The sequence below is a fragment of the Ictidomys tridecemlineatus genome, chromosome 14 (genome assembly GCF_052094955.1).
Source record: "Ictidomys tridecemlineatus isolate mIctTri1 chromosome 14, mIctTri1.hap1, whole genome shotgun sequence".
In the NCBI taxonomy this organism is placed as follows: Eukaryota; Metazoa; Chordata; class Mammalia; order Rodentia; family Sciuridae; genus Ictidomys; species Ictidomys tridecemlineatus.
The window spans coordinates 68510330-68582418 of record NC_135490.1 but is presented as its reverse complement, the minus strand read 5'-3'; the positions used below and the strand labels follow the sequence as shown (position 1 = coordinate 68582418).

General features: G+C 40.7%; 1 long non-coding RNA gene and 1 pseudogene across 1 annotated transcript; both read right to left on the bottom strand.

Moving 5' to 3' along the window:
• Nucleotides 1-26614: 26614 nt before the first annotated feature.
• Nucleotides 26615-49836, bottom strand: LOC144370493 (uncharacterized). Its single transcript, XR_013430468.1, has 3 exons — nt 49591-49836; nt 44199-44309; nt 26615-30785 (listed from the first exon to the last, which is right to left on the bottom strand). It is a non-coding gene; the product is annotated as an uncharacterized LOC144370493 (long non-coding RNA).
• LOC101956847 (adenosylhomocysteinase 3 pseudogene) lies at nt 36263-38292 on the bottom strand (annotated as a pseudogene).
• Nucleotides 49837-72089: the final 22253 nt, after the last annotated feature.

The window sequence follows — 72089 nt, the reverse complement described above, 5'->3', positions numbered from 1 at the left end:
TGGTAGAGTGCTTGCCTTGCATGCACAGGGCCCCAGGTTCAATCCCCAGCACCACCAAAAAAAAAAAAATAATAATAATTAATTAAAGATGAACTGGTGAACAAATGTGTAATAATACAGTATATAAGTACTAACAAACAATTAATGAATTATGACAATTAGTTTCTCTTAAACCCTTAGATAAGTGATAGGCACTGACCAAGTAATTTACATGCATTATCTGTTCATAATGATGCATATTTGTAACACACAGAATGATACATATCAATACCTGATAAAGCACCAAAACCCACTCCTGGGACCTTCTAAGTGCCTGATATATTTTAACAGGTCTTATTAACAACTTATTTCATCCTCAAACATTGCTTTTGAAGGGTTACCATTTGTACCCATTTGACCAATGATGAACTAAAGCTGAAAATCACTCAAAGATTTGGCCAGATTTACACTCTGCTAAGCAGGAAAGGTGCCCAGGCAATCTGCCAGAGAAGCCACCACCTGGCCTCCCTGCAAGTTGGCCTAGCTCTTTGCCTATGCAATGAACCTTGACAACCCACTCCTTTGTCTAACTTAAAAGCAAGCTTGAAGGATGAAAGGTAGATTTATAGAGACTTTAAATTTTAAAACCTCTAAAAAGATGTTAAATGCATGTGAACCTTGATTTTTAGTAGGCAGAGTCATGTGTCCCCAGGGACCCATTCCATGGCCTTATGTGGCTTCAGTATGCTCCCCCCAGTTCCTCCCTCAGCCTGTGGTTCTGGACCATAGCCCTGTTATATGGCCACCTACACACCAAGGTCCCTGACCCAAGAACCTGACCACATTCTGATTGCAGACACTAGACTGCTCATTTTGACAGCTACAAGGTGGATGAGAACTTCACCCAGAAGGCTTCAAATTAAATAAGGGGTTTCAGTTCCACTGTTATGCATTATGAAACTCTGAAACCAGTTCTTCTTCCCTCCCCAATATACCCAAGGGATATTTTTAGATTCAAATAATTTATTATCTACAATGCAGTAAGTGATTTTAAAATTCAGCTCTTTATGAGTTCTTGAATAACACAAATGGTATTCCAAATATACCAGCATGCAGAGAGGGTCATGAGGAGCTCTTACCCTGTCCTAGGCCCCAGCCAGCAGCTGTGGAGGGAAGGCCAAGCTGTAATAGGGGCCCCAAGCTCCCTCACCAGAGTCCAGAGTGGGTGTTTCTAGTACAGTAGCTAAGAGTGGAGGGCATGAGTCTCCCTAGCTGGTGTGAGAAGAGGTCACTAGCAGGGAAGCTGCTAGTCCATCACAAATAGGCTAGTCCCTGCAGCCTCTGGCAGGGGTGTACAAGGGGTGGGCCCTGGACCCTTTAAAGCCACAGCTCTAAACTACAGCAGTAAGCACCGTGCTTTGTCTTCCCACTGCCTCCCACACTGCCCGAGGTGGAACAAGACGCCAAATGCTGAATGTTGGTAAAGCTGCCCAAAGTGAAATGCTGAATGTTGGTAAAGCTGCCCAAAGTGACATGGGAACCATCCATTGGAAACACCCTTCATCCTCACCCCCCTCCCCCCCCCCCCCCCCCGTCACCTTAGGAATGGTGACAAGGTTCTTGTCCCCGGTCACCATTGATTGGTCCAGATATGACCAATAAACCTCTTTCTTTAAAACATTTAGAATGGGGATGAAGAGATCTCAGCCTCTGCCTGACTGCTTTCCAGAAAGGAAGACATTAACTAAAATGCAGTTCCTGGGCATTTTCTGCCAGCAGAGCTGCAGGGGAGGGAGGTAGAGAGTTTGATGAAACACTGGCAGGGAGTAGGCTTCCTACAGAGCTCCAGGGCAGGTCAGCGCTTTGCAGCCTTCAGATTCCAGGATTCCAGGACACATCATGTCCTTGTCAAGAATTCATCTGCAGAGCAGCTTCCACTGGTCCTAGCTGGTTTCTGCTGCTCACCAGAGTCATCTTACCCCAAGAGCTCAACCATGCCAGTGTCCTTTGATCCCTGAGTCCTGGGGGGAGACAGGAACTGCACCCCAAAGCTCCAAGTTTTCAAAATAATTCCAAAGTCATGGTGTCCTCAGTTTCTCAAATGCTTGCTTCACTTTGCCAGCTAGAGATGGACACTGGATCCTGCACCCTTCCCTGGAGGACCCCACACCTGTGGCAGGTCGACACAGAGGGCCCTCCATTTACAGTCAGGGGATCTGTCTTCTGCTGCAGATTTCCTAGGTGACCCCAAGACAGCAATCATCTCTTCTGTAAAGTGGGCAGTAACATCCAACCTGAGCCAAAGGGGAAGAGCAGAGGCTCCCACAGGCACAGCTAACAAAGCTAGACAGAGACAGGGAAGGTAACACAGCACCCAGAGAGAACCACAAGGCCACAGAGAGAGAGACTGCCATAGAGACAAGGCGAAGGAGCCATAGAGGTGCAGGATGCACGGAGCACCTGCTTTGGCCCTGCTCCCGGCCTGCTTTCTCCTCCATTCCATGTCAGTGGCCCTGCTCACCACACACCATGGCTGCAACACTGAACAGCAGCCACCTGTGTGTTCTCTACTTGTCCTCTATTAGCACACCTCTAACTACAGCATAACCTGTTGACTGTTCCTCTCTTGTCTGAAAAAACTCTCATCCACTTTGAGCTAAATCAAAATTTAAAACTACTTCCAGTTGCCACATAGCTACCAAGCAAATGACATCTGTTCAATTTAAACCTAAAATGTGGTCTGAGGGCAATGGTGAGGAAACACTTAGCTCTCCTGAAACACTGGCTTGCAATGGTACCTTTATTTAAATATGAATAAACCCCCTGTATAGTTGCCCTGAACTGGCTGGGGCTTGGTGAAAGCAGGGAGCAGTGGGAGCCCAGGAAGGAGGCTCCACTGATTGTCAACACTTCAGTCAGGCCCCTGGGGGGATGGGGGGATGGATGAATGGGTAGATGGGTGGATGGATAGATGGATGGACGGGTGAATGGATGGAAGGAAGAATGGACAAATGAATGGGTGGATGGATCAATAATTTGGAAAGGGAAGAGAGGGGAGGTGAGAAAGTTGGAGGAGTAGAGCAAGAGGGAAATGAGAAGGGAGAAATGGAGAGAAAGGAAGAGGAAAGGGAGACAAAGGAAAAGGAGGTGTGGTCCTAAAGAAAGAGAGGAAGAAAAAACAGAAACAAAGAGACAGATATAAAGAGAAAGAGCAGTGGAGTGTGATAAAGTGAGAAAGGACAAAGGGACCTGTACAAACTGGAGGGGGCAAATCCAGAGAGCTAGCAGAACTGCCAAGGTAGGCAGAACAACTGGGTTTGCATGCATGCAGAAAGAAAGAGGCATCAAGGAAGAGCCAAGAAGGAGACTCGGACCTTGCAAGCCAGAAGCCTTCTGATCTAGAAAAGCCAAGGGGCCTGTGTACCTAGTGGTGCCCAGATTTCCCAGGTCAGCCCATTGACTGCTGCATCCTGCAACTATTAGGCTGAAGTAACTGAGCTGGGACCAGTGTGGAGCAGCTCCTGACAGAGCAGGGACACAGGGCAGAGTGCCCCTCAGCCAGGGAAGTCCAGCAAGGACTTTATACCAGTGTCCACTGATGTATCCTGGTGGGAAGCACCTTATCTAAAAAGCTAGTTGTTGAGCAAACACTCAAGGTGCTGCCAGGCACACAAGTGAAAATGATAAGGAAAAAGCACACATAAGCACACCTAGGACTGTGGGCACCGCTTATGTCTCATAGGTTTTATTAACATAATTCTGAGAACAAGTCTGTGAGGAGGAAGTCAGAGCTCCAGTTTTACCGATGAGAGGCACAAATTTTTACACAAAGGCACAAAAATCTCAGCCAAGTTCAAAACACTGAATGCTGCACTTGCTACCAATGCCCAGAGCCCAGGGCCTCCTCACCCCTGTGCAGTTCTTCTTATTAGGAAGAACCAACATCAACACCTGAAAAGCTTTAAGACACTGAGCCAGGAGGGATGTGAGTCTTTGCACCCCATTAACCTTCAGAGAGGGTCTTTCTCAACTAATCCCAGCTCTCCATTATTTCTTCATATCACTACTCAGGTTAATCAGTAATCATGTCAAAATGTGTCTGTAAGCAGGAGGAGAAAGGAGTATTTCCATTTTTTATGAAAGTCTATATTTAACAGATTTTCACAATGAGAAAAAAATATTTTGAAAACAAATTATTCGCCTGCCTCAATTTCTCATGGCTTGAGTAGAGGAACAGAAAAGAGGTTTCACTCTGTGCTAGGCAAGGAGTGATGGTCAGAGAGAAGGAAACTTGTTGGTGACCTGAAGCCCTGGATTGGCATCTGTTGCTGTGACCTCTGACCTGCCTCTGAGATGCTTCTCCAAGTCCCCAAGCCCTGGAGTAGGGCACTGAGTCACGGGCAGGGGCTGGCTGTCGCTTGAACTAAGTGGGAAAAATCAACAGGAAGAACTCACAGTGACCAATGTAGTCCCGCAACCCCACACCTAGGGAAGAGGCCTAATAACACACAGTAACATGGCTTCCCTGGGGACTCTGAGCCCACCTCAAGTCAAGAACAACCAGCTAAGCCATCTAGAGCTTCAGGAAGACACCGTGAGTGACTCCCACTGGGCATCCTGAAAACCCTAGATGCCATCAAGGAAAGCAGTCTTGTGTTCACTGGAAAGGGGGCCTGAGGTGTCCAGGGGGACTCACTAAACTGATAGATGGATAAGGAGGGTTGGTGAAGGGACAACTAATATCACTTTAAGGTCACACTAATATGTATGTAAGTGCATAAGGATGCCTGGTAACATGTCAGCATGCAGCTCACCAGAGTCATCTTACCCCAAGAGCTCAACCATGCCAGTGTCCTTTGATCCCTGAGTCCTGGGGGGAGACAGGAACTGCACCCCAAAGCTCCAAGTTTTCAAAATAATTCCAAAGTCATGGTGTCCTCAGTTTCTCAAATGCTTGCTTCACTTTGCCAGCTAGAGATGGACACTGGATCCTGCACCCTTCCCTGGAGGACCCCACACCTGTGGCAGGTCGACACAGAGGGCCCTCCATTTACAGTCAGGGGATCTGTCTTCTGCTGCAGACTTCCTAGGTGACCCCAAGACAGCAATTCCTACATCAAAAAGGAACACAGAAAATCAAAATCCAAGATGCAATATCACTTGTATTCACTACAAAGAAACTGAAAGAAAGGAAAAATTGTACATTGGATGCTGTAAAAATCAGGAACATTTGTTTTTTCAAAGACCCAGTCAGGAAAATGAAAAGACATACTAGTGATGGGGAGAAAATATTTGAGAATCTCATATCCAATCTCATTTATTTAGAATTTATAAACAACTTCAAAACTCAACTGCAACAAACAAACAACAACAAAAACTACAACAACAATCCAATTAGAAAATGGGAAAGTGCCATGAGAAGACATTTCACTGAAAATTACATGCTGGTGGAAAACAGCTCGAGAAAAGACATTGACCCTTAGCCTCAAAGACGTTTAAGTTAAAGCCACGATGAGACATCACTGCACACATACTGGAAGGCCTAAAGTAAAAATTACTGGCAACACCAAATGTCACTGAGGAGGAGGACAATCCTCAATGCTCCTACACTGTTGGTGGGAAGGTAGGTGGTATCATCACCCTGAAAAACAGCTTCTTTTCACAGAGAACAAGCACTTAGATTTTGGTGATGGTTTCACACAGGGGCACCTATGTCCAAACTTGGCAGAGTGCATGCACTAACTATGCATGGGAGGCTGGAGTTGTAGCTCATTGGTAGAGGGCTTCCTAGCACCTGTGAAGCACTGGGCTAAATCCACATAAAAATAAATAAAATAAAGGTATTGTGTCCATCTACAACTAAAAATAAAAAGTAAAAAACCAAAAAAACTAAGTATGTATGGGCTTTGTACATCAATCATGCCTCAATAAAATGGGATGAAAATTTTTAATTTTTTAAGTGGCTATTACTTACTAAGTTGATAGGAATTCTTATCTTCTGCTTCAAGAATATAATCTATGTGGGTGCAATGGTGCATGTGTGTAATCCCAACAATTTGGGATGATAAGGCAGGAAAATCAAAAGTTGAAAGCCAGCCTCAGCAACTTAGGGAGGCTCTGTCTCAAAATAAAAAATAAAAATAAAATGGAATGCGTATGTGGCTTAAAGGTTAAGAATCCCTGGTACCCCCTGCAAAAAAAATACTGTCTAAATAAACTCTCTAATACACACACACACACACACACACACACACACACACACACCAATTTAACATGAATTTGCCTCTAACCAGAAATTTCTCTCTTGGACATTCATCCTAGAGAACTGAAATTTTATGTTTGCAAAAGAGCACACACACAAATGCTCACAGCACCCTTGTTCCTCCCAGTCAGAAATTGCAAGCCAGCTGTTCTTTGAAGGAAAAGGGCTGAGCAGCTAGGGTCCAGCCCATCATGGAGCACCACATAGCAGTGAAGGGAAAGGCCACCACCTGCAGAACAACTTGGCTGGGTTTCCAGAGAATCATGCTGAGAAAAACAAGCTAATCCCAAAATGTTACCCACCAGATGATTCTGTTTACAGCACATTCTTCAAATGACAAAATCACAGATATGGAGGATGGATTAGTTGTCGTGTGGGTCAGGGAGGTAGGGCCAGTGGATGTGAGCAGCTGAGGCCAAAATGGACAGCACGGCAGTGATAGAACAGTGCTGTGTGTGATCATGTGGGATTACACAAATAGGCACGAGTAATAAAATGAGGAGGAGGAAACATGCAGGAGCGTGAGCGAGACCAGGCAAGGCCAAACTGGTGAGGGGCTGCCTGGGTGAAAGGGTGATTCTATGCAAAGCCACAAGCTGCATCACAGGAGGACATGGAGCTGGCTGTACTATTTGTTATGACTCCACCTGAAAACACAAGAATCCAGAATCAAAGGCTGAACTTAAAAATTTGGAAGGGGAAAGGCTCGCAGGTGAATCTGCCATCCACGTGAGGAATGCCCTTGATGAAACATCAGCAGATCCAATACTGGAGAAAAGAGGAATACCCCAGGTCAACACAGAGAGAAGGGGCATTTCAACACATGAGGAGCACATCAGCCAGTCAAGGGCTACCCAAGTGACCCAACATCTAGGCAACTAGTCTCCAAAGATAGGTGAGGACAGAGAGCAGAAAGGTTTGGCATTGAAGTGTCCCCAGATGTGATGAGAGCAATGAACCCCAAATTCCAAGAGTCAACAAATCCCAATGGAAGAACAATGAAACAGATGCAAGAATCACCACAGTGGGTTGCAGGAAGACAGTGTAGAGAGGAAACCTCGAAATCACCCAGGGGGACTTCTAACTTTCAGCAGTACCAGAAACCAGGAAGGAGCCAGCTTCCCACCAGAAACAGGCAGGTAAGTGGGTCATCCAGCATCTCCCAGCTGCAGGCCAAATGGCACCTCAGGGACCTCTATAGCCAGTGGAGGGGTCTCTTCACCATGTAAAGGAGAAGCAGAGACTGAGAGAGTCATGGAAGCCAATCAAAACGGGACCAGCAGATTTCCAACATAGGCATGTTACAGGATCGCACTGGTCAGGGAGAGATGAGCCAGGTGCAAACTGGTCTGCACAGCAGAACACAGAAGAAAGACAGAGGTGTCAACCTGGCGAATAAATGAGAGCTCTGTAGAGTTATTATTGACTATTCAAAGGAGTGTCCAATGTTTACACAAAAATAATAACAATGCAGCATGCTTGTGACACAGCCAAAGGTGCAGTGGTGACGCTTCAGCCCAGGTGCCAAGAGGGGAGCAGCTTGGGAGACTACTGCAGCATTGTCACATGGGACCAGGTGGCAGGCAGTGGTTAAAGGCAGATCATGGCAAGCTAAAGGCTCATGATAAGCCCTAAAGCTACTGCAGAGTAAGAAAAGAAAGCTATAGCTAACATGTTAATAAAAGTGACAAAACAGAACAATAAAAAGAGTTGATTCATCCAAAAGAAGGCATAAAAGAGAAAAGTAGACTAGATGACAGATAGGACAGGTAAAATTAGACAGAAAGGGCACATCTCAACCCAGCCACACGCACAACAGTGGGCCTGGGAACAGCCTGAGCACTTCGAGAGTAACATCAGAAAACAAAACACTTACTGATGCCCATGACAACTCTACCAAGACAGAGAGGTGAAAAACACAAGAGATGTCTCTGCATCTACCTGATGCTGCATCAGTCAAACACACTGCAGTGGCTATGCCAACATCAGAAAAAGGGGACTTCATAGCATATGACACCACCATGAGCAAATAGGTCCATGTCATAAAGGTGAAAGGGTCGACTCTCAAGAGACCTAACAATCCCAAATGTGAACACCTAACAACAGCTTCAGAATACAGGAAGTGACCACAGCCAGAGCTACCGTGGACAAAAAGCCAGCTCCCCAGTGGTGGGAGGGCAACCTCTCTCTCAGTCATTCACACAACAGGTGGCAAGAACTCAGGGGACTTGAACCCTTAGTGGCCCTGTGGAACACCCCACCCAGCAGCAGAACACCCTCCAAGAGCACAGAGCATCAGCAAGACAAATCCCCCTCCCACCACGAAGCAGGTCTAGGCAGAGTGAAAGGACTCAAGTCCTTATGGTGTGTTCTCTGATCACACAGGAATAAATACCAGAAATCATAGTGGGGTCTATGTGGAAAATCCCCCAAACACTGGAAAGTACCTAACACCTTTTTGAACACCATGGACCAATGAAAAGAGTCAAAATCAAAGTTAGAGCATACTGTGAATCGAATGAAGATGAAAATATGGTGTGCGAGAATGTGCGGGAATGTACAGCACTAGCTCTAGAGAGAACCAGGTCTAATCTATGACCTCAGCTTCCACCTAATTGTCTACCAGAAAATGAGCCAATTAAATCCAAAGTAAGCAGATGAAAGAAATATTAGATAAGATATCAATGCAATGTAAAAAAAAAAGGGTAAGTAGTAAAAATCTATGAAATTAAAAGCTGATTTTTTGAGATGATCATTAAAATTGATAAAGTAATAGCCACAATAATCAGGAGTGAAGGAGATGGCCAAAATGGTGAATGCTAGGAATGAGAGAAGATGTCACTGCATGTTGGAGACATATGAAGATGTCATTATGTCATGAGGGACCCTGGGGCAGACCCCTTTGTGCAGAAGAATGGAGAAGGGTGGGGCCTGTGAAGAGGGTCTGTAGGCTGCCAGGCACAGGTGTGACCATATCACTTTGGAGAGTGCTAATTCTGTGAAGGAGACACAGACAGAAGTCATGGGGGGGGGAATCTGGGGACAGCACTGCCATGCAGAGGGGAATTCATCTCACCTGAGACCTGAGTGAGGGAATCTGGTGTCCCAGTGAGGTGAGGGTAAGATGTGCCCCTCCCAGGAAAGAGGCCAGCGTGGCCGGAATGTGTCTGAAGGGGACAATAAAGGAGGGCAGAAGATAATGGGGAGCTTGCAGCAGCCTAGGAAACCCAAGCCACTGGTAGATTCCAAAGGCAGCAGGGTGCATGGAACCTGTCATGAACTAGAAGGACTTCCTGGAGGGCAGGCAGAGGGACCAGAGAGGCAGCTCCAAGCATGAGTGGAGCCGGGAGGCCAGTGGGAGGCTATGGTCACCTTCCTAAGGGGACAAGGAGGTGGCTGCATGTGTGCTGGAGGCGGACAGGGTGCAGCAATGAGGTTCTGGGCGTATTTTGGAGGTTAGAGCTTCCAGGAGTTGCTGTCGGCCTAGAGACACCAGATGACGATGCAGAGGTCACAAGGCAATTCCTAGATTTTTATTCCCAGCCACTGGGATGAGGGTAGAACCCTTTGCTAATAGAGGAGGGACTGACAGGAAGATTCTGTCTGTCCACATGATGAGCATGACTCTAAGAACCTCTGAACTCTGGAGTCACCAAAAGCTGGGTACACCCTTCTCAGAGCAGGTTCCAAGCCAAATGCCACAGGCAGAGTTAACTTCACCCCATGCATTACCAGTGACAACCTCTGAGCTGGGACACCATCAGAATGGAGACTCTGTCCATGGATTCAGAGCAGAAAGCCTAATCCACTGGCAGTGGAATAAGAGTAAATTCCTGGTGCAAACACGAGTGGCCTCCATCTCCATGAAGAGCAGCTCACTTGAGCCGCACTTGCTGGTCTGCCTCTAAGGAAGCACTGTGACCTCCCTGTGTGAACACAGGGATGACCACCCAACAGAGGCTGTGGCTGGGCACAGGAGACCCTCCCAAGGCTGTTCCTTGTCACAGGCAAGGGGCAGGTGGGCTCTTGGGTCAGTTCAGCCTCTGCCTGACTAGGGGTCATAAGCAAGTTCTCCCTGAACCAAGGTAAAGCCATCTCACAGGCCTCAGTTTTCTTCAGAGATTACCATAACTAGATGATCTCCAAAGTCTCATTCCAAGAAAATGCATTGTCCCGTCCCTGGACAATGGTGGTCAGGATGAATATGTTCTATATTGAAACACAGCTGGCCAAAACTGGAATATAATCTCCAGAGTCCACAAGAGCCATATGTGCAGATGTGTGGCATGGGACAGGCTGGGGACCAGACAGCAGTTAAGCCTATGCAATATTGTCATCCACTTAGAATATGAACACAGAGGCTCAAGGACAACCAGACACTTGCCTAGGTCACAGCCAGGAAGTGGGAGCAGGAACTGGGACCCACACCAGCTAGACTCCTGCTCCTCCTGCCTCACCTTCCCCATCTGCTCCCACCACTGTGCTTTCAGAAAATAAACAGCATCTTTATTGGGATTTTTTTAATTTATAAACATCTTTTGAAAGGTATTACATGTTCTTGAGTTAAAAAAAATTAGTCCCATCTTGGTAATACTGTATTTCTCAAGCTGGGTTTTGAGGAATGTGTGTTCACACCACAGCGGTTCTCCCAGGATAATCCCCCACCTCATGTCCTTATCTTATTGAGAGTTGCAAAGCCCCTTTGTCCAGGTACACAAACACCCACAGGTGCTGGGGATCAGGGAGTGGTCATCTTTTGGGGCCATCACTCTGTTCACCAGTGGACATGTGGTTTTGCCCTTGGTGAGGTGTAGTTATTCCAGATGATTCCTTAGGTAGAGAACCCGTCCCTGGACAATAGTGGTCAGGATGAAGAAGGAGCACCAACTGGGCTTCCAAGTGCCAGGTGACCATTCAGCACTGGCACACCTGACTCATTATATCCTCTCTGGGTTGTGCAAGGCAGGAACCCTCGGGGTCCTGTGTGCTTTTAAGCCACAACTGTGTAACACAAAATATTTCATTCTAAACACTAATGGAAAGCAGTATAGATTGCTCCAAAGGCACCCAAAAGTTACCATGGCAACATTCTCTATGAAATAAGTGTGAGGCATCAAGAAATTCACTATTTCTGGTTTATTTCATTTAAAAGAAAAACAAAAGTCCATACCAACACTCATTTATAAATCTGAGCAACCACATTATTCACAAGAGCCAAAAATTAGAGACAACCCATTTGTCCCCCAGCTAATGTCAGCCGAGTAGATAAGGCCAGGGCCACACATGTGAGCAGCAGTAACAGAGGTTGTCAGCCATGAACGGGGACCTCCCGACACACCTTGCCACACATTTCATGGATGAGCCTGGAAAACATCACGATGTGTACAAGAAGCCAGACCCCGGGACCACATGTCACACACGTCCTCTTACATGAAGAGTTGAGGACACACCAGTTCACAATCAGAGGAGGACGGAGGTGGGCTAGGACGAGGGGGCTTGGTGGTCGGAGGGAGGAGAGAGTGACTGTGTGTGAATATGTGGTCATTTTGGGGAGAGCAAATCAATTTCAGATGCTGTCCCCACCCTATGAATGCTCTGAGCCTACTGATCCATGGACTTGAAATGGGTGAATTTCAGGGTGTGCGAGTTTCCTCTCAAAAAGTTTTTGTTGAAGAAAACAACTGAGACTAGTGCATCCAGCAAGACGCTGAGCATGGCTAGACACAGTGCCACCTGGCTGCTACTCGGAGGCTGTGACCATCAAGCAGTGCTGGAAAGCCCCAGGCCCCATGTCTGCCCATCCATGAGGCCTGGGGCTCCCTGTGGGGTTGCCCCATCCCTACCTCAAAGCCGAGCAGGGCAGCTGCAGGCAGGAAGGAGGCTGCTCACAGAGTGTCACGTTGCCCAGGCTTGGGATCACCCACAGTGTTGGTTACTTAGGGTCCATTTGGGACCACCCTTTCAGCTTGCTTGGGCAAACTCAGCTGCTCTGCTCCCATGTCTGAAGCAGCAAGGGCAGCAGCCCCTCACTGCCCAGCCAGGCTGGCTGCGCTATGAGCACTGTCCCAGAACACTTACTGACCTCAGGAGCAGCCAGCCAGCCCCAGGATGTGAGCCTGTCCCTCTGTTGCTCACCCTGCATTCTGTGGAGGACACAGAATGAATGGCAGGAAGACCCTGTCCCAGAAGGCACCACTCCCCTTCACTCCACCCCCTACACTTGCCACACCCTACACATGTAGGTCTTTATTACCTTTTTGAATATGAGCAATTAAAAATGAAAAGATCTCATCTCCTTCAAGACTCCCGGTCTGTCATGAACATCCAGAGGCTTGGGCAGCCTTGGGCTCTGCCTCCTGCAGCAAGAGGGGATGCGCTGAGTGAGGAGAGAGCCCTTGGGCCCCTGCCTCCACCACCCCTTTCCTCTGGACCCAGGTCTCACTCACATGTGAACTGGGTTCCCCAGAGAGATTGCAGTGCATGGGTCTTGAGTTTCTTAGCACTTCAGTGAGCCTCTGACCCTGGTCCCATCTCAGGTAGCTTGTGAAAAACCAAAGGACCAGCCATGGGGCAGCTATAGCTGCCAACCTGCTCTCCCTCCTTATGACACATTGGAGAAATTCAGATGGACAGCATGGTCCTAGGGAATGGTATCTCATAACCACAGCAGCTCCTTCTGGGCTGTGACTCATGACTATACTGTGGCACCTTGCAAGAAAGACATGCACGGGGTCAGCAGCACCACACAGGACAAGGCCCTCAACACCCACATCCTCTATCCCCAGAGCTCAGAGGCATGACAAGGTCAGGGCCAGCCTTCCAGGCTGCATGTGAAAAGGGGGGCTCCTTGTGCACAGACCCACCCAGCAGAAGCCAGCCTGGCTTTCTGTGGCTGTTTCTCTCTGGGAACTGGGAATGGACCAAGGGGAACTCACAGGGAAATCTGTTGGGAACACAGCCCACCCAGGATGACAGGTTGTGTTGTTCCCTCCCATACCCTGATGCCTCCACCCACAGTGCCCCTTCCTGAAGAGAAGGCTGGCCTCACAACCATCACCAGCCAAGGGCAGAACTTCCAGAGTCACAGCAACCTCTCTCGGCCTGCTCTAAATGTTCTCATTTCTTTCCTTAGAAAAGAATCCAGCAGCTTCTCCAGTTTGTTCCTAAGATACCATGGCTCCCTCAATCTGCCTCAGGACATCAGTGTTCAGAGCTCTATCCTGAGTCCTAGGTAGCATCCCTCCTCCATCACTAAGGAGATTTCACAAAAAAAAGTAGAGTTCTGTTCCTGGGCAGAGAGCTTGGAGATGTCCCTGGTGTCAAGAATTGAGCTCCTCACATCCCAGCCCCCAGCCCAGGGGAGCACAGCCCCTCACCAACATGTGTGAAGGAGGGACTGACCAACTGCCCAATGCTTACCAAGCACAGGGGGTGGGAGTGTCTTCCTCTTCAACACTTGCAGGCTGACCACATGGTGAACTTCCTTGTCCTCCCTCAAGATCTCATTGATATAAGACTAAAGGTATGGAAAGGTAGAAAGCTCTTGACCAAAAGGAACCCCTGGTGGCAAAGAGAAAAGTCCTTTCTGGATCAATAGCAACTGGTTTTGGAAGCAAGACTCTGAACAATGCACTACTGCTGAAGTGGGGGCCCTGCTCCAGGAAAGACTGTGGGTGCCATATCCCATTAAGATGCAGACACATGCACATGATCAGGTATTACACATGTCACTCGGGATGTATCTTGTTAACTTTACTCATCACCAATACCTATCCTTGCAAAGTGCGGGAGCCTGAGGTGCTGCTTGTTTCTGTCTGTGGAGGGGCTAATCAACACCGGCACCATCCAACACCCTGTCTTCACAGGTACAATGTCCTAATCTCCAGGAAAATGTGATGGCCACTCACCCCAGGGGCTGAAGAGCACTCAAAATGTGGCTACTGCCACTGAGGAACTAACTTAAATATTTATTTAACTTTAGTTGATTCCAATTGTAATAGCCAAAGATAACTAGTGGCCACCATATTGGATAGTGCAGATGCTACACTACAATTAAATGGCACCTCTTACAGAGTGGACACAGCTGTCATGGTGGTAGTACTAGTGATGTTAGTAATAGTAACAAAGTAATGGCTCCAATCACTAACCTGTTTTTACCATAAAATCATCTGCCTAATCATAGAGAGGTGTTTTAAAACCAGTACCTTGTGGGAGTTGATGGTTTTTGAAGTACAAGGATCTCACATTAGATTTCTTGCCTCCTCTTAAGTAGAAATGAATGGGGCACTTGACATCTCTTTAAATCCTAGCATGCAGAGCAGGAGCTCACAGCTACGAGGTGTAATGTCCATGCCCATCTCTTTGTCCAGCCAGTGTTCTCTGCACAGCGTTGACTTAGATGAGCTATTTGGAACAGGAGTCATACTGGGTGTGTGGGGATTTTGATTTATCCATATGTTGCTTAAAATTTTTATAATGAGCACCAATCATTAGAAATAAAAATAGTAAAGACTCTTGAGGGGAAAAGTCCACTGGGCGTCCATCTAGCCATGGGGCCTGCAGGGGTGTGGAGAAGGGAAGTGGTGCCTTTCCTACCTACCTGCCAGGTGCCAGGTGCTAGCTGGACCAGGTGGGTGACAGAAGGGAGCCTCTTGCTCATTCTCAGAGAGACTAGGCAAAGCCAGTCTGCCTCAGGTGTTCTGGAGCCCTCTAGGAGTGGGGAGAAGGGCACACCTGTGGCCACAACATGGTCTTTCAGCGCCGTCTAGTGGCTACATTAGAAATAGTCACCCATAATTCCCTCCTGGGAAAAGAAAAATCAAGCAGAAAAAAAAATCGTCTTGAATAGTGAAATTTAGAAATTTGTTCTCTGGGCTCTGTCATAAGCCAGGCAAGCGTGGGGCATGAGGGCACTTGCTGTGTGCTTCAAAGCTGGTAGACCAGGGAAAGGGCAGGGCCATCGTCATTATTTACAAGTTGTACCTATTCCAGGTGGTCCAAGCCTGTGCCGCCCATTATAAAGCATTCTGAATGCCACCACTGTTCTTGTGTATTTCCTCTTTATGCAAAAAGAAAAAGGAAACATACCATTACCATTTCCCGTACGTGCATTATGTGGCATCCATGTGCGTGTGTTCCTGTGTCTTACCTTCACAACAACTGGTAACATAACACTGTAGAGTCCATGTGACCCTTTTGCAGATGGGACAACCCAGGAAGACCTGCCTTAGGCACAGTTTCAGCAGAGGGGGAGGTAAGACAGGAACTGAACGGCTAGACTTGGCATGAGCACATACATCTCCCTGGTCCCCAGCTGTGGGAGTCAGCCTGAGGCAGGATGGCCCTGTGTCTACCCTCTGCCTGGACCCACCTGCAGTTCACTGAGCAGGTCAGGCCTGGGCCTCACCTCCACAGGGGTCTGCTGGTGGCTGGATGGAACTGTGCTTACTCTTGCCCAAGCTCCCGTTCAGCTGGACTTGGCTAATCAGGCTCCAGCCTGAGCTCCAGAAGGTGTTTGCCTGGGGGCAGAGGCAGTCCTGGATCTGGCCTGAGCTCTGGTGAGGGTCACCAGGTGGTGGGACAGAGCCAGGCCTACCTTGGGTCAGGCTCCCACACCTGTCAGCTAGGTGACCTTTGGGGCTCAACTCTGGCACGTGTCTTTCAGTAGGCAGAATAAGTGCAGGAAGGAGCCTGAGCTCTGGCAGGCACCTGACAGTGTGGGTGGTATCATTCCTGGGCTGAGTCTGAGCTCTGGCAGGGGTCAGCCCGAGGAGGGATGCACCTGTGACTACCCTCTACCCGCACTACAGCCTCATGAGATCCTGGGAGATCTGGGCCGATCCTGAGCTCCCAAGGATGTGTGCTGATGAGCAGAGGCAGTCCTTGGCCCAGCCCAAGGATGTATGGGGCGTCAGGTGGTGGCAGGTAGAAATCAGGCCTTCCCTGGGTCCGGCTTCTGGGCACAGCTGGAGCCCAAGGTAGACCTGGCTCCATTCCACATCCAGCATGGTGTGGGAACCTCCTTCTGGCAGTCCCCAGGCCTCACTAGGCTTCCTCACTGTTATACTGAACCAGCAGACCAAGACGCCTTTTAAAAACAAACCCAATTGTTATATGATCTATCCAAGTGCATGAATACATAATACTGTCATGTATAACTAATTAACGCAAATGAAAAAAATTCAAAAGTAGATTGGCAATTAGGACTTTGGTCAACATTTGGCCAGAATCAACTAATCTTCAAAACCATGCAAAGAAGAAGACAGACCATGTCACCCTATGACTTGAAATTTACCAGTGATTTTCCACCTTGCTCCATATAAAACCCAAACCCCTATGATGACCCACAAGGACCATTGGAAACTCCTCATTCCACAGCTTGCCTTGGGAGCCTGCAGGGCCATGGTAGCCCCCTTGCTGCTTTAGGCTCTAGTGCCTGCCATTTCTTCTCCAAGGGTGTCATCTGGATTCCATGGGGGTAGGGATGATGCTCAGTGTCCCCAGAGCCCAGAATTGTGGCAGTCACATAGTTCTCATCATGGTGTTTGAGTTTCTCTGCACTGTGGTGTAACTAGTCAATTCCTTGGCCACTCATCTCTTTTCCTCTATTGGATATCCCTGAGAACACCTCAGCACAGGAATAATGACAAGGGTGTTGCCACCAGCACGACCAAACTTGAGATTCCAGCTAGGGGTCATGACAGAGAATCAGCAGAGCATGGCCACATTCAGAAAACCAGATCATTACTGTACTGGGTTCCTGTAATGGTATCCAGAAGACCACAGGTATGATCAGGCTCAGTCCACCAGGAAAAAAACCTTATGAACAAGAAGATAGTAAAGGAACCTTAAGAGTTAAGGAAAGGCAGGACATTCAGGAAAATCTCACTCCACCAGATTGGTGTTGATTCTGGAAAGAAGACCGAGATGACAGGAGCAATGGGATGCACAAATTAATGTGTCTTGTGTGTGAAGAATAAAGTGCTTGAGCCTGGTGTCCCGTTCCATGGAGGCTGAGGCAGAAGAATTACAAGTTCAAAGCCTGCATCAGCAACCTAGCAAGGCCATAAGCAAGTCAGTGAGGCCCTAACTCTAAATAAAATACAAAAAAAGGGCTGGGGATGGGGCTCAGTATTTAAGCTCCCTAGGGTTCCATCCCCAATAAAATAAAAATAAATAATGTGGTTGAACCCAGAGAGGAAGATCCCATTGAAATCAATTTAAATAGCTATATGCAGCACTCAGCTGTTGTTCCTCAAAGTCTTTGGGGTCCACATAAATAAAACTATGAAAATAAAGGATTTACATCATAATAGGTAAAGTATGTTCCTTCAGAGAGAGGCCAGTGTTGAACAGCTATCTTCTTTCCTTGTTTCAATCTGTATAAAATCTTCCTTGCAGAAGGAATCATGAGAGAAAAAAAGGTCAAAAGTCGTTTTGAAAAATTAACTCACAAATGTATACATGTTTGAGATATGTGTGTGTGTGTGTGTGTGTGTGTGTGTGTGTGTGTGTATTTAAATTTTTCATTTGGTACCAGGGATTGAAACTCAGAGGCATTCAACCACTGAGTCATATCCCCAGCCCTATATTGTATTTTATTTGGAAACAGGGTCTCATTGAGTTGCTTAGTGCCCCACAGTTCCTGAGGCTGGCTTTGAACTTGCAATCCTCCTGCCTCAGTCCCCCAAGCTACTGGGATTACAGTCATAGGCCATCATACCCAACGCAAAAGTATCATTTTGAAAAAAAAAATAAAATAAGTCATGGATTTAGCACCAAGAGGTACCTTCACATAGAGAATTGTCATATTTGAAGGGTGGGAACTGGGAACAGAGTGACAGAACTCAAAATAGAGATCAGGAAAGACTTGCATGGATAAAACACTTTATAATGTCACTAAGGTCAAATTTCCATTATTTGGAGAAAGACAAATGATTCCTTAAAAGGTAGTGGGACCATTTGGAAATGCCTAATGATGAAGGTAAGAACATGAAATCCAATCCCTATCTCATTATGTCTATCTAAATAAACTCCAGATGCTCTGAGACATTATGTGTAGAAATCATCAAAGTACAGGAACAAAATAAATGAATGTTTGCACAATATAGGAAGATTTCTAAACCTCAATGTGGAAAGCAAGAAGGCAAAGTTAGTTACGAATGCATGTTGTATGTATATGGAGGTGTATGTATGTGTACATGTACACACATACACCAGCACACATTGCTCTTGTACTTTGGTGGTGTTAAAATAAATCTTTGAAATAATCGAATTCATATAGACAGGAAGTAGAACGGTGGTTACTGGGATGAGGTACAGGGACAATTGGTAAGATAATATTGAATGAGGAGAGGTTGAATTCATGAATAGAAAAGTCCTGGGGATGGTCAAATGATTGTGATGGCTGTATCATAATGGGATTCTCTTTGGTGCCATAGAACAATACTCCTTTTTTAAAAGTTAACATGTTAATTGTCTCATATCATGAACATGTACAACTACAGCTGTGTTAACTTTTTTTTAAAGCACCATCTATATTCTTTTCTTAATGTTTTTTTTTCTTAGTTGTGGATAGATCTTTCTTTTATGTATTTATAAATGGTGCTGAGAATGGAACACAGGGCCTCGGACATGCAAGGCAAATGTGCTATGGCTGAGCTACAGTTCCAGCCCATGTGGTAACTTTTTAAAAAGTGTGTCTGAGATATAATTCTATAGGAATATGTATACAGATATGTAAAAGTATTTTTAAGAAACAAAACACTAGAGAGACTGGGGTTGTAGCTCAATGGTAGAGTGCTCAGCTGTCATAGGAGAGGCCTTGGGTTTGATCTTCAGCACCACATAAAAATAAATCAATAAACAAAAGATATTGTGTACAAGTATACCCTCAAAAAATCCTAGTAAAATGTATTTTATATATGCATGTAAAATGATTACAGTGGACAACTTCAGAGTCAAAGTAAAAAATTAGCCACAGTAACAATGGATGACTTATTTAAATTGAAATTCTTGAGCTAAATGTAGGCATGCACTTTAAATTTTGGCATATTTTCTAAAACTTCTCTGCAGAAGAGTTATGACAATTTTGTATTACAATTATCAGAGCTTGAGAATTCAATTTTCCAACACTGTTGACATTAGATTTTCTCACTCTCTTTATTCTTTGTATTTGATAGGCAAACACACACATGTACTTTATGTTTCCTTTGGATTACTCTAATATGATTTGGATTACTTAATTTTTGGTATGTCAACTTTTATAAACAGCCGATACTGGGTTTTCCCATTTTTGTAGGCTGTTTGTTTCTCCTTATTGACTTGTAGGAGCAAGGTATGTGATTAAGCTCTCATAAGTGATGCAGACACCCACAGGAACATCACCAAAACACTGTTTTCTAGCAACTGGCCACAGATTTGCCTCTTACAGAGAGCCCTTTGCCAGCTTGAGAATTCTATTTATTCTTCTCAATATGCAATTGAAGTCAAGAATTTTCCAAGGCTCCAGCGGGTGTCTGCCCGTGGACAGAAGTGGTCCTGGGCAGAGCCTGGTCTCAGGCTGGGTTCCATGGTGACAGGATGAACCCAGGCCTATACTGGGCCCCGGCTCCATTGCAGGTTGGCAAGACATATCTGGGCCAAGCCTGAGCTCTGGCAGCGGTTGGTCTGAAAGGGGACAGACCTGTGGCTATCTTGTGCCTGAGCTTCCACCACAGGACATCCTGGCAGATATGGATGGATCCTAACCTCCCAAGGTTGTCTGCTGATGACTGATGATAGTCCTGAGCCAAGCTTAAGTACCTACAGACTTCAGCAGGTGGCTGGTAACCTGGGGCTCGGCTCTTGGGCAGAGCTTCAGTTGCAGCAGGGGTCAGCAGGTGGCGGCATGGAACCGGGTGTACCCTGAGCATGGTTGCCAGGCAGTTGGGTGAGGCAATCATGAGCCAAACTGAAGCTACAGCGGCAATCTGGTGGGGGCGGGATGAACTCTGACCTACCCTGGTCCCAGACTCCCATGCACTTCTGACCAAGTGAATCTGGGAAGAGTCTCAGCTCCTGCTGGCATAGGTGGTGGCGGAATGGACTAAGGTCTACCCTAGGTAAGGACTCCTGCACAGGTGGAATAGGCTGATCAAGGCAGAGCCTGAGCTCCAGTGGAGGTCAGCCAGTGGTGGGATGGAACCAGGATCACCCTGAAAATGAGCTCCCATGCAGTTCAGCAGGGCAGATAAGGCCTGGGTCTGACCTCCACAGGGGTCTGCAGGTGGCAAGATGTGACCCAAAGGCAGACCTCCTCCAGCTACACCCCATTGAACTTCAGTTACCAGAAAAGTGATACCAGCAGGTGAGGAGTTCACAGATTAGGTGAGGGCTCTTGACACCCAATGAACTTCTACTATCCAAAGATTCAAAGAAATATTGACAAGAAGAGAAAACAGCTTCCTCCACCCAACACTACACAGCATGGTTGTCAAATATCCAACAAAACCACCAAAGACTATAAAAATGTATCCAAAGAGTTGTGACTAGATGAATAGAGTACAAAACAGCCACCTTTGCCAATACCTGCCATTGCTGCTCAGTCAGATGAGAAAAAAATAAGATATTCCTGCACCATCTCTTCCTCATTTTATCAAAGAAACATCTAAAGGTACAAAAGCTACACAGAGGAAAGAGAGAAAAGGAAGTACCAACGACCAGCTCTCTTTTGTGATTGCCTATATGTTGCTGAGTGCACATGGAATTGGATTTCCAAGCTGACAACTAGTATTAGGAAACCTAATTTTATATACAGCCAAAGAGCCTGCCTCAGAAAGTAACACGCAGTCCTTTGTCTCAGTCTGTCTGTCTCCTTAGCTGTGGGGTCTGTATGTGTTCAGGGGATTTTCAAATATTAGACAAGGACCCAAATATTTTTGATTCTTCAAATCAAAGGCCTTGTAGGAATTGTGCCCTCTTCTCATTAACCATGCAAGTATACTCTTAGGAAATTTCTATCAGCATACAGGGACAGTTATCAAAAGAGTATGAAGCGATAGACACTTTCTTCTTTGGTCAATTTTTGTATAATTTTTTATTTTCTTTTATATTAAATGGAACTTACCTAAACTGTCAGTTGAAAATGAGTAACAATACCACTAAAGCCTAGAGTAGTCAGCTCTTTGCTGCGGTGGAGACAAGGTCCGATCAGAACTATCTGAGGGCAGGAAAAGTGTCTTTGGGGGCTCATGAGAGTTGAGAGGTCTCAGAGAGCAGGCTCCATTCTTTGCAACCTCTGATGAGGCTGAACATCATGGCAGAAGAGTGTGGCAGAGAAAAATAGCTGACATGATCATCAAGAAGCAGAGAAAGAGATCTCCACTTTCCACATACAGGTACACAGCCCACAGCCTTGAGCCCCAAGACAGACCTCCTCCATCTGCACCCCACCTGCCTTCAGCTACCCGCCCACTGATCCCAGCAGGTGAGGAGTTCACAGATTGGGTGAAGGCTCTTGACACCCAATTAACATCTTCTATCCACAGATTCAAGGGCATATTGACAAGAAGAGAAAACACCCTCCTCCACCCAACACTACAAAGCATGGTTGAAACATATCCCACAAAACCACAAAAGACAGTAAAGATGTGTCCAAAGAGTTGGGACCAGACGAATATCTTACAAATAAGCCACCTTTCTCAAAACGTGCCATGGCTGCTCAGTCAGATGAGAACAACTCAGATATCCCTGCACCGTCTCTTCCTCCTTTTGCCAAGAAACATCAATTGGTACAAATGCTAAACAGAGGAAAGGGTGAAAAGCAGAGGGAAGGGCCAGCTCTCTTCTGTCATCACCTCTGGGTGGCCCAGCTCCCATGGAATTTGACTTCCTTGCTGAACAACTAGTGTTAGGCCACCTAATTGGACATAGAGCCAGAAATCATGCCTCAGAAAGGTACTAAATCCCCGTGCAGGTTCTCCTTTGATTTCCCGCCCTGGAATAATTGGGAGCATCCTTTCTCCTTCCAGAAGAGGCAGAGTAACACCCCACACTCAGTGGACAGCTAACCCTGGATACAATGTGTGGTACCAGGAAAAAAAAAAAGAAAGAAAGAAAAAAGAAAAGAAGAACAACAAGAAGGCTCACTGAACCATGATCCCTCCAGGTGATCTGATCCAATTTTCTGCAACCCATATAAGGGATCATGCCAAGGACATGAGTTTGCAGACATTGACTTTCCTCAAACATCTCAACATGCACTCCTCTCAAAATCTTCTCAGGCTGGTTTCGATTCTTCTCTAGGAAATGTCTGAGTGTTTTAACCATGCTCCTACCAAACGACTGCAGAGCAGGGGCGTGTTCGGCACTCAGAGTGGAAGCGTCCGGCATCCATCCACATACAATCAGAGGCCTGGAGATTCTAGCCTCTGGCAGGAGAGTGCACTTGTTTGTGTCCCCTGTGGGTCTCTCTGGGCCTGTGTGCCAAAGGACCCGCTTGGTGGCTGCTATGCCATCCTGGCCGCTCATCAGATATATGCTGGTGTTAGGGACTGGCGGACTGACAGCAACATGACGTCACCGTGCGCAGGCCAGCAGAGGAGCTTTCCCTCCTGGTGGCATCCCAGGAAGATCCAAGCCCAGTAGCAGCTCTGTGGGCATGTCAGGAGGGGAGACCTTGGGACCGAACCCCATGAGGGCATGTTCTTTTCAACACATGCAGCCCCAACTTCTTCAGCCCCTGGAAGTGGAGCGTGGTTCTGCTGGTGGCCTGTCCAATGTGTCCTCTGGGCACTCCTGCTCCTTCCAGGGCCCTGGACCCAGCAGCTGTCACTCGCCTGCCAGCACCAACCTGCAGTACCACTAGGCGGCGCCGTCCGCGGTTGGTCGCACCAGACAGGCAGAGCGCCCTGCAATCCCTTATCCCAGAGCCAGCACTGGGGGCTCCACTGGTGCAGCGAACCTGGGAGGGCTGGAGGGCTGGGGAGCACCGGGAGGTCCTGAGGATCATCAAAGGTAGCACCAGCCCCAGCGGCTTTGCCCTCCTGTCCTACTCCTCCAGGGCCCAGCTTTGCTGAGTCTTGGTCCAGGCAGTGAACTGGCCTAGGTTCCCAGAGGCCCCAGGGAGCAGCCTCTGGGGACATGTGAAGGCAGTGGAGCATTTTAGGCAGCTCCGCGGGTTGTGGGAACTTTGAGCTCAACCACATCCCACTAACTCAGAGCCAGCACTGGGGGCTCCACTAGTGCAGCGAACCTGGGCTGGCTTGAGGGCTTGTGTGCATATGGAGGATGTTAAGATCACCACAGCTGCCTTTCAGTCCTGCTTCTCCTGGTCATGGCTCTTCTTAGAGTTGGGCAAGTCAGCGAACTTGCCTAAGTTCCTTGCATCTCCAGGGAGCGGGCCCTGTGGATATCTGGAAAGCAGCTCACAGCTCAGCCTGTTATGGGAACTTTAAGCTGGACAATGTCCCAGGAACTCGGGTGGGCTGCTCCTCCATTCCTAGAAAGCCAATCAAGGCAATTTCTGTGGTCAGGGCAGAAGGAAATCTAGGGCATGCTGCTCCTTCTGCTGCTACTGCTGCCACCTCTATTCACCAGGTCTAGTCCAGAAATCTCTGGGCCCAATAGTCCAACAGTCCCTTCCATTGACCTGCTGGTGCAGAACTAAAGTCAGGCTGAATCTGATGGTTCCTCCTCTTGGCCTGACTCTAGGCTCTCAGACAGAAAACCCTCTGCAACAATGCCTGGGGTTCTTGGGCAAACTTTAGAGGAAGAGATTTCACTGGAGTGTCACAGCCCCTGCCACAAAGGTGGTCCAAAAAAGGCCTGTTGGATGAGTGAAACCAGTGCTTGATAGTGTCCTGATTATCAGGTTCAACCAGTGCTTTCTGTCAATTTCACACATCAGCCTTGGTATAGAAGTGGAAATGTAGAATTTTGTAAAGAGGGATATTAAATAATGGGAAGAGCTCAGAATTTTTCTGTGGAGCACTAAATCCAGACAAGAGTTGGGAATGAGAGGATATTTTACAGATACTGAAAAAAATTGTAGTTGGTATTTGTTAGCCTCTGAGAAATACCAGTAGCATCACCAGGTTCAAGATACCATAAGCCAGAAGTACAGGCAGAAGATTCTGAGGCAAAAATCAGAATGGACAAGAATTCAACTTCCATAGAACATAAGGCTCTTTCAGGTTCGGAACCATTTCTTGTTGATTGTAGTGGATAGTAGATCACACAATTGCTAATTTTGTTTTTCTGGCAGAAGACATAAGAGAGAAGACTTTCCTAGCAGAACAGAACTTTCAACCAATTTTAAAATAAGAAATCTTCCATTCTATGAGTCAGGTTCCCATTGCTTTAATAACTGATGTATAAAGACAAAGTGTTCATTTTTCTTAGGATTCTGAATGTTCTAATGTAAGAACTAAGAACCCCTTGTTTTTCTCTAGAACAGAAAGCACAGCATGATGTAAGCACATGGCAGAACAAGCTGCTCACCTCATAAGTTAGGAAGCACAATGGCACAGGACAGGCCTACAATCTAACCTTAAAACATCTATGGAAAATCTGTGAGCATTATACAGTAAACCTGGAATGGTAAATTCTTTAAATTTCAGTAGATGTCTCATTGGTCATCCATTCCCAATCTATCCTCCTCTGGATATAAAATATGCTCCCTTTTAAGTATGTAGAGTATATGTTTTTGTCAGTATAAGAATTGTAATGTTCAGATAAATGTACTGCTGTTTAGAGTCCATGTGCTTATGTATTTACCCACACATGTGCATACATGTAACACACTTCTTCCTGAATCCAAACTCCCAAGTTTCTTTTTTTTTTTTTTATTGGTTGTTCAAAACATTACAGAGCTCAAGACATATCATCTTTCATACATTCGACTCAATTGGGTTTTGAACTCCCCAAATACATAATACAGACTCACTTCTGTTACATACTCACATTTTTACATAATGCCCTATTAGTGACTGTTGTATTCTGCTACCTTTCCTATCCCCTACTATCCCCCCTCCCCTCCCCTCCCCTCCCAACATCCCTCTCTACCTCCTCTGCTGTTGTTCAATTCTCTCCCCTTTTTTCCCCCCACCCCCTTGCCCCTCATAACCTCTTATTATTTTGTGTATCACTGAAGGTCTCCTACCATTTCCATATGTTTTCCCTTCTCTCTTCCTTTCTCTCCCCCCATTCGTCTTAGTTTACTGTTAGTCTTTTCCTCATGCTCTTCCTTCCTGTTCTATTCTTAGTGGCTCTCTTTATATCAAAGAAGACATTTGACATTTGTTTTTTAGGGCTTGGCTAGCTTCACTTAGCATAATCTGCTCTAATGCCATCCATTTCCCTGCAAATTCTATGATTTTGTCGTTTCTTAGTGCTGCATAATACTCCATTGTGTATAGCTGCCACAATTTTTTTATCCACTCATCTATTGAAGGGCATCTAGGTTGGTTCCACAGTCTCCAAGTTTCTAAGAAGGCAGATGGAACTCAAGCTTCAAGTTGTTCCATGAACAGAAGAGGGGCACTTGTATATTATTAAACTTTATTCATCGAGAAAGGGAAGAGAAAGTTAATCTGACATCTTCACATGTGTAGCCCTGCAGAAAGTTTGGATGAGAGGTGGGAATGTAAGTTAGTATAAACATTATTAAAAAATTTATGAATGTTCCTCAAAAAACTAAAAATAGATCTACCACATGATACAGAAATACCACTTCTGGTTACACACTCATAGGGAATAAAATTTATATGAAGAGATACATGCTTTTGTTGATTGTGACACTATTCACAACATCCAAGACAATAATCTGTGACTATCAATAGATGAACAGAAAAATAAAAATGTGATATATATCTATAATGAAACATTATTCAACCATAAAAGCTGGAACTAGTGACATCATGACAATGTGGATAAATGCATAGGGCATTATGTTAAGTGACATAAGCCAGACATAGAAATATAAATATGACGATATCTCATTTATATATGGAATCTAAAGCAACCTAACTCAAATAAGCAGAGAATGGAATGGTGATTACAGAGACTAGAGGACAGAGATGTGGAGGTATGAAGGTCAAAGTGTTCAGAATCTCAGACAGGAGAGATATAGAGTTTTTATTTAACTCTATTATGTAGCATGATAAAAATAGTAAATAATTTTGAGATAAACAATATTAAGAGTAAGTTTCCAATGTTTCATCAAAATAATAAGTATTTGAGGTAATGTGTATATGAGGTAATTATATTCCATATTGTGTTCATAAGCCATATTGTAGCCCATAAATATGTATAATGTAAATTTTCAATTTATAATACTTTTTTTTGTATTAAGGATTTATCCCTGGGACACTTACCACTGAACCACATCCTCAGTCTTTTTTTTTTTTTTTTTTAAATTTTATTTTGAGACAGGATCTTGCTAAGTTGCTTAGGGCCTTGCTAAGTAGATGAGGATGGCTTTCAACTTATTATCCTCCCACCTCAGCCTCCTGAGCTGTTGGGATTACAAGTGTGCACCACTGGGCCATTACAATAAATTTGAAAACAGAAAAGAGTGGTGGGATGGCAAGATGTGGGGCTATCTGAATTCCCTGAGCTCTCAGGAGAAGGGGCTGCTGCTGTAAGCTGAGGGAGACAAGGAGCTCATTTCAAAATCAAGTCTTTGAGAAGAAAAGTTTGGAGGGTCACTAGGCTGGTCTGAATGACAGATGGATGCAAGGTGGAAAGAGGAACATCTCCCTTCCTCTGGTTTAGATGAGTTTGAAATTAAGCGCAGGGAGAAGGTCTGAGAACACACTAGTCTGATTTTTACTGCAAAATTCAGGAATACTGGTTGTTAGATGAAGGAAGGTGTAACATAGTGTCAACCCTCATCTGGGGATGTAGCAGCTGGTCTTTGATGCGGTTTGGCACAGTGAGATTGGATGAATTTGTATTAATGTGACTTTTAAATAAAAAATAATTTTACTTCTTTTAGAGAAGATTGAAATTTATTGTCTAGAATATGGGCTTTAAAACCATGTGGATTGCCAGGCATGGTAGCACTTGACAGAAATCCCAGCAATGTGGGAGGCTGAGGCAAGATGATGGTCGGTTTGAGGTCAGCCTCAACAACTTGGTTTGAACCTGTCTTGGAATAAATAAAATAAAAATAAGTAAATAAGCAAATGGTGGGGAGGAAAGTTCAGTGGCAAAGTTCTCCCAGGTGCTGCTGGGTCAGATTAGACACAGAGAATAAAAGTTGCTTTCCTGACTTCAGAAAGTTCAGTCACAGTCCTGCTGTGGGGACTGGGGCTTAACTAGAGAGAATTTCAATGTGTCACCATGGGCAGATAAACTAACAGTAGCTACTCATAAATTTAACTTGGAGTAATGACAGCAGGGTGTGTGTGGAGCTTCCTTTGAGTCACAGACTTTCCAGGGCAGAATTCCAAAGGAGCTTCTCCATTTCCAGCAGGCAGGGGCCAATTGAAGTGTGTGTTACTCTGGAAAGGTTTTTCTTCCCAAACAATGTCACTTGTTCCCACCTGACTTAGGGTGAGGAAGAGCCCAGGTGAGAAAAAGACCTTAGAATATCCTCCTTCCGCTAATTTCAGTTCAAAAATCACCAAAATGGACAGAGAAAGAATTTATTTCCCTGAAACATAACTTATAAAAGTAGGTTTTTCTATATATTCTACCAAAAATGTTTACAATATTAAGTTTACCAAAAATATTTAAAATATTTTGAGTTTCTGATGTGGCATCACAAACTATTAATTATAAAACTGAACATGCAGATGACACCATGGTTAATAGGTTGGATTCAACAAAGGGCTTCTCCACACTTCTGGCATTTGGGGCCATTTAACCTTTCCAAGACTTACTGAATTCTAGTACCCATTCATTTAGGACAACAATAAGATTTGCCATTTTCTGATTAGTATACAAGGAAAAATCATGTAAAACCTTTAGCAGGGAGCTCAGTATTAAGTCATGCTTTTTCTCAAACCCCAGATTGATTGCCAGCTTGGGATTTCTTTCATGGGGAAGGTGAAAACATTGGATAATGGTAGCTCTGGTGAAGGATTTCTTAGGTAAAGGGCAGTTTCCAGCTTGGTGAATAAGTGCATTGTCATGGGGTATCACTTCCAGACAGGTCTTTTGACAATGAAGTTTGTCATATCATATACTCCCCACCTGTCACACTGGAAAATTTTTCTTTTTGGGTCTGTGCTCAGCTGAACAGTCTCTTTTTCTTCACCCTCTTTCTCCTTTGTTAACAGAAAAGACAATTATTTGCTTCCTGTTTTCTTTTCTGAAAACTCCAAGGTAAATTTTCATCCCTCATGCTAACCTAGTAGCAGATGCTTTCTGTTGTGACTTCATGTTGTTTCCCCATTTTTAAATTATCACCTTGTCTTGATTTTTTTATCAAATAATATTAAAATAGACATTTCTCTAAGATTCTTCAAATTCTTTTTTGTAATGAGAGAGTATACTTGAAGAACAAGTTTTCTGTGTGGAACATTTTTGTCATTGTTAATGGTTGTGGGGATGCTGGAGCTCTGGCTTACTTTTTTTTTTTCTTTTATTGTTAGATATAAATTTAATTTTTACAACTTTGGGGATTTTTTTGAGCTGTTTCCTATCTACTCTCACGTTCATTTATAAGAAAGGCTTGTTTGGTCAACCACTGAGTGAGCAACAGTGGAGGGGCTGAGTGTCAAGGTTTTCTTGTTTTTCATAAATTGTTGGGTAAATAATATCTTTATTTTCATGAAGGCTTCCATTGTTAATTCACTCTGACATCTTCCATAGTCAAGATGCTCTGGTGCCACATCTCAGAATCTTCCTGGCATGCTTTATCATGAGTTTTAATCATTATTCTGTGCAATAAGACTAGGGTTCTTTCCTGAGAATAATACTGGGACGGGATGCTAAGAAACAAGCATGCACACAATACTGCAGATGAAGGGAAGTCAATTTAGTGTGAAGCAGACACTGAAAATCAAACCCTTCTTCAGATAGTAATCTGGCCACAGCCTCCTCAACTGCCTGAACCAGAACATCAATGTGGATCTTATCTCTTAAGCTGGGGGTTCTCAACCTCTGAATTACTGCTTCCACTCTGTAGGGTGCTTCCAGGTTTTGAACAATGGCTATTTTTCATTCTAACTAATACTTTTACACACCCATGTCTTTTCTGGAATGGAATCTAAATAATGAGACCACATCACTTGTTGAGTTGCACCTTGGGATCAATACCATGTCCTCAGAGACTTTTCTTTGTGTTAAATTTCTCCTGATTGTAACTAAAGAAGGATTCAACCATCAAATCAAAGGTCATAAATGTCAAATTATGAGGTGCTTTGGGTAAGAGTTGACACAAAATTTTTCTTGATGAATTGTCATAGGGAAAAGATGCATAATTCTGATTTTTGTTTGACTATAGGCAACTTAGTGGACCTCTGCTACTCCTTTAAAATTGATTATAAGATGAAATACTTTATGACAATTTATTAAGAACTTGACAATGCTAATTAAAGTTGACTTCTATACAACATGTTACTAAGTTACAAATTCTCTACTGTGCAAATCTACATACAGAATGTTGGTTTTCCTAAAATGAATTATAGAACATTCATTTTAAAATGGCTGATCAATGCATCTTCACAGACATCATTTTAAATTGCTGTTATTCTTAATTTCTCATATTTAATATTCAAATGTGTGAAATTTAACTTCAACATAATCAATTTTGTTGAGAATTGTGTAGTTAATCTCAGAATGCATGGTAATGCACAATTGCTTCAATGGGAGTATATAAAATAACTATATTCTAAATAGATTTGAAGCCATATGACATATCCTTTAGACTTTAAATGTAATTGTCCCACCTACCTTATTTGGTAAGTTTTCATTATATATTCTGCTTGAGAAAATATGCTATTGAAGGCAATTTTCAGTATCAGAACAATTTGAATAATATAGTTTTAAATTTTATATGAGATTTATAAAAGCATATTGTGTAGAATGAATACTTAAGATTCATAAAAGCAAGAAGATTTAATAAGCCTCATGATTTTAAGATTAGAAATGACATTAAAATCTGACCTTTCTGTTGAAGCCAGAAATACCTGAGTCCTGGAGACATCATATGATTGACAGGGTTAGTGATGAAGGATCATGGATCCTGGCTTTTGGGTGCAAATGCTGCTCAGTAGGGCCAGAGGTGGTAGAGTACATCTGCTTGCACACCACTCCTCTTTGTTCTTAGTCCTTCTAAATAACCATCATTAGTGCTCATAATTACTGGTTGGTTATAATGTGTAGATTTGTCGTCTCTCTGGAAGCAAGTAGCATTGTTGGCAGTTGGAGACAGACTGTCAGAGGCTGGAATCTGCTGTCAGAGTCCAAATCCTGAGGCTTGAACCCCAGCAATGCAAGGGAAGGCCCCTTTTGAACCATTTCTCTGGATCTTCTTTCCTGTCCCTTCATCTTTTCCTCTGGATTATCACAGCACCTCCTGCAGGCCCCAGGTAGGCTAGGGTGAGGGCAGGTCCTGGAGAACCCAAAAGGAAAGGGCATGTGAGTAAGAGACCAAGCAGAGAAAGAAAGAGGGGAAATGTGATTTACAAGTGAGTTCAACAATAAATCATAATTGAAAGCATATATATTAAAGTGGATTTTATTCAGAGAAAGACAAAAGAGATTAACACACTCAGAGCTCTATCTACTTGGGGAGTAGTTTGGTTAGCAATACAAACATTTCTGTAATTTTGTTAACGTGTAAAGAATTTTCACCTACCCTTCATTGAATGTTCCCTGTGGTTTGTGATTACCAAGTTCATTTAGCAGACAAAGCATAGACAGATTGCCTCCCATCATAAAGAACAACTGAAGAGGGGAAGGCCAGTGTGCATTGTGGGCAGTGCCATACAAGAAAACCACATGAGGTCCAAACACTAAGTTAATCTTTATTAATTGTGTGTGCAGGCAAAACACAAATACATATGTTTTCTCCTTTACTACTTTTGAGCATTTCTTAACTGTCTAGGATTCATCAAAGCTTAGATTTTGAACCAGATTTTGTGGCCACTTGTTTTAATATCTTACATGCACAAAAGTACCCTTGCTTTTGACATGACTTTTCTCAGACTATTTCAATTTTCAGAATGCCAATATAAGCACAATTGTTTCAGGCCTTATTTATTTTTCTCAATTTAGGAAACTTGCTATGGTTTTCCCCAGGATGCAAAAAATTCTACCCCCAGAAAACCCATAATGATGCACTTTGGTGGGGGGCGGGGGGGACCAGCACAGGAAAGAAGTATGGTTTTGTGGGTAAGTACTTAAGTAATGGATAAGTCATTTGGAGTCCTTTATCTTAATGGAGCCATGAAGCAAAGGGTATTCTTTGTCTATCTCAGAGCTCAGGTTTTCATCATAATAGATCCCAACAAAGTTCATTTTGTCCTCCATTTTTTTTTGAGTACCTGAAGATCATTTCAATTTAGAGGCTAGGTTGTTAGCTGTTTCCATGTTTCTGCTATGTTGGAAATCCTCTTGGGTGATGTTTGCTTGATTGATTGTCCTTATTTTAATTGTTTTAAAAAATAAGGATGGCTGATTTTTCTCATGAACATGAGGCCTGACATGGTACAGCAAGGCTGTCTTTATTCTCTCTCTGTGGTTATATCAGACTGTGGCTGGGGCCAGATCTCCTTAAAGTCTCCTTTTCTCCCAAGTCTCATCCTGGACTAAGAAGAATCAGAGTGACTGGAAGCTTGGTGTCTTTTTCTCTCTCTGGTGTCCCTATGTGACCTCTCCACAATGTGAACTCAGAGAAGGGGCTCTTTGCAGGGCTGAAAATGGAGAAAGCCCAAAGAAGCTGGCAGAACCTCATCCTTCTCAAACCAACATCACACATCACTCAGCATTGCTTCCACACCAGAGCAGTCACACAGGCCACCTAGGGCCCAAAGATGGGACAGAGACCATGTATCAATAAGAGGGATGTTTAATATGAGAGTGGACTATGAAACCATCAGAGTCAGATCTCCAGCCACAAAACATGTACATTCTTCCTGCTTGAAAATGATATTCACCTTCCCAAGCCTCCAGAGTCTTACTGTCATCTCAGTGACTTCTGGATGCAGATGAGGTTTCTTGGTAAGGTTATTCCTCATTTGAAGACCTGGGGACAAAAGGGACTGGCTCCTTGCCCCTCCCTTGCCGACTTACAACCATAGGGCAGAAATAGGACAACCCCCACAGAGTCTCTTACAGGAGAGGATTGAAGTGGGGAAACCATGACTGTCCCTGGTCTGCATCACCTCAAAACCCATCAATTGATTGTGCAGCCCACGCAGTAGATCCAGGCCACTGCCTAGAAATTTTTCTTCATGGTTTCTGGTTTAGTCATCTGGAGCTCTGAGTAATCCTTTTTTGTCCCATGGGGAATGATGGGTTTTTGACTGAGTATTTTCTCAGTCTGATTGCCCTGTGTAACTACCAGAAATTAGTGGCTTAAAACAGCACCAGGTTATTGTGTCCATGGTTTCCAAGTCCAGGCACAGCATAACTGAATTTCCTGCTTTGGGCCTCCTTGGGATGCAGCCAAGGTGCTGGTCAGAGTAAGGATCTCAACCCAGATCAAGATCATTTTCCAAGTCCATTGACTGCTGGTGTAATTTATTGCTGCATTCTCCTGGCACATCTCTGTTGCTGGAGGCTGCCTGCAGGTCTATCTCCATGGAAAAAGGATAGTTTACAGTCCCTGACTTCTACCACCACCTAGAGAGCAATTTTAAGAAGCCCACCTGATTGCACAAGGTCCACCTGGCCAATCTCCCCACATTAAGGTCAGTCAATTGAGGACCATAATCACATCTGTGAAATACCTTCAAAGGGGCAGCAACATTACTGTTGAATCATAGAGCTGGAGGTAGGTGCAAGTTCTCTAGGGGCTGAGGATCTGAGAGCATCTTAGAATTTTTCCCCTCACATCATAACTAGTAGTTTGGGATCCAAAAATCATTGTTCCCTTGTGTATTATTTTTGCTCACTTTAACTCAAACAGTGCTGTTTTTATATAGCAATTACATTAAAGATTCATGGATGTCCCACAAGTTCTAAGTGTATTCCACATAGCAGGCCAACCACAAATGTCTCTGAGATGATTCTCCCTACTCTGGGTTCCTGAATGATCATGGTAGGAGGGCCAGATGCTTTAAACTTCTTTTTTTTCCATTTTAAGAATATTTTATTTGTCTTTTGAGATTACATAATCATTATTGCTGATCTAATACAATCACTTAGACATAAAGATTTCCAAGAGCTTCTCAGAAATGGCGATCCTTAGAAGTTTTTGTTCCTTTTAATAAGATGATAGTGAGAACTAGATGATTATTTTTTATATATATGTATATATAGTTTAGGACTTGTCCACATATAATTTGCTGGTGTTGCCTATTTTCTTTCCATAATTTTCCTTTATTAAAAAAGCTTAATGCAACAATGCATTTTGATTCTTTTTAAACCATGACAAAGTTAATTTTGAGATAACCACAGGAGCAGCAATTTCAGATCTGTTCAGATAAAAGCCAAGCAGCAAAAAAGTTTTGCAGGAGTGTGTGGCCACAGAGAGCCATGCTCACTTGGGAAGGTAGGATGGGGAGTTGGGAGGGCAGAGGGAAGGTAGACTAGATGCATTTTTTTCTCAGTGAGAAAAAAAGGAAATTGAATATTTCCATTAAGAAGGCAAAAAGACCTTGAAACTAGCATGAGTTCATTGAAGATAAAATGGTATGTATCCCCACAGGCCAGGGTCACATACAAAGAGATAATTGGCCTTCTTTCCCATGCCTCCTGATACCTAGGGTGCATCTAAGGTGAGAGGCTGGAGGAAAGAAGACATATTTGCTCTGATTCCAAGGGTAGAGGGAATAATGATCAGATTCCAACATTAATAAACAATCCAAATAGGAGGCCTGGGACTCCTTCTTTTTAATGGTTGATGAAACAGGGTCCCCAGAGAGAGAGGAAGGGAGGTCATCTGAAACTCAGAGGCAAATAGCTCACCATGGGCAGCAACACTGACAACCTAACTTAGAAGCCCATGTGGCTCCTCTTCTATTTTGGGGTGAGGCAGAATGTTAAAAGTACCAGCACATAGTAAGCTCCACAGAGAGCAAGGCTTTGGTGAGAAATAGCAGGTTATGATTTTTGGTCTAAGAACATAATAGGCAAGAGTCCAGATATCTGTCTAATGGAATCTGCTGGACATAGATGAGGTAAGATTTGAATCTTTTGGTAAAGAGATCCGATTAATACAACCATCAGAACTGGGCAGGCAAAAGAACTTAATAGTCTAGCAGAAGTTTCAGCATTTATAGTCTTCCTTAAAAATTAGAATATAGTCACGTATGTGGCACTTTTCCAATAGTGCTAAGAAACGGCCTCTGAAGAACCAGACTCAATGGGCTGAGTCTATATTTTATTTAATGGCGCAAATAGCCATCTACCAAGTTATACCTCCGTATCTCCAGAACAAAGGACATTTTCAGACTAGCTCTAAGGGTATATGTGAAGACCAGGGGAAGTTGAACATGGTGGAGGTAGAGGGTGGTCAGGATGGGAAGGTTTTAGTAACTCTGGATGGTCTGGTATTTCCTTGAGTCACCTTGGTCTTGAGACTTTTGAGGCAGACCATCATAAGGAAAAAATGGGAAACAAACATGAGAGCATTAAATAGGGTTGGCTGTGGGAAGAGAGACTTATTTAATTCAAGATTCCTAGAGTCATTCCAGATTGCAATCCTTAGAACTAATGTGGTCCCAATGGAAACCTTAAAGTCAGCAAGTTAGCCTCTAAAAGGAATTCAGCTTTTGGGTAGGATATAAAATTCCATGTTGCTTGCATTACTAATATTTTTTATAATGCTGGAGTTACTCAAGAAATGAGCTCTGAAACAGAAATCTTAAAAAGGTCAGAACACAAAGATATGCCAGCTGAACAAAGACCACTGATCAAATTGTAGTTGGTTTTACCATGGCAATGGCCAAAGGGATAAATGAATGATGAGGTTCAAGCTAGTCAAACTAGCTTTGGTCATCTGGATACAGGTTATAGTGTCATCTCTACCCCTCAGCCAGTCAAGCTGCCAAGTCTTTTCTGGGAGCAAACATACCTGCTTCTTAAGAGTGTCAAGTAGTGGGCCTAAAACACCTGTCCCATTTCGGAGGACTTAAACCTTTAAATCCCTGGGGAAGTATGCCCTTCCCTACTTGTTTCAGAAGTATTTTTAGATAATAACAAAAGTTTAAGAAAGCAGTGTTCCACAACAAGCCCTCCTTTTCTGAGACAGTGCCAATCTGAAGGGGTCTTCCTGGGAAAATATCCAGTAAAATGACAAGAAACAAAACTATGGGTCTTGGTGGTACTGGCTCTCACTTCCTGAGTAGGGTTTGATGGGGTTGGAAAGACGGTTTAAAAAAAAAAAAGTCTGACAAACATCAGAGCTGTTGATGAGATCATGAAGGCATATCCCTCTTGGAACCAGAAAGCATCAAAATGGACATAAATATTCAAGAAGAAAGGAATGCTGGGTAAGGAAGGACACCCCAGTAGGCATAGTCACAGGCCCAGCTAAGTTCTTAATGCAGTTTGCCAAGGCCTTAACATTCCTTCCTGACTAGCCTTTTTATAGAGAAGGCAGTGATAGTGATGGTCAAGGCTGGGAACTCAGGTCACGTTAATTCAGTGGCTCCCAAAGGCCTTACCTGGAGAAGGGCCAAAGCTAAGAAAGGCAGCTACTAAAACTTTATTCCAGAAAACCTAGGGAACAGGAGGCCTGGAATCCCTGGACTAACTCCTGAGCCTGAACATGAGAAAAATGGCCATTGCTGAGGATTCAGAGTCAATGGGGAATGATGTGTATGATGCACTAGGAATGGGTCCCCCATTTCTTTCCTTCCTCAGTCTGTCCTCTGTAGCTCTCATGGCCTTCGAAGCAGTAACCACACTCTGGGCCAAGGCTACAGGCACAGGATTCTAGATTTTAATAAATAACTAACCTAACACACAGGGTGAGCATGGCGAGCAGCTGATTGAAGGAGCAGCTTGCTAGGTCTTTCTTGGATAGTAGTGGAGAAAAGGTGTGGAGTTCTATTCCTTATAATGTCTTCTGGCTTGAGTTACAGGCACTTAATACCTGTAGTAATTAGGCTTGAAGGGCCCATTCTTGTTGAGTCCCAGATACTTGGCCTGTTCATCTGTCAGTTCTGTCAGGTGGGCATCAAAGGTGGGCAGGTGTAGGCTTGCCACGTACTCATCCATTTTCTTAGGCAACAGGTAGACATCCTGCTTATAGTGACCCTCAGGAGCATTGTAAAGCTCTATTAAGGCGAGAGCCTGAGTAGTAGCAATGATTGAGAGCACAAATGTAGGCACTGTGGAGCAGCTTAGGTTCAGTAGACGGCCCTCTGCCAGCAGTACTATCCTCTTGCCATCAGGCCATATCACATGGTCAACTTGGGATCTCACTCATTCCCAGGTCAGTTCTGGTGTCCGCAGACTTGCCACATCAATCTCCGTGTTGGAATGTCCCATGTTACAAACGATGCAACTATTCTTCATACGGTCCAAGTGTTCTCTGGTTACCACATTCTTATTACCTGTACAGGTAATAACAATGTCCACTTGTCGGATGACCTCATTTCAATTTCACCAGTCGAAATCCATCCATACAGGCTTGCAAGGCACAGATGGGGTCTATCTCAGTAACGTACACAATGGAGCCCATGGCTTTCAGAGCAGCACAGCACCCCTTCCCAACCTCTCCGTAGCCACAGACTACCACTTGCTTTCCACCAAACATCATGTCTGTTGTCCTTTTAAGACCATCAAGAATTGATTCACAGCAACAGTACAGGTTGTCAAATTTCTGTTTGGTGACTGAGTCATTGACATTCATGGCTGGGACACAGAGCTTCCCAGCTTTGGACAGTTGGTACAGCCTATGGACTCCAGTAACGCTCTCCTCGACTATGCCCTTGATTTTCTTAAACATATTGGGGTACTTTTTATACATCCAGTGAGTAAGATCCCCTCCATCATCCAAGATCATGTTTGGCTGCCAGCCCTCCACGTTCAGTTCACACATCTGTCAATGCACCACCAAAAGTCATCTTCTGACTCTCCTTTCCAGGCAAGGACAGGAAATCCACTTTCTGCTAGAGCAGCAGCCACTTCATTGAGAGTGTAATAGATGTTACAGGCAGCCCATGGGCACTGTGCCCCCAGAGCACCCAGAGTTTCCATAAGCACAGCAGTCTGCGCAGTGATGTGTGTGCAACCCACCATTTTGGCTCCAGCCAAACGCTTTTCTCCTTGAGCTCGCTTCCTCAAAGCCATCAGTGCAGGCATTTCTTGTTCAGCAATTTCAATTTCTCTTCGTCCAAATTCTGCCTGTTTGATGTTCTTGACACACAAGTCACTGCTTCCCTTAGAGTTCTTTTGCTGTTTGTCCCTGGGGGATGTCTCATCATCAGAGCTCTCTGCATATGAAGCCGCTGAGCTATAGCTGTCAGTAGATGACTGAGAAATGGAAGGAGAGAGAGAGAGCGACGTCCAATTTTGGTGGGACGCTTGTTGAATTCTTGCTTCTGGTCAGCAAACTGGATCTTCTTGACTGTGCGCGGCACCTCGGTGACTGTGCCCTCGGGGCTGACCAGGGCCTCGCCGCAGTCCCGGTGCCGCTGAGGCTGGTGACGTGGGTCGCTCGGCTTCATGGCCGACGCCTGAGGTGCCTTCCTGGCGGCAGGGCTGAGAGCGGCGGCGGGCCCCCAGCCCGGGCCAGGGGCCAGAGGCCGCTCCGCGGCTGGAGCCGGAGCCTCAGGATCCCCGCCGCCTGCTGGAGGGGCCATGGCGCCCACTGACGCCGAGCTCAGTCCTAGTTGCGGCTCCGCCTCAGAGGAGCTCAAATCCTTCAGGTCCACTTCAGGCACCTTGGCGGCAGCCGCTGCTGACACAACCTGCACCGACATCACCGCCTCCGCTGCAACCGCCGGCTCCCTCCTTTAAACTTCTTAGAAGACTATTTTAAAAAATATTTTTTTAGTTGTTGATGGACACTTATTTCATTCATTTATCTATATGTGGTGCTGAGAATTGAACCTAGTGCCTCACACACGTGAGGCAAGTGCTCCAGCACTGAGCCACAACCCTATCCCTAGTGGACTTGATTTTAACAGATAGAATCTGAGAGGCCCAAACTTTAGATTATCAGTTCTCTTTCTCTGAAAGAATCAGTGAGGCACCTACCCCTCTTCTTACAAGGTCTTAATGAATGATCTTACAAGACTACATTGACTTTCAATTTGAGGTTCTTTCTTCATTTTGGCTTTGGTTGCCATTTGCATGTATTAAGAATTGTTCATAAGTTTGAGCCCTTGTTTTTCCTACTTGAATCATTTAATTTCTTCTTTCTTTCTTCCTTTTTTTTGCCTAATGCTCTGAGGTTTCAAGGACATTTGTTGAACAGAAGTGTTCAGAGAGGGCATCCCTGTCTTATTCCATTTTTTAGAAGGAATATTTTCAGTTTTCTCCTATTTAGGATGATACTAGCCTTGGGTTTAACATATATAGCTTTTATAATGTTGAAGTATTTTCCTACAATAAGTATATTTCCTACAATAAGTATTTTTCCTAGTGTCTTGGATGCTATGTTCTGTCAAATGCTTATTCTACATTTACTGAGATATTATTTGAACCCCAAATCTCCACCAGAAATGTTATAAAACTCATATGTTCAGAAAATTATCAGGATATAAAAATAACACCATAAATCAATTGGATCCATATACACCAATTATGAATCAACTGAAAGAGAAATGAGGACAACTACACCATTCACAATAGCTTCAAAAAAGAAACAAACAAACAAACAAACAAACTTGGAAATCAATCAAACAAAAGCAGTAAGAGACCTCACCAATGAAAAGTACAAAACACTGATAAAGAAGTTGAAAAAGATCTTAGAAGTTAGAAAGATCTCCTATCTTCTTGGGTAGCAGAATTAATATTATCAAAATGACCATACTACAGAAAGCACTATACAGGTTCAATACCATCCCAATCAAAATCCCAATGATGTTCTACAGAAATAAAAATGCAGACATGAAATTCCTATAGAAAAATAAGAAACCCAGAAAAGCCAAAGCAATCCTTAGCAACAAAAATGAAGCTGGTGGAATTACTATTCTAGAACTTAAACTATACTACAGAGCAATAGTAACAAAAAGAGCATGGTATTGGCACAAAAATAGACCTGTAGACCAATGATAAAGAACAGAGAATACAGAGAATAACCCAAATAATTACAGTAATCTTATATTAGACAAAGGTACCAAAAACATACAATGGAGAAAAGATAGCCTCTTCAACAAACGGTACTGGGAAAACTGGAAATCCATATGAAACAAAATGAAATTAAACCACTATCTCTCACCATGCACAGAACTCAACTCAAAGTGTATCAAGGACCTAGGAATTAAACCAGAGACCTTGTGCCTAATGGAAGAAAAAGTAGGCCAAAATCTCCATCATGTAGGATTAGGCCCCAACTTCCTGAATAAGAATAATATAGCATAATATTTTTTTAAAAAAAGTATCAATAAATGAGATGGATTCAATTCAAAAGGCTTCTTCTCAGCAAAATTAGCAAAAATAACAATTAGTGAGGTGAATAGAGAGCCTATAAAATGAGCGCAACTCTTTACCACAAGAACATCAGATAGAGCACTAATCTCTAGGGTATATAAAGCACTCAAAAACCTTAACACCAAAAAATCAAATAACCCAAACAATAAGTGGGCCAAGGAACTAAACAGACACTTCTCAGAAAAGGATATATAATCAATCAACAATATATATACAAATGTTTAACATCTCTAGCAATTAGAGAAATGCAAATCAAACTAAGATACCATCTCACTGCAGTCAGAATGGCAGCTATCAAGAATACCAACAACAATAAGTGTTGGAAAAGATATGGGGGGAAAGTCAAACTCTTACATTGCTGGTGGGACTGCAAATTGGTGCAGCAAATCTGGAAAGCAGTATGGAGACTCCTTGGAAAACTTGGAATGGAACAACCATTTGACCCAGGCATCCCACTCCTCAGTCTATACCCAAAGGACTTAAAATAGCATACTATAGAAACACAGCCACATTAATATTGATAGTAGCTCAATTAAAAATAACTAAACTGTGGAACCAATACAGACACTCTTCGATAGATGAATGGGTGAAGACACAGTAGTGTATACACACAATGAAATATTACTCAGCATTAAAAGAGAATAAAATTATGGCAATTGCAGGTAAATGGATGGAGTTGGAGAATATCATGCTAAGCAAAGTAAGACTATTCTGAAAAAATCAAAGGCCTTATGTGCTCTCTGATAAGTGGATGCTGATCCATAAAGGGGGTTGGGGGGGTAAGAATGGAGGTACTTTGATTGGGCAAAGGGGGAGGAAGAGAAAGGAAGGAGAGATGCAGTTAGGAAAGATGGTGGAATGGGATGGACATCATTACCCTAGGTACATGTATGACTGCCCATGTAGTGCAACTCCACATATAGTGCAACCAGAAAACATAAAGTTGTGCTCCACTCGTGTACAATGAATCAAAAAGCTTTCTGCTGTCATGTATAACTGAATAGAATTAATAAAAATCAACTAAGAAAACACTTCTTTTCTTTATAAATTACCCAGCCTGTGGTCTTCTGTTGTAGCAATAAAAACCAGAGAAGGACAGGGCTCCTGAGGGAAGCAGAGATCAGAAGCTCAGGGTTGAGCACCAGAGCCAGACACTCTGTCTCCCATGGAGAGCTTGCTTCTCTCCAGCTCCACAAAGAGAACAAACAGAGGCAATTCCTCCTGATGGCTGTTGGAAAGGAGGTCACTGGAAGGAACTACTGCTGGTACACTGTCCTCTGGCTAACAGGTTCATTATCTCCCATCTTTTTCCTTTTTCCTTTGTTATTAATAATCATATCTTACTTTTCAAACCCAAACCTAGTACAAAATGTTATTCCAATAGAAGCTGTATTTAAGATGCAATTTGAAAAAATCCATGGCCTGACTCACTAGAGCAGTTGAGGAGGATCCAGGCTGTCCTGCCCAGGCTTCAGGTACTCCCCAAGGGGACCAAGGTAGGGCCAGACCCCCAGCAAGGAAAGGTATGTTTGGAAAAATAATTACTTACTGCCCCTAGGTTTCAACTCTGGATGAAGCAGCTCTATATGCCAGGACAGTGCCATGCCACTAGACACCAGAGTACATACTACATGCTGCCTGTAATCACAGGATGCAATCAAAAAGGCAGGACAGAGCAGAGAGCATCAGCACTCCACAGGCTTTCCTACGTTAGCAGGTAAAGCAGACAGCCTGATATTTCAGAAAAAAATACAGAAGGAAAGCAACATTTCCTGTATATATCTGCTTTAAAATTATAGCTTAAAAGCCACACTTCAAGAGTAAGTAAATAAATAAGATTAGGACTTATTTAAAAGAAAAAAATTAGAAGTCCCAGTCTCATACATAAGTCTGGGTCATATAAGTCCTAATCTTATAACTAAGTCTATATTACAGCAAGAACATCTCATTATACAATTCACAAAAGTACATTAGGTTTACAAGGCATGCATGGATCTTCAGTATCGCTCTCCTCAGCCCAATAGTAATGAGCCCTTCCCCTGATAATTGGTGATGGCTTGATTTGGGAACCTGAATTCACATTCTTGCCTTCAGTGTGATTAATAGTATACATTTCATAATTTATGTATAATCTATATATAATGGCTGATACTATCAGTATAAAGTCATTCTAAAAAAAAAAAAATCTTGTTTGGTGTTGAGGAGAAAACCTAGGACTGCATACCTGGTAGGCAAATGCTATACCACGGAGATGAACTCCAAACCCATTAAAAAAGCATCAGTTTTTTGGTTGGGACTGACGCTCAGTGATAGGACGCTTACCTCACATCGAGAGGCATTAGCTAAGAAGTCAGTAAGATGTTACAAAAGGGTAGTAGGAGAGGATACCCTTGATTGTTCCTGATCTTAGTGGGAAAGTTTCAAGTTTATTATCATTAAGAATGAGGTAGGTAGGGGTGGCAGGAGCAGACCGCAAGCTGGGACAAGTTGCCAACACTGAGGGAGAATTCACCCAAGCCCGAGGGCAGAAAGTTGAGGGAAGGAGCTAAGGCCCAGTGGGGTGACTGGGCCACTAGTGGGGAGTCACTGGTACAAGCCCAGGCCAGTCCTCGGTGTTTCCAGGCAGAACACAATGGTTGGCAGAGCCCACCCTCCATGGAATTCTGAGTGCTTGGGTCATAATTGACTCCTTGGTGTTCCAGGAGGTTCAGAGCAGAGGTGGATAGAGACTGAGGTGGTTTTCAGAGCAGCTCTGATGGCACACTGAAATTGGGACAATATTGTCCTGGTTTAGAGGCCTAGGCTCTGGCTTGGGCCACTCCTTAGTTCAGGAGGGGGGCAACTTGGCTTCCCTCATCAGCCGTATCTCCAAAGTCACTGAGGATGAGATTCTCGATGATTTAGAGGATGTAGAAGCAGGTTTACCTAATTATTGGAGAAAGAACCTTGAAGATACCAAATGGATGATCAGATATGACAATGAAAGACTTAAAAACTATTGTACTGAGCTGGAAGAAAGTTATGTAGCATCAGAGCTACAGATCCAACATCAATCTGCAAATTACAGGAATGAACTGGAAAAGAAAGTAGAAATCAGGCCACTTAAAGCAAGACAGTTTGCCTAGAAGATGAGTTGTCCGCACTGCAGTCAGTAGATTCAGGGGCAGGTGGTGTACCTGCAACACTGCCTCATCTTCATTCGGTAATGAGATCAGTCATTTTTCAGCTTTTCCCAGTGATGACATGGACTTTAGTGACATCATTTTATCCCAACAAGAAATCAACAGACTGTCTATTGGAGTTTCAAGACTTGAATCTCAAGTTAGCCATTGGAGGGATATAGCTCAGGCAAAGGGAACACATAATTCTGATCAAAGTGAAATCTGCAAACTACAAAATACTATTAAGGTACTTGAACAAAACCAAAGTCAAGACCTTGATCATCATCAAGAGGAAATGTCAGTTTTGCAGAATGCACATCAAAAGAAACTGGCAGAGATAAGTTGCCAGTATCGAGAGAAATTAAAGACTATATGGAAAGGATTGAAAAACTTGAAAATCAATTTAAAGTGACTCAGGAGTTACAGTAACTGATGAGTCTAAAATCGGTGAAATGGAAAAAAAAAAACTATTCAGGTTCTACAAACTGAAAAAGTAGAGTCTGGACAAAGATGGGAGAACATAAGGATCAAATAAAAGACATAATTAAAAAATTATCTTTGGCAGAAAATGACAGAGATGCCTTGAAGAGGGAAAAAGAGCAGCTTGGTGTGGAAATGTGACAAATAATTGAACAGTGTGAAAACTTGAAACTGGAATGTAGTCAATTGCAGCCTTCTGTGATGGAACAGAAAGATGAGGAATTTAAGAATTTGCAGAAAACCATCGAATAAATAAAAGCCCAGTTTCAAGGAGACACACAGAGTACTCCAGCAGACAATTCTGATAGTTTTCAAGAAACAAAATTTAAAAGCCTTCCTATAAAAAATGGAAGTGAAGAACACAACCTGTGTAACTATGAAACTGAACAATAAATGAAAGGAATCCAAGAACGAGAACTTGATATTCAACTTCTAAATGAAAAGAATATATCTTTAACCAAACAGACTGATCAGCTGTCCAAAGATGAAGTTGGCAAACTCGCTCCAGTTATCCAGCAGAAAGATAGGGAGATACAAGCTCCTCAGGCTAAAATTTATTCAGGAAAACTTGATATGAGTACACCCCAGCTCTTGTCTGCATCATCACTTACCTCCCAGTCCTCAGAGGACAAAGAGCTGAGACAATCACTGCAAGAAAAAGATGCCACCATTAGGATGCTCCAGGAAAGTAACCACAGGTTGTCTGATGCACCTGCTGCCACCTGCAAGAGAGAAAAAAAGAACATAAACAATCAGATTCCAAAATTAAACAGCTCAAGGAAAAACAAGATCTGTTACAAAATTTACTGAAAGAAAAAAATCTCTATCCAAGCCAAAAGTGATCAGTTACTTTCTTCAAATGCAAAGTTCACTAACAAATTAAATGAAAATGAGTTGTTGAGGCAAGCAGTGACTAACCTCAAGGAAAGAATATTAATTTTAGAAATGGACATTTCTCAACTAAAAGGGGAAACTGAAAAAAATAATAGAAACATCCAAAGAAAAGGAAATGGGTTGGAATCAAGCATTACAAGAGAAGAACATGAAGTTCTCTGTGGTGCTGCAAGAACAACAGTTGGAGTACCATTAAATGAAGGAGCAACTTTTACAAGAAAAAGAACAGAGCAAGGCTGGGGAATTAAATTAGCTTTTAAATGCAGTTGAATCCATGCATGAGAAGACCATTCTACGTCAGCAGGAGACAGACCAACTCACCTTGTCCCTAAAGAACCAACAGATGGAAAAGAGTACCCTCCAGCAAGAGGTTCAACACTTACATGACAAAGAATTACTCTTAAATCAAGAGGTACAAAGTCTGGGGAGCCATCTTTTAGAATCAGAAGATTCTTACACCCGGGAAATTTAGGCTGCAGAGAAGAGAGAGATGAACCTGAGAGAAAAAGACACACTATTGGAGGAAAAGCTACTTTCCTCTTCTAATGCAACTCATCAAGCCTGTGTGCAGACAGAGTCCCTGCAAAAACAGGTGCATTTACTCTCCCAAGAGAGGGATGAGAATGCACTGAAGCTTTTGCTCTACCAAGAACAATTAAAGCAGTATGCCAACCTGCCAATGGTTCTAGAGCATTGCCAACAAGAAGAAAAAGCTATGTATTTGGCTGAATTAGAAAAGGAAAGACAATATATAACTGAATGGAAGGAAAAGGCAGGAAATCTAGAGAGGTATTATTATTACAGAAACATTTGGATGAAGTCAACGGTGTGTTGGATTCAGCAACCAGACTTACACAACAGTTACATCTAAAGGAAGAACAGATTGAAGGACTTAAAAAGCACAATGAACTCCAACAAGAAATGTTGAATAATGCACAAAAGAAATTGATGAACAGTGGAAAATGGCACAACAGAAAAAGTGGACAAAGCCCTAATGAGAAACCTGTTCATTGGGCATTTCCATACATCGAAAAGTAAGCATCGTGAAGAGTTATAGTTATTGCGAAGCATCCTGGACATTCAAAAGGAGAAAATGGAGCAGTTGTTGAATGGAGATGATGGTGACATTACTAAGTGGATGACAGGTTGGCTTGGAGAAGGATAAAAAAATGTCCCCAGGACATCTTTGAGACCAAATGAGTAATCTCTGCTGAATAGTTCTTTTCTAGAACTTTTTGTTAAATTTCTGGAAACAATCTCCTTCATCTGTTCCACCACCAAAACTTTCTCCTCATGCCATGAGATGTCTAGACTCCAGAGGAAGGAGAAAGGAAGGTGAGAATGTACCAAGAAGTTTGAAAGATGCAGCAGAATTCAGAGCTGGTAAAAGAGTGGCTGTGAATCTGTTCTTGGCACCACATTCCACAGCAGTGCCACTGATTAGCCTAGCTGGACTTGGACCTGGTGGACCTGGGAATCCCCATTTGAATCCCATCACAGACTTCATGCCCACCTTTACACCATTGCCAGTGTCCCTTGACAACAGCGCCCAGGTTGTACCAAAAAACTTTTTAAAGCAATAGGTGATTCTCAAGCCAGAGATGATTTAGCAGTTTAAAGAAGCCATAAACAATTTGAACTATTTACAGAGTGGCCTTTTTGAAAAGTTGTGTATTTGCAGAGAAAAAGAAAAAGAAAAAAGTTGATATATAGAGCTATCAGGTGTTTTGACTACCCTCCCCCCTTTTTTGTATGTTTTTTTTTTTTGCTGTAGCACTTATTAAAATTGTATTTGTGTTTGTTTGCCGTAGCTTTTTTATATAAAATTTTGTTCCTATGCTATCAGGTAATCAACAGCAAAAATAACTATAGCTTCAACTTTTTATATAATTATATTTGTTAAATTTAATTATATTAATATAAAAAATGATTCATTTATATTACTGAAAAGAAGAAAAATATAACCCATACGAAAAAGATATATATCTCAGAATTTGGGCTATATGCAAACAAAATATGATGTAGTAAAGTTGTGAATTCTTTATAAAAGAAAACACTGTATAACTACTAAAAGAAAATTACAGTGGCAGGGCCTCAACATGAAGTTTAGTGCGTAAATTCTAAGATTCTTTTAATTCAAATGCTATGACACCTATCCCTTTTACTTATCTTCATTCTATTAAAAAAGTCACTTGACATTCATTCCCTTTTCTAGATGTTAAATATGTCCAGAAGGAAGATGACTTTTGTCAGTGAAACCAAAAGTATAATCACATGCATCCTTTTTAATTTGTAAGAATGCATCATTAAATGTCTGGACTGTTTACATACTTTTTTGGGACCTACAGTAATGCTTATAAACACATTTAAAAAATTTTTGATCAAAAACAAAGTGGGGAAGATAAACAAAATAATACAAAGTTTTGAAAGATGAAAAAGTTTAAAAAGGAGTAGTTAAAATCTTTGTTAAAAGAATCAGGAGACTATAGTCTTCAAAGACTTAATCTTTTTAATTTTTTGTAGTTGTAGATGAGGATCAAACCCAGCGGCTCACAAATGCTAGTCCGGTGCTCTTCAACTGAACTACTGCCCCAGCCCCAAAGACTATATCTTTACAAAGCATTCTCTTTCTGTATCTCTTTCTCCACTCCCCCACACCCCACCCTCTCCAATATTCTTTCTAGTAGTTAAGAAACAGAACAATGCCAGCAGAAGATGTGTATGTTTTTCATTCCTAAGGAAGTATTTCAGTCAACAGGATTGGAAAAGTTCTATCAAAATTCTAACACTTAAAAGGACTTAATTTTGTCCTCAAAGTCAAATAGAAGATTTAATTACCAACACTGAGGAAGGTCAACATAACTTATGTTTCCTTAAAAATCTTCCTAGCCCATTTATTGATTGGGTTGTTTACTTCTTTAGTGTTAAGTTTTCTGAATTCTTTATATATCCTGGAGATTAGTGCTCTATCTTATGTTAGTGTGGCAAAAATTTGCTCCCAAAATGTAAACTTTCTCTCCAACTCACTGATTGTTTCTTTTTCTGGAAAAAAAACTTTTTCAGTTTGATTCCATCCAATTTATTAATTCTTGATTTTATTTCTTGCACTTTAGGAGTCTTGATATGGAAGGTGGGGCCTAATACAACATGATCAAGATTTGGGCTTACTTTTTTCTTCATTAGGCAGAGGGTCTCTGGACTAATTCCTGGGTCCTTGATCCACTTTGAGTTGAGTTTTTTGCATGGTGAGAGACAGGGGTTGATTTTCATTTTGCTGTGTATGAATTTCCAGTTCTCTAAGCACCATTCGTTTAAGAGGCTGTCTTTTCTCTACTGTATGTTTTTGATGTCTTTCTCTAGTATGGGATAACTTTATCTATGTGGGTTTGTCTCTGTGTCTTCTGTTCTGTACCATTGTTCTAAACATTCCATTAACAAATATATAGAAAAATGTTCAACATCTCCAGTAATTAGAGAAATGCAAATCAAAACCCCTCTAAGATTTCATCTCATACCAGTCAGAATAGCAGTTATCAAGAATACAACACCAACAAGTGTGGCAAGGATGTAAGGGGAAAGGCACAGTCATACATTGCTGGTAGGACTGAAAATTAATACAACAAATCTTGAAAGTTGTATGGAGATTACTAAGAAAACTTGGAATAGAACCACCATTTGACTCAGCTATCTCATTCCTCAGTCTTTACCCAAAGGACTTAAAATCAACATACTATAGCAATGCAGCCACATCAATGTTTATAGTAGCTCAATTTTCAAGAGCTAAATTGTGGAACCAACCTTCATGCCCTTCAATAGATGAATGGATAAAGAAACTATGCTATATATACACAATGGAATATTACTCAGCATTAAAGGAGAAAAAAATTATGGCATTTACACATAAATGTGTGGAGTTGGAGAATATCTTTCTAAGTGAAATAAGCCAATCCCCAAAAACCAAAGGCTGAATGTTCTCTCTGATAAGTGGATAGTGATACATAATGCAGGGGTATGGGGAGAATGGAGGAACTTTGAGCCAAGGGGAGGGAGACAAACAGAGGGGACATGAGGGTAGGAAAGAAGGTGGAATGAAACAAAAATCACCATTACTCTAGGTATATGTATGACTGCACATGTGGTGCAACTCCACATCATGTAAAACTAGAGAAATGAAAAGTTGTGGTTCATTTGCATACCATGAATCAAAAATCTAATGCTGACAGTATAAGTGATTATAATCATAAAAAATAAATTAAAACAAAAGAAAATTCAAAAATGTATAATTTTTGAGTCAAAAACAGATCTCTTCTAGACGTAACCTAATTAGGGTCAGACATTATTAGCTGCCTTCTGTATGCACTGAATATATCTTAGTGACTATGTTGCCACTCAAAGACAATGATTAGTACATGCTTTTGGTCATATATTTTCAACATCTCATTCCTCAAAATTCAATGTTCCCAAGATAGGGGTTGTTGCTCAGTGGGTAGAGCTTGTGCCTAGCATCAGCAAGGCCTTAGGTTTGATCCCAGCACCACAAATGGAAAAAAAAAATGTTCCTCAAAATGAAGCCATCTAGTTGGGGCTATAGAGCTACTCTAAGTTTCACAGTACTATTTCCAATCCATTCTCTTGTTTTTCAAGAATACTAGTTACAATAACAAAGGTATTGTGGTTTAGAATTACAGAATCTCAGAACTATAAAAAATAGAAGAAATTATTTAAACAATCCTAAAATCTGGAGAAGTCAATCTGTCAACTCATGATCATATAGTTAGTTAATCAAAAATTTAAGAATATATTCTATGTCCAGGCCAATTGTCTTCCATACTCTTAAGCTTTATTAACATCAATGATGGCAGTGTGTCTTGATCTTCCATTGTGTAAGATGTCAGATCTTGGCAAATCTGAGACCATCCCTCTCATCCTTCCATACCAGGGATTGACCCTAGGAGATAGCACAATTTATCTACCACTGAGCTACATTCCCAGCCCATCAAATTTTATATCTCATCAATTTCCTGTCCCTGAGTATATAATCTTAGAAGGTTACAAATATTTGAGTTTAAATTAAATTAAGGTCAGACCAAGTACTTTCATCATATTTACCTCTCATGGGAGATTTCATGGCTGCTTTTATCATCCCCATCAGAAGCCGGAGGCTCTTTGGGTCTTGAGCCAGTCCAGATATGAAGACTGCCAGGGCACTGGTATGATGTCCAAGATACTGGAAGGCAAAACTCTGTTAAACGTATGCCTAGAAATAAAGGAAAATGATGAGGTTTAGACAGCAGGGCTGACTGGCGTTCAATAGTAGAACAAACAGGACTGGAGAACTTAGGTGGATGGCCTTGATCCATAAAGAGGACAGGGGGTTGATAGAGGGCAGGGGTTTGATAACCAAACTAGCTGATTTCTTCTAAGATCATCAAATATGAGCATCCTCACATTTAAAACCTTCATCTTTTTATTTCTGGAACACTTCTTAATTTCATCACATTCATTGATATTTTTTCCCCATATAGCTTTTGTTGTTTATTGGGGATTTTAAAAATGTTTCCTATTCCATCTTTAATTTCATAAGCTCTTCATTCTCCCTTATATAATCAAGAGAAAAAATGTCAACTTGTGATTACTATGTAAAGATAATTTTAATATTGAGTAATATAACATGCTTACATATTTTAACATGTATTTAAAAGTTATCTAAAATGTGTGTGCTTCAAAAGTAACTCAACAAAACTAGGCATTAGACCAGAGACTCTGTCCTTAACAGAAGAAACTGAGGCCCAACCCTCCATAATTTCAGCTTAGAAACCAACTAACTTAACAAAACTCCTAAAGCACAAGAATTAAAATTAAGAATCAATAAATGGGATGGTATCAAACAAAAAGTTTCTTCACATCAAAGGAAACAAGAATGTGAAGAGAAAGTGTACAGAATGGCAGAAAATCTTTGCCATCTGCAGCTCAGATAGAGCATTAATATCAAGGATATATAACAACACCAAAAAACAAACAAACAAACAAACAAAACAAAACAAAACCCTCAGACATTATATGGGCAAAGGAACTGAACTGAACAGGCACTTCACAAAAGAGATACAAATGATCAAAAAAAATATGAAAAATTGTTCAACATCTCTAGCAATTAGAGAAATACAAATTAAAATTACAATGGAATTCATCTCTCTCTAGATGAATGGCAATTATAAAGAATACAAGCAATGAAAAAATTGGCAAAGATGTGGGGAGAAAGGCATGATCATATATTACTGGTGGGACTGAAAATTGGTGCAACCACTCTGGGAAGCAGTAGGGAGAGTCCTCGAAAAACCTGGAATGGATCTATTATTTGGCCCAGTTATCTCATTCCTGAACATATACTCAATGGACTTAAAATCAGTATGCTACAATGATGTAGCTATCAATGTCTATAGCAGCTCAATTCACAATAGCCAAGCTATGGAGTCAACCTAGGTGCCCTTCAACAGATGACTGGATAAAGAAAATGTGGTACATATACACAAGGGAATAGTACTCAGTCATAAAAAGAATTATTTTATGACTTCTGCATTAAATGGATGGATCTGCAAACTATTATTCTAAATATAATAAGACAGTCCCCAAAAGCCAAATGTTGAATGCTAACACTCAATAATGGTGGGGGAGGGAAAAATAGTCATTCATTTGATTAGACAAAAGGGAATGAAGACATATTAGGAGGGATGGGAATAGAAAAGATAGAATGAATTAAATGTAACTTTCCTATGTTTATATATCAATGCATGACCAGTATTCCCCACATCATATACAACCATAAAAATTGGATTTTAATTACAATAAGTTATATTCCATGTAAATATGTCAAAATATACTCTATCATCATGTATATCTAAAAAAACAAATTTTTAAAAATCACTTATGAGCATAAAAGAAAAAAAAGTTTGTCCTTTGTATCATTTAACTGGATTAGTTTTAAAACTAGTTATAATCATCTGTGATGAAAGAAAAACATTCTCCCTTATAGCTAACTGAAAAAAGGACCAATGAATTAAGAAAATATTTAAACTGAGAATTTAAATATTTTAATTTTAGAATAGTTTTTAAGAAACTGCAGTTGGTTTTCAAGTACAGAGAGTAAAACCAAGTATATGGACAAGCTGTTACAGTATGTAACCAGCAAAGGACCCTGTGGAAAATTAAATAATGCATGCAAATGACATATTATTAATGCATTCACTACTTATAAGACAACATTTGTTCCTAAAATAGTTGGCTTCATATTTCACCTAAATACTCTTATGATACTCTTTTATTTTTTTTATTTTTTATTTTTATATATATATATATATTTTTATTGGTTGTTCACAACATTACAAATAGTAGGGGATAGGAATGGTAGCAGAATACAACAATTACTAATTGGGCATTATGTAAAATTGTGGATGTGTAACCGACGTGATTCTGCAATCTGCATTTGGGGTAAAATTGGGAGTTCATAACCCACTTCAATCTAATGTATGAAATATGATACTCTTTTAAATATTTTTTAAATCATAAACAGACACAATACCTTTATTTATTTATTTGTTTATTTTTATGTGGTACTGAGGACCAAACTCAGTACCTCACACATGCCAGGCAAGTGCTCTACCACTGAGTGACAAACTCAGCCCCTCTTACAACACCCTTTATGACACAAACTTAACATTTTTCAGCCAAATATGCTTGAGACCTTTTCACTATTTGTACTCAGGGGATCTAAATGAAGTTTAAAACCATTAAAACTACAACTCAATAATCTTAGCACATAATTTTATATCACACTTACATACACATAGAGAATGAGAGAGCAAGCACCTTTCATGTTTGCAAAATTTATTTACTCATTCCATTTTTATAACAACACTTCAAGAAAATTAAGCAAGGTAACACTAATCAGGGCTCCATTAAGAAGCAATTTACAAAAAAAAAAAAAAAGAAGAAGCAATTTACAAATGCAAAGCATACTCAAATTATTACAGGCTATTCAGGCCTCTATTAGTTTAAACTACTAGCAGCTATTAAAACTCAGACTCTACTAAGACAATAACCTATAAAGGCACTTTAATTGATAATTCACAAGATCAGTTTGTTTCACTGGTCTCAGCCTGTATTTAATCTTTAATGTGTTTACAGACATTTTTCATTCACCCCTTACATTTCACATTTTTGACAGTTTCTATAAATCCCCAAAGTAATACACACTATGTTTCAACTCAAAACTATAGTTTATATAAGTCTAGGAGTATTCTATTAAAACTTAACTAAAATGTATATTTGTGTATATATACACTTATTTATATATACACATATTTATAGTTATATATAAACATACCAGATACCTATAAACTGATTATTATTTATAAACAAGACAAATGGTGTCTGTAGTGACCAATTTTGTGTAGGATGTTCTATTAGAAACAAAAAAATCTTAGTCTCAATTTAGATAATTTCTTGCATTTTGTAAAACAAAGTTTTATCACATGTCCTACTTCAATGAGATAGCAGCTGATTTCTGTCTGCCAATTATCACCACTGAAAGGAAAATTTACCTACCCCTCAGGGGGTCAGCAAAGTTCACTGTCAAATCACACTCTGGTCTCAAGTTCACACAGCAGCATGTTTTATTTTCTTAGGACACTCAGAAATTGGGTGATAAGAGACAAGACAAGACCATGCCTCCCACAATCTTGGATTCCCTTTCTTCAGGAAACATTTCTGAAGGCTTTCCTATGTCCTTCCTGGATCTCCCAATCCAGCTTCAGAGGAGTTCACCCATGGAAAGCTCAGCTGTATCCCCTTAAGGATCTGAGCAGCCCCACTCCAGACTCAATGAAGCTCTCCCAACTATCCCCATGCTTTATTCATTATATGCACAAACAAATGTTGAATAAAATTACTTGTCTGTATTTGAGTGAGACATAAACCACTGTGGAATTCAAGTTGTTGCTGATAAAACCTAGATTGTGGATTATGGAGACAGAATAAGAGAATTCAGTACATTAGCTGACACAGAGTATTTTATTAAATGAGCTATTTTTATTATTAGTTAATGAGAAAAGAATCTTATGAGAACACAATTATACACTAATAGAACATAAGTGGATTCCAATAAATAATTTGGTATTCAAAAATATTATTTAATCCCTATCATTGATTTATTTATTTCTCCTCTTGCTTCAACCAGGGAAAGAAATCACATAATTAGCAACCAGAAAATGAATCAAGACCCCACATGGTTATAAGGCTTCTAGACAAGTCTAAACCACATCACTAAAAGTCACTGGTGTTATCAAGTCTTGGGAGACAAAGCAGCCACCAGGATCCTCTGCCAGCTTTCTCCAAAGCCAAGATTAAGATGTGCTGAGACTGACAGCTGTTTATCAGAGCTTCAAGAGAATTGTCATGATATCCTCCAGCCTATCAGCTCCCCACCTACTGTTTTCTGCTACTAATGTGGCTTGTACCATCATATCTTTCACAGGAAACCACTTCAATGGGAGAAGGTCAAATTTTGATCACTTAGGACAGCAGATGCAGTATCTGTGCAGCATGCCACTGGAAGTTGAAGTATTTGAGGCAGTACTGAATACCTGGTGCCCAGTCAACCTCAAGTTATGTACACCCCTGTCTCAGTAGACTACCACACATACCACATGTGGGCACTGGGTAATGTCACAGAGGGAGAAGGAAGAACAACATGGTTTAACTACTGAGAATAACTGTACTCTGACAACAGCAGTTCTCAATTGAAACTTCAGCCTAAAAGGAGACACTTGCAGACAGCAGGTGGTACTCAAGAATAAGGTGGGAATCCTAGACCTGCAATTGTGCTATGGTCATTTATTTATTTTTTTGTTTTACCAAAAAAAAAAAAAAACCACAGTGATTATTCCATGCATGCCACAAGTGATCTTACAAATAAAAAAGGCAACTGGATTATGAGAATAAGTTTCCATGCCTTTCTTCCTCCCTTCAAATGTCATTCCCTAAAATCTCCCATGTCAGGAACTTTAACACACAGGAAAAAGAAATAAAAGGCAGAACTTGCACCCTCATAGTCTAGTGGGAAAGAGTATGAAACCTATAAATGTCTTGAGTACCAGCTGAAGTAAATCCTAAGTAAGAATAATGGTTGCTGCAATATATTTCAGCAGTTACAAAAAGATAATGATGACTAAAGTATTTATAGCCTGTTGTTAAAGTTGTATTATAAGCATTTGGTTTTTATTAAGTGGATGTCCTCAGGATTGCAACAAAAACACTCAAAGACAAAACATTTACAATTGTAAACTTGTCACATTACCTGCACCCTGGAAATAATGCAAGACTTTTAAATATTCATGTCCAATACTCCATTCCAGAATGTCTCTAAACCCAGCTATAATCTAAAACTCTACTGTCCTCTGGTCCAATGAATAATAAAGAAAACTACTCTACCCACAGGGACATGGGCAGACCAAATATGTAACTATACATACAATGTGAGATCATGTACACACACACACACACACACACACACAGAGAGAGAGAGAGAGAGAGAGAGAGAGAGAGAGAGAGAGAGTGAGTTAAGAGTGTGTATTAAATATTCAATATATAATCTGCTCATTTAGTGCCAGCATTTGCAAATTGTTTGCCTTTTGATTTGGATTTAATCTGTAATTTTGGATGTTATACATAAATATTCCCAACCTGCATTTTACAGAGTGAATTTCAACTTTTTAAAATTTTTCCAGAGAATAATTATCTGTAACCAGAACAGATGGTATACCTATAGCCAGCTTAAACTTTCCACAGTATCACCAGTTTTTCTGATAATGTTTTTAAATCACATAACTCTTTACTAAATTTTCTATTATCTTATTTTTAAAATAAATAGAAATGCTGCTTCTAATTTCTGAACAGTGACAAGATTCATTTTTAATTTACCACAAGTGGGGTCAAAAATGGGAAAAATTACAGAATGTCAAAACCATAAAAACCTTTGGCATCATTGTATGTACACAAACAATGGTGCTCAATTATGATGGAAAGGAAAAAATTAGAGAGTAGGTAAAATGATTTTAAAAAGAAAGGCATGATTTAAGATTATAATTTTAGTTGTCTGGGATTAATACTCTTCACTTGCTGAACATACGTCTTCCATTTGATATTTTCAGCATATCATAGTTGACTTTCATATACTTATGCAGGAAAGCAGTGTGTGGGTAAATAAAAGACTATTATATGAAACAGATTCCAATCATGAGCACACTGTACATATATACATATTAGCTATGATGAAAGTTATTATTTTTACATATTATAGGCATATCTTAACTCTTGTAGCCAGTGAGCACTTGAAATATGGCTGGTGTGGCTAAGAAACTAAATTTTAAGTTTTATTTTGATTACATAATTTAAAGAGCCACAGTGGCCAGTAGCTACTGAATTTGATAGTGCAGTGGAGAGTTTGGTCTTCCTGTAACATTAAGCCTATGAACACATATCTAAATGAGAAGAAACTGAACAGGTAACAAGTGAAATAACTGCAGAATGTCTCATCTGGAACTACACACATTAGTCCCAAGACAGCTGTGGTAAAAGAGGAAGAACATCTAAGGTTGAAGGGGACCCTGTCCTAGTCTCTCCATAGCCGCACACCTCTGACCAGGTCACTTGACCTCACCAAATCTTATGTTTCATTTCCACACACAGAAAGGATGCTAACATGACCTTAATGGGTTGTGATGACGGCTGCTAACTGATGTGAAATGGAAGACACAAAACCAGCACTTCACAAATACTCAGCTGAGCCTAGTGTCTTGCTAACTGTGTCACTTGCAGTTGGGCATTCGTTTTTGGTCAGGTGGCCCATCTAATTCCCAGTTTGCACATTACCAATTACCTTTTCTAAAATAGACCATGGGCTGATGAAATGAGGCATGAAAATTAATGATCACACCATCACCATAAATCACTGAGGACATAGTTCATGTACATATGTCATAATCCATTTCAAAGAACTGTAAAGTAGATGGTACATATGAAGTAAAACTTTCATAAATGTTTACACTCTGTTGATTGAAAAGTTTTCAGTGACCTACTAAGTTCATTATTTGGAACAAACATTAATCTCAAGTTAAATAAGGTGCTTTGGCCTGGGCAGAAAAAAAAAAAAAGGAAAGGGCTGGTGGAAAGTGTAAGACCAAAAATCTATCTGTAGGAATATGAAACTCCCCTTCCTTTCAGAGTCTTTATCCTGCTACTCTCATTATTAGAATTATTACAGGGTTTTCTGAGACCCAAACCTGTCACAAATTTTAGAATCAAAAGGAACTCAGTACTGCCATATAAGTAATATCAGTATAAGTTATCCTGGTTTACTCCATAAATGTACTTATTTATTTTCCCAAGCCTTTCTAAGTTGTAGCTTATTGAACAGCTACTCTAGGCAGACATAGTGCTGAGTTCTTTCCATAGTTTATCAATGACCATTTTACCACCCTGCAAGAAGTTATGATGACAACCATTGCAAAAGAGAAGGTTAAGAAATGTGCTACAAATCATACAGCTATGAACGAACACAGTCCTGCTGGAAATCCTCTCTCCTTCCACTATTCCACATTACCTCTTTGATAAAAGAACTAATGGTGTGCAGTTAACTTCTAACCCAGCATTGTGTTTGGGAATTCTTATACTTGTAAAATTTAACCTATGGAGGCACAAATGAAAGAAAACCAGTCATGACACAGAAAATTTATGAAGATAAATATTTAATCTCTATTCCAATAGCAACCACTGATTGTAGGACAATTTTGAATGAATTGCATGGAGGGAAAATTCATTTCATTAACCGCTCATATGAATGTATTACTTTTTAACCAAACAGGCAACTGTACTTGTAACTCAGTTCAATGTTAATTAGATTAAAGGCATGAGGCTATAAAAGGAGCCATCAGCAAGCTTTTTGGCAAGGCTTGCCTGCTTGCTGGCTAACTACAATACAATTTTTGCTATACTTCTTTTATATTATGATATTTTAAAGTGAGTTTTCTCTTGCTTCTATTTGTTGACACTTTATTTAAAGTGAAATAAAATAAAACCTTGAGAATCAGCAGAGAACACATTCTTCTCATGGCAATGTGTTTTTTGTTTTACCTGTTCAGCTAGGATTAAGCATTCCTCCTTTTTTCTATTATTTTGTTGTTGTTGTTTTTACTCCTCTGTCTTATGCTGAATGCACATGTAAGAGATTGAGGGCTATTTTAGAAAACACTTATTTAGTTTGGAACCCAGTGTCAGAGGACTAAAAACCTAAACACAATGTTCTATCCAAATCTGCAGCTGCAAATTGTTTTTTTTTTCTCTACATTGTTAGCTTTTCATACATTCAGAATCAATTTCTAAAGAAAATCTGTTCTCAGTTCTCATTGTTTCATATCATATTAGCTATTTATTTTCCCAAAATTAGTTTTAAACAAATTGTCTCAAAAATATTACTGAGGTGACACATTTATGAGAAGAATCAATCATATTATGAAAAGAAATTAGAAATTTGATAAGAAATTAAAGATGAAATGTCAACCCCGAGTTAATAAGTAAGTAGATGTCACTTTGTAGCACTGGAGAGATTCCCAACTTTATAGTTCATGTCAGATTATAAAGTGTGCCTACATCATCTGGAGTTTCTCTTCTAAACTTTAAAAATAAACAATAAAAGAACTCTGTAGCTCCTTGAACCACAGTTCTGAACTTTTCATATGCCATGTTCTCCTCCTGTGGGTGTGGCATGGGAAATGTGTAATGTCATACAAAGAATAAAATCAGTGAATTTCCTGATCATGCTCCAAGAAATCATGTGGTTTCATCATGAGTTCTGTGCCTTTGCCCTACCAATCTTCCATCCACCCCAGAATACAGAGAACGTGTGCTTCCACATACATGTCTGGTTCTGAGGAGTGTGGTAAGACGAGAAGAAAAATGGGGGGAAAATGAATGGTGGGCCCAGAAGAGCAGAGTAGGAAACACACTGACACCAACCACATGGAAATTAAAGCAGCCTTATTCTCACTGTTGAAAAAAAAACATGGTATTATGCCTACCATAATGTAGCTATACCCAAACCATACCAGATTAGTGGGAATCCACTCCTTTCAGAAGCAGTCTTTGAAAAGCATATGCATCTATGCATCGGTGCTGTACAGTGGGGTCATAGGTGCTCTGTGAGAGGCTTCCTTGGGCAGATGAAAGTCTACCATGGTGGTTTACCACTTGGATTGACTCTTTAACTACCAACTCTAACTTTTTAATTCAAACTTTAATCCATAGTATTGTTCCAGGCAGAAGCTCAAAGCTACTTATCTTCTAAAATGTCAAAGTTACTTAGTTTTGGAATCAGACTATTTTTAAATAAATGAATTTTATTTTTTGAGCAGCTTTAGATTCACAGTGAAACTGAGCAGTAAGTACAGAGAGTTCCTGAAAACCAATTCTTTCTGCTCATGCATGACCCCCCTGACCTTCCTGCACCACAAACATTCCTTATAATTTAGAGAAAAATATTATTATGCAAAAATGACAAAACAAAATGAAAAGCTCACACAATTTTTGAAATGAGAATATATTTTAAAAATGCCCATATCCATACACCTATTGAACCCCAATCCTTTTGTCTTTAGGTATTTGGGAAAACACAGTTTGAGAAATGCTGCCTACACCACCAACAACCATAGCTTTATCAAGTGCTGCCATTGTTGGCCAGCAGGAAGATTCCCTGGGGAGTCCATATGTGGGAAAGGGATATAAGCAGAGTGGTAGGAGCAACAGGAGAGAGCAAGGCTGAAAGAAAAATATATATGCATACAAACACTTGCATGAAAAATTCCTTCAAGGTTTTCCAAACAGTAAACTTCCAAAACTACCTCTTTTCTCTTCCCATGTGACATACTCTTTTTATGTTGGCACCTGTGTGTAAGGTACCAAATATCAAAATGAAAACCCAGGAAAAGAAAATGACTGCTTCTCAGTAATTGCGAGCACAAAAATACAACATAAAGTGCTTACTTTATATCTTTTTAAGATGAAAGAGGTTCCATTTCTTATCAAGATAGTGTATCCATACTCAACATAAATTTTTCCACAAAATACAATGAACTATACTCTGACAGAATGTCTCTGAACAGTAAACTAGCAACAGGGTTCCTGTTTGATTTTGTAGGTTTCTTTCTTTCTTTTTTTTTTTTTTTCCTCTCTCATATGGTATTACCCAGCTTGGATCCAAAGAGATGCCCTACTTGAGTGCAAATGAAGAGCACCAAAAACAAACAAACAAACAAACAAACAAAAACCAAACCAAAACAAAACAAAAGCCTTCTCCTTTTGGTCACAAAGGGAGCTCCTATAGGTCAGGAAGAATGGAGAAAGTCCTGTGATTTTTAAAACCTTCTGTATATTCTGTCCCAGCCCACACCCAAGGCAATCAGTGGTGGCTGCTGCACAGGCACCTACAGTTCCAAGAAGATGAGCTCCACACTGGTCCATGCAGGTGTGGTCTCAAGGGTGCAGGCACAGTGGTGTGCTCTTGTAACCTGAGTGGCTCCAGCTGCTGAGGAAGGAGGACTATGAGTTCAAAATCAGCCTCAGCAACAACAATGCACTAAGCAACTCCATGAGACCCTTTCTCTAAATAAAATACAAAATAGGGCTAAGGTTGTGGCTCCATGGTTTAGTGCCCCTGAGTTTAAACCCCAGTACAAAAAAACAAAGTGCAGGATGCATTCCAGTGCCTTTCCCATTCTCTGTCCCCCTCACTGCTTGATGTAATTGCAGGATTAGAAGACAGTTCAGAGGAACTGGAGTCATAGCTGTTGGTCAGAGGTTGAGAAAAGGGCAACTAGAGAGCTAGAAAGGGTCAGGAGAGGACCTAAATTGGGAGCTTAGAAGTGTAACCCCATAAATTGCTATATAGAGCTGACTCTAAATAGCATACATTAGGCATTAAGCACTAAGCTACAGGAAACCAGAACTCCGTCCCAGAGTGGCCACTGGGAGGTGTGCATGAAAACCATGTCTTAGTACAGAAATGAGTTTCTAAAAACGGACATTGGAACTAAAATCCACAAAGTAGGAACTAGACCTTGTAGGCTGAACCTAACCAAGGTTAGTTGTGAAACAATAACTAAATTCTTTTTAAAATGTAAACAAGAAGTATAGACTCATAAGAAAATAATAAAACATCCAAGATATAAACCACAATTACTTGGCTTATGAAGAGATAGGAAAATCTCAACTTAGAAGATAATCAGAAAATTAACGTAAATTCCAGAAAGACAAAGATGCACATGATCACAAGATTTTAAAGTAGCTATTATAATTGAGCTCCAATAACTGAGGGAAGATGCTCCTATGCAAATTGAAAGAAATACTCAAGAGAGAAAAAAAATACTAAGCAAAATTTTAACATCAAACATAACAGGATGGGCCTGGGGTTGTGACTCAGTGGTAGAGTATGTGCGCAGGTATAAGGAACTGAGTTTGATTCTCAACACCACATATAAACAAAGAAAAAATAAATGCTCATCAGCTACTTAAAAAAGTAACAAATTAGATAAAATATTATGAGATGGGCTTAGTATCAGGATGGACATGACAAAGTAATGAAGAAAGGAGGAGGATGGAGCAAAAAGTTTTAAATAAATTATGAGTAAAATTACCCCACATTTTTGTGAAACTTAAAGATGCAAGGAACTCAGCATCCAAAAGCTAGAACCCATAGAAGTGCATGTCCAGCTATACTGAAATTCAATAAGTGAAGCTAAAAGTAAGGAAAAATCATTTTGAAAGCAGCTACAGAAAAGGTCACATTTACATAGAAGGTAAAACAAACAAAAAAAACAAACAAAAAACTTCAAACAATTGTATTTTTTATTTTAGAAAGAAAGCACAGATGCAGTAGAAAAGCATTTTGAATTGCTCAAATATTGTCATCCAGGAACACTACATTTAGTGAAAACATCCTTTGGGAATCATGATGGAATAAAGACATTATGATCTAAAGAAAAATTAGAAAATAAAAGAAGACCTGCTACAAAAGAAATGCTAACAAAATTCTTCAGACACAAGAGAAATACTACAGGGAAAGATAGCAATGCACAAAGTCTAAATAAAATAAATAGATGGCAAAAGAACTTTCAATGTCTGGGATTGTAGCTCAGTGGTAGAGCAATTGCCTCAAATACATGAGGCCCTGGGTTCAATCCTCAGCACCACATAAAAATAAATAAATAAAAATAAAGGAAAAAAATATATGTAACTTTAAAAGGAAAAAAAACTTTCAAAAGAGATAAACTATGTCCATATGTAGCCAATATGACTATCTACATAAACAATCCCAAAGATTCTGAAAAAAAAATTCCTAGAATTAATAAATGAATACAATAAGGTCAGTGGATACAAGGTCAACAAATAAATGTTTGTATTTTATACTAGCAAGGAATAGCTAAACTGAAATTTTAAAAACACTTGTTCCAAAGAATTAAATAATTAGATGTAAACCTAACAAAATGTGTATAGAATATACACACTGAAAAATATAAAATGCTCATTTAAAAAAAATCAATGAAGACCTACATAAATTGGGAAATAGCATGTTCATAAACTGAACGAAATGTAAATATTATGTCAATTCTCTCCAAATCAAAGTAATGCATGTAGATGTCAACACAATTGCAATGAAAATCAAACAAGATCTTTCCACACACAACTAAGTATTAAGAAAGATGTATGGAGTCAGGGATGGTGGAGTACTCCTGTAATCTCAGTGACTTGGAAAGCTGAGGCAGGAGGATCACAAGTTCCAAAGCAGCCTGGGAAACTCTGTGAGACTCTGTCTCAAAAAATAAAAAGGAAAACAGCACACTACAGGGACACAGCCACATCAAGGTTTATAGCAGCACAATTCAAAATAGCTAACCTGTAGAGCCAACTTAGATGTCCTTCAGTAGATGAATGGATAAAAATGTGGCTTATATACACAATGAAATTTTACTCAGCAATCAAAGAGAATTTTCAGGTAAATGGATGGTGCTGGAGAAGATAATGCTAAGCGAAGTTAGCCAATCCCCCCCCCCAAAAAATGCCAAATGTTTACTCTGATATAAAGAGGCTGACTCATGAGGTAGGGAGGGGGTGCATGGGATGATTAGATGAATTCTAGATAGGGAATAGGGATGGGAGTGAAAGGGAGGGGTTGGGGGATTAACAAGTAATGGACATCATTACCCAAAGTACATGTATGAAGACTCAAATTGGGTGTCAACATACTTTATATAAACAGATATGAAAAATTGTGGTATACATGTGTAATAAGAATTATAATGCAAAACCCCCACAAAAAAACAAAGTACATGTATAAAAGCATAAATTGGTGTGAACATACTCTCTATACAAAGATATGAAAAATTCTATATGTGTAATAAGAAATGTAATGCATTCCACTGTCATTTATTTAAAAAATTAAAATAAAACAAACAAATAAATAAATAAATAAATAATAAATAAGGACTGGGGATGTGGCTCATTGTAGAACACCCCTGGGTTCAACCCTCAATACCACCAAAAAGGGAAGTGAAATGACAATACATAAAATAAAATTCTTTTAAGTCATGTCTGTAAATAAGGTTCTACATCCAGAACATATCAAGTACTCTTACAGTTCAACAACAAAAAGAGAATACTAAGGATCAGAATAGATTTCATGTAAAAAAGGTATATTAATGGCAAAAACACATAAGTTACTCAGCATCAGTACCCATGAGAGAAATGCAAATCAAACTCACAAAAAGATACCATTTCACACCCACAAAGATGGAAATGCCTTAAACTTTTCTAATTGAAAAATGACCAAAATGTTGGCAAGTGTTTGGAGAAATTGGAAACTTCATACATTACTGTGGGAACATAAAATTGTTTAGTCATGTACAAAATAGCGTGACAGTTCTTAAGACATTAACCATGGAAGGAATCAAGTATAGATTGGTGGTAGAGCATGTGTGTGGAATGGTATTTTTGATATCCAGGTCGAAAATAAAAAAATAAATAAACACAGAATTACCTTATGAACCAACACTTCTGGCCCCAAGTATACCCCTAAAATATTGAATGTAGGAAATCCAAACTTTCACATATATGTTCATAGCAACATTATTGACAATATTTAAATGGTGGAAATGTTACAAATATCCACTTGGAAGAATAAATAAAATGTAGGATATACCAAAGGCAAATACTATTTAGCCACAAAAAATGAATAAATTACTGTTACATGCTGTATAAATTAAAGAACTCAGACACAAAAGGTAACAAACAAGGGAAATTATTGGAGTTAGATGCATCCAACTGGTAGTTGCCAGGGATTAGACAGATAAATTGGAAACTCAATGGGTACACAGCTTACTCTTTGAGGTGATGAAATGTTTGAAACTAGACAGACCTGGTAGTATAATTTGGGTCCTGAATGTCCATGTCCCCAAAGGCCCATGCATTAAAGGAAGTAGTAAAACTTTTAGGAGGTTGTGGTAGTGAAAAAAAGTTAGGTCACTGTGGGGGGCATGCCTTTTAAAGGGACACCAGAACCCCAACTCCTTCACATCCTCCTCCTCTTTTGCTTCCCTCCCACCATGAGATGAACAGCCTCCTCTGCCACATGCTCCAACCATGATATATTGTGCTACCACAGACCCAAAGCAACAGGACAAAATGCCATGGACTGAAAACTCTTAACCTGTAAGCCATAATAAACCTTTTTTCCTTTTAAGTTTATTATCTTATCACAGTAACAGAGAGCAGACTAATGCAGAAGGCACTTGCACAATATTGTGAATGTACCAAAGCCACTGTATTGTTCATGTTAAAAGAGTGAACTGTGTGTTATAAGCATGTCAACACGTTAAAAAATAGGACAAAACACAACTCATAAAAAATTGATAAATTCAACTTTCCCAAAATTAAAATGTTTTGATCTGTGAAAGGCTTGTTAAGAAGCATCAAGCTACAGATTAGAAGATATTTGCAAAGCATGTGCTTGAAAGAGAATAAATATCCATTATATATAATGAAGTCTGAAAACTTAATGGTTACAAAACTCTATTTCTTTGTAAATTAGCAAAAAATTACAATGGAAATTTCAACATAGATGACACTTGGATGGCAAATAAGTACATGAGACACTGTTCAACATTATTAGCAATTAAGAAAATGCAGGGCTTGGATTATGGCTCTGTGGTATAACACTTGCCTAGGATTAGTGAGGCACAGGGTTTAATCCTCAACACCACATGAAAACATTAATAAAATTTAAAAAACTGAAAATGTAAAGAGAAGACAATATAATGTTAGCACAATGTGTCTATTGAATAGCAAACAAACAAAAGGAGAAACAATGATAATATCAAGTATTGGTGAGAATACAGGGTAATTGGAACTCATGTATTTCTAGTGGAATGCAATTTTTTTAGAAAGAAATTTGGAGCTTCTTATTATGTGAAATTTAGACTTATCTATGGTCTAGCACTCCCACTCCTACATATTTATCCTAGAAAAATAACAACTATGTTCATGCAAAATCTCTACACACGTTTACATCAGCCCTATTCATATTTTTTCTCCTTCAAATGTCATTCAGTGGGTGAATGGACAAACATGCTTTATCAATAGAATGGAACAGTACTCAGCCACAAGAAGGAATAAGCTATTGATGTCTGCAATAACTCAAAGGCATTATGGTGTGGTCTCAAAAGGAGATATGTTGTATTATTCCATTTATATGACATTTTGGAAAGACAAAGTATAATACTCAGGCCAGAGTTATAGCTCAGTGGTAGAGTTTTTGTCTAGCATGTGTGTGACACTATGTTTTATCCTCAGTACCAATGAAAAATAAATAAAGGTATTGTGTCCATCTACCATTAAAAATATTTAAATACACACACACACACACACACACACACACACACACACACATAGCACTCAGAGGTTGCTGGAGTTGAAAGGGAATTGCTAATTATAAAGGAAGTTATGGGCTGTTGGAACTCTTCTGTACCTTAATTCTAGTGGTAGCTGAATGAATAAAGAAATGCATTAAAATTCAAAGACCTATACACACAGAAGTCAATTTGGGAAGATCTCATAAATAGTAGTGACAGTTTTCCAACTTGGTGAATTTAATAATGCCACTGAATTGTGTGAAAATAGTAAACTCTGTGTTATATGTATTTTTTCATGGCACTGGCCTGGGAACTTGCTATTTTTACCAAATGAGTCAATTGAGAGGTGTATGTTTACTACAATGGAAGACAAAGAACAAAGAAAGACACCTCCTCCTCACATGTATCCTTGGAAGCACTGGAAGCTCTGTGACAGCAAGGTCAAAGCACCTCCTCAGAGCTTTCTGAACTGATTTCTTGGCAAGTTAGCTTTAACTTTTTATTTTTTCAAATAAGATGTTGGTATTTTTCAAATAAGATGTTGCAAATTTCGCCAAACTGGGTCAAATACAACCCAGATAAGCCATAGGATAAATGTATAAAGAACCATTCAGTCATGTGAGATGTTTTATTTATTTATTTATTTATTTTGTGTGTGTGTATGCATTTGTTTGTTTTTTAATTAAAGGTGTTTTAAAAAAATAGTATTTTGGGCATTCAGTGAAAAGACTACAAAAAAAAGTGCTTTGTTTAATATAAATAACAAATCCATGGTGGATAATCATTGTTTATATGATCATCATTTTCATATAAATGTATATTATTCAAAGTAAAGAAATTAAAGTATGAGAGTATTAATTATTAATAATGGATAAAAATATATGTATAAATCTCATTATTCACAGATTCTATATTTGTGAATTTCTCTAAATACTAAAACTTAATGCAAGGATGGTGGAATGTGATGGACATCATCATCTGAAGTACATATATGAAGACAAGAATTGGTGTCAACATACTTTATATATAATCAGAGATATGAAAAATTGTGCTGTATACATGTAATAAGAATTGTAATGCATTCTGTTGTCTATTTTTTAATCAATATAAAATCAATTATGGAGAATTTGAGTCTTTGTCTCCACATATTCCTAGCTGAGGACAAATGAGCTGATGTTCTTCCTTCTTGTTTCAGCTCACACTGCAAATCTGTGTCCTTTTGTGGTGATTTTCACTGGGCCCAATATCAACAATGAAATGCTCTCGGGAGTTCTTAAACCAAAGAAGGCTGTGGTGGGTCTCATAAAGTGTATGAAAGATAAGTGTTTTTTTAGATATGAGTTATAGTGCTCTTGGTCATGAGTTCAATGTTAATGAACCAACAGCTCATATTAAAACAGATAATGTTAAATAGAAGCACACATTAAAATAAGATTTTGTAGGCCAGGTGTGGTAGTGCATGCAGTAATCTCAATGACTGTGGAGGTAGATGAAGGAGGATTGCAATGTTGAGGTCAGACTAGGCAATTTAGACTGTAGACCTTGAAAATAAAAAGTAAAAATGGCTGGGATGTAGTTCAGTAGTAAAATGCCCCAAGTTCAGTTTCCAGTATTGCATGTACACACACAAAACAAACAAACAAATCAACAACAAAAACAACAAAGAACCTTGGTTTTATATCAGTTAATAAAAATGAAATGTGACCTGAGTATTACAGAAACTTCACACTGCTTTTCCCCTAGGAGCAGTCGTTCAGCATTTACTAACTCAGTTTTGTGGAAAGAATATAACCACCAAGCATGACAAGAATTAACTCCATGCTTTAAACAGAGGCATGGAAAACCACTCTCCCCTTGTTCAGACTCCCAGTGAAGTGGCCACTGTGCAGGGCCAGACGTCCATGGCCTCTCTCAGAGTCCAATACAGGAAGCAGCTGTAAGTAGCAGTTCAATGATTAAAACTATCCACACAGTGACTTGTCATTAAAAGTGCCTCCTAGTTCACCAACCCTCTTGAAGTGTTTTAAAGACTTTACTCAGTCTTTAATAAACACCTACAAGAAAGTTCTGTGCTAGACATCACAATGAATATTCAAGGAATAGAAGTTAGACATGCTTGTGTCCCTGGGCTACCTAGTGTTCATCTGGGATCAAGAAACAAGCAGTAAACAGATACAAAACCCCCACCCCCACCTACCAGAAAAAGAATTATAAAAAATCAATAATGAAACAAAACATACATAATTATGAAGTAGACATACTTTATTTAGAAGATGTTCAGAAAAGTTCCCATCTAAGCTGAGAGCGAGGGTGGTAAGAAGCCAACCAAGAAAACAGCACTGCAGGAAGGGGTGTAAAGGTTTGAGACTGCAAATGGAATGGAGTTTCTAGGGAATGAAGAGAAAGAGAGTACATAGGGAAAGGATGGCATGAGATGGCTGTTTAGTTCCCACAACCACCTTGGAAGACAGTCTTTAGAGAGGTTTCTCTTTTTAAACATGGAGCTGAGTTCAGAGAGTTAAAGAAACTTGCTCAAGTTGCACAGCTAGTAGCCAAGCATTGAATCTCATCGCAGATGAATTCCAACATCTATGTTCTTCACCTACAGCATGCTGCCTTCTCTTTGTTTCCTGCTGGCATTTGACTCACCCTCAATGACTCCTACACATTGTATATATTCATGTATGTAATATATGCATAGAGATATATAAGAGAAAAATAAGTAAAGCACGGAAAATTAATAAACAGGATCTGAGTCAGTGAGTCCGGTTGAGGTCTGCCATTTCTCAGTCAGTGTACACACCAGGATCTGATGCACTTCTACAGTCATGGCATACTGCTGACACGTGTTCAGTAACGTACATTATCATCCCCATTACATATCTATAACCTTTGCATGACAGGGCTTTCTCTCAATCACAAGCTAAAATTGCTTTCCTCTATGAGACATGACAAGAAAATGGGGTTTTATTTCACAAAAATAAGGTAAAGAGAGGGTCAAATTCATGCTATTTTCCTCTTGGGCTATTACAGTTGTCCTAACAAGCAGTTCTGTTTTGCACATATTATTTGCAGGCACTTGAATCCCAAATGTTCTGTTCCAGGGACTCAGGTTTCCCATTTTCTCTGTTTTCCTTTTTTAAAAATTATTTATATGACTGTTCTCCTAACTAAGTGGATCAATCTGTGCATAATCCATTTTCTGATTTTCTATGCTTATAGAAAAGAATGGTTTATTTCGGCACTACAGACAACATCTTGAGGTCTCAGGAGTATTACAAATTGAGACAGTCTCTTTCTTCTCATAAGTCAGGAGATGATGTTGAGGAGCAAATCCCTTCATGTGACAATTTGCACTTATTTTCCTAATAGCTCTACTAAGATTCAAAGACATAGTTTTCTTAGAGTCTACTTAGAGCCTGCCAACAGGCACAGGAATCTTTCATTCATCAGTATAATTGTTCTCTCAGATATGACTTCAAACCCTGCTCTTCCCACTGCAGCATGCTGCCTCCCTGACAGGTCTCATTCAGCATGGTTTAGTCATAACACCTTTCTGTATCTAAATAAATAACTTTAACCAGCTGGTCTTAATATCAAAGGAATTGAGATTAAAAAGAAAAACCACAATAGTCACTAATATTTAAAACCAAAAAGGAATATGGCATGCTATAGCCAATAAAAGTTCTAATTAATAAGACTGTCAAAGCTAGACTCCAAAATAAAAATTCCAAGGGAAAAAAACTATTCCAAAATGCTAATAATCACACCCTAAAACTCCTTATACAATGCATGGGACTACTGAATCCCCAAACCCAGAACCATCTCCTTCCCAGGCCCTCCTGTCCTCCCTTTACCTCACCCGACTCTTGTCAGGGAACAAAGGAGGCTGGGTTGCTCAGTGCCTGTCATGACCTTTTATAGTTCTGCCTGTGCTTGCTCACAGAGCCCAAGGCAAAGCAACTTTGAGGGTTGGCAAAGAAACTCATCAGACAAACATTAATGCTCTGGTTACAAAAACAAAATATAATACTTATGAAATTCACTCTCTTTTTCAAAGACTTTTTCTGTGTGGAAATCAGAACTTAATACCCAGAAAGTCTTATTATATTTGTCTTGCAAAAACAACAAAGAATCATAAAACTACAGGGCTTGGGGGGATCTTGAACAGTTACGTAGTCCATCCTCATTTCCAATAAAATCATATTAAAATAAATGGGAATTCATTCAATATTAAAACCTTCTCTCAAAAAAGGCACCATTCATGGGCAAGAAATTATTTCTATTTTTATATTTATTTTAGTTATATATGACAAGGAATCATTTATTATACTTAATCTGAATCATTCATGCTGCCTACACACTTTTTAATTTTTATTCAATCTTCGGGGTGGTTTGTGTGGAAGAAACAAAACAAATATTAGTTATCAGTTATTACCCTGGATGCCTTTTCAGACATGAAATTGTTTAATCTCTACAACCTCCTGTGAAATAGAAATAGATACTGTTAGCCCATTTTCCTGAGAAGAAATTGAGGCTCAGAAGGGTAACAAAGTAGCATGAGACCATCCAGTATTAGACAGTGGTTCTGGGAGATAAACTCCCCACATTTTGGTTCATAGTACATCAGATATTGTGCCCAACATCACAAAACTTGCCAAAATAGAGTGCCAAATTTCTGTGTTACTTTTACTCTAATGTGTCAGCCTGGATTAGGGACTGCAACTGGAATGATGAGGGATGAGAACATGCACTGGCCAACAGTTCTGATCTGAAACACTGGAGCCAATTTTTATTCACTGAAAATTCTAGAACCTAGATGGGGTGATACCATGAAAGAAGCATCTGCCAAAGCATGCTGGGACAGACAGGGACTCACTAAATTGCTGAATCTTGCTCCAAGGACATCGGTGAGACTGGCTACTTTACTGTCCTTTCATGGGCTGATTCCACCATTCCTCGACATCCACTCATTGGCTGGAGAGAACTACCAGGCAAGGACAATGACTGCACTTTGGCTAAGAGAAGTCACCTGGCATTGGAGGTATTTAGGGGCTTGTGGTTGTCCTAGGATTGTGTGACTTGCTTATAGTGCTTAATTAATGTGCACTGAATGCTAGTTGGGGTGCTTTAGCACACCCAACACTTTTGCATTAAGTGTTTGTATTTGATGATTGATGTGATTGAATATATGCTTGCATTTAAAACAATACACTTCTGAGTAAATATTAATAATGCTGCTTGCGACAAACATGAAGAAAAAATAGTGAGTTGATCAGAGTGGAAACAAATATTTTACAGAAAAAGCTTTTTAAAAGTCACCACACTTTTTTCCTCAGTACACGCTTCTTCATTCCTTCTACTTCTCTACCATTCTCCATTCACACTATACTCCATTCCATTTCATATTTCATTCCTAAAGCTTTGTTAATTGTGTTTCACCACAGTATCAGAGTAGCAATGATTTCTGTATCAGTTAGGCATAATGTAAATGCAGACACCATGTAACACCCGAGCTATGTGATCACTCCTATCTCATTCAGGGCAGGCATGGCCCACTGAGAAGGGCAATGGGACCAACATCACTTATGCTCATTTCCACAAGGGAGGGCTTAAAGCAAGGATTGGGACATCTCCCATAAAACCAACCAGACTGGTAGCAACCAATCAAAACCAAAAGCAGATTTGCCACTCAAGAGTGAACAGGAATGAGTCAAGCACATTATTACTGTCTAAGCCATTTTAAAATCTGCACCTTGAACTGTGACAGAAGATTCCCTATAGGGTCAAATTTGTAGAAAAAAATAGTCCATACTTTCTATGACATCAGGAGTGACTGTAGACCCAGTCTGAAAGTAGAAGACAGAGGTCTAGAAGCTGCCTACCGGAATGGTGGCCTAAGTCCTTCATTGTGCTGCTCATCCTTGCAGTAAAGAGCTACTATCAGGGGCTCACTGCATTTTCTGCACAGGACTACTTAAATGACCTTAAGAGGTGAATTCTAAGGATTCTGTAAAGACCATAGTGTATTTCAAGGGAAGCCCAGTATGCTAAGAAAGCTCCCAAGGTGACACACATAGATCTTCTGAGTCATTAGAATCAGCTTTCACCTGAGAGTATAGCTGAGGCTCCCTGCAGCCTCACTGAACCAATCCTCATTCCCACTTCTGAGCCAGAGCAGGGCAGGCTGCAGATAGACCCAATTATTTGGTGGCTGACTTCCAAACGTGTGAGCTTTCGTTCATGACCAGATGCTACTGAAAAGTTATAGTCTATCAGTGGCTTCTAATTTCATACTCCCTGCTCAAGTGCACACAGAGAAACAAAATGTCAGGCTCTCTATATATGCAGAATGGAAATCAAGGTGAAATGCTGAAAGAGAAGTGTCAATTTAGTGTTTCTCTCTAGTATAAATTCCCTGATGTTCACTCTTTAAAAAATCATCCTGGTCCTTTCCTGTTTGACATTTCCTTCTCAGCTCAAGCTGAAGTGGGTCCTGTGAATAATCACTGATGAACTAAATGCCCACAACACCACCCGAAATGACACACACAGTGCCCTGATACAAAAAAAAAAAAAAAATTAGGGTTGTGGTTATGG